The 72,089-nt window shown below is 44.6% G+C and overlaps 2 protein-coding genes and 2 long non-coding RNA genes across 4 annotated transcripts; 2 read left to right on the top strand and 2 right to left on the bottom strand.

Annotated features, from left to right (window-relative positions):
- Positions 1–54,982: 54,982 nt before the first annotated feature.
- On the top strand, positions 54,983–58,725 carry LOC139838060 (uncharacterized). Its single transcript, XM_071827413.1, has 11 exons — positions 54,983–55,047; positions 55,530–55,584; positions 55,924–56,172; positions 56,252–56,404; positions 56,497–56,694; positions 56,774–57,053; positions 57,496–57,695; positions 57,775–57,837; positions 58,261–58,373; positions 58,457–58,532; positions 58,618–58,725. Exons 1-11 carry the CDS (start codon positions 54,983–54,985, stop codon positions 58,723–58,725), a joined length of 1,560 nt encoding a protein of 519 aa, XP_071683514.1.
- A 1,879-nt stretch (positions 58,726–60,604) lies between these two features.
- On the bottom strand, positions 60,605–61,836 carry LOC127339709 (protein FAR1-RELATED SEQUENCE 5-like). The gene is made up of 3 exons (XM_051365527.1): positions 61,698–61,836; positions 61,479–61,595; positions 60,605–61,393 (listed from the first exon to the last, which is right to left on the bottom strand). The coding sequence occupies exons 1-3, from the start codon at positions 61,806–61,808 to the stop codon at positions 60,605–60,607; spliced, it is 1,017 nt and encodes a 338-aa protein (XP_051221487.1). The 5' UTR covers positions 61,809–61,836.
- Positions 61,837–63,422: 1,586 nt separating this feature from the next.
- LOC127342823 (uncharacterized) lies at positions 63,423–67,861 on the bottom strand. The gene is made up of 3 exons (XR_007876901.2): positions 67,365–67,861; positions 65,555–65,913; positions 63,423–64,741 (listed from the first exon to the last, which is right to left on the bottom strand). It is a non-coding gene; the product is annotated as an uncharacterized lncRNA (long non-coding RNA).
- A 169-nt stretch (positions 67,862–68,030) lies between these two features.
- LOC127338450 (uncharacterized) lies at positions 68,031–68,896 on the top strand. The gene is made up of 2 exons (XR_011754164.1): positions 68,031–68,370; positions 68,452–68,896. It is a non-coding gene; the product is annotated as an uncharacterized lncRNA (long non-coding RNA).
- The last annotated feature ends 3,193 nt before the right edge of the window (positions 68,897–72,089 follow it).

The raw sequence follows: 72,089 nt of genomic DNA, 5'->3' as shown, positions 1-72,089 counted from the left end.
AGTTCGTGAAAAATATCGTCTTTCGGTTTGGAGTACCTCATAGCATCGTCACGGATAATGGCAGTAATTTCACATCCAAGGAATTCAAGGCATATTGTGCAGGGGTAGGCATCATACTACACTTTGCATCAGTTGCGCACCCGCAAACCAATGGTCAAGTCGAGAAAGCCAATGGTATCATCTCCAATGGTATCAAGAAGCACCTGCTAGCACCACTAGAAAAAGCTCGACATACTTGGCCAGAGGAGTTGCCCAGTGTGTTATGGAGTATTCGAACAACACCAAATACAGCGACACAGGAAACCCCGTTTTTTCTGGTCCATGGAGCTGAGGCAGTACTGCCGATAGAAATAGAGCATGATTCTCCGAGAGTAACTGAGTATGACGAAGAAGCTTCAAGAAAAGAATTAGAGGATGATGTCGACGCACTTGATGAAGCTCGAGATGAAGTGTTATCACGGGTCACTAAGTACCAGCAAGACTTGAAAAACTACCACAGTCGACGTTTGCGACCAAGATCCTTTCAGGTAGGCGACCTGGTTCTTCGGCTCAGACAAAAAAGCCACGAGAAACTCGAACCACCATGGCTTGGCCCTTACATCATCACAGAAGTAATCGAAGGAGGGGCATACAGGATAAAGGACAAGAAGACAGGGGTTGCCGAGCCAAATCCCTGGAATGTGGCGTAGCTCAGGCGTTTTTACGCTTGAAGTCGAAATATAGTCCTCCTCGTAAACATACAATGTACTGAAACGCCCGCGAGTTTTCAGACGCACTCTTTTCCTTTCAGGGCACCGAGTGGGGCTGAAAGGTTTTTAATGAGGCGGGCTCGCGGTGCTGTAATATAGTAAAAGATATTGGTGATATACATCTTTTTTCATCAACAGGCTTGGGGGCTCATAAATCGCGGCAACAATATATATATACGAACTCCCGCAAAAATAGTAAATTCACCATGGCGTAAAAAAATAGCTCAAGCACCGGCCAACAAAAGGCTCGGGGGCTTTGCAATATAGATTATATTTTACAATACACACAACCTCATCATCGAGAAAAATTCGACAAGGAAAAATATATATATGAACTCCCGCAATATAGTAAAACTCAGTTGCTACCTAGTATATCATCTATGTTTACACCTTCGTTGTTTGCAGCAATAGTTCTATGTTCAGCATAGCTACCTTTTACAAAGAATTTTGCATCCATCCGAAGCAGTTCGTCCATCATCTCTTCGGCTACAGGGGTTACAGTGTCGTTGGTTTTATCAATGTTCCTCTTCCGCTTCGCCTGTTTGGCTAGACACTTGGTGACAATTCGAGTCAGGTCTAGCTTCGGGTAGCAGATCTGTATCATAATCATGGCGAACCTTGCCCCCGCAGATAGTTGAGCCCGCACAAATTTATGAATACGAGGGGCATCTCAGAATTTCTCCATCGGAGCAGGAAGCGTTTCTGGTATTTTATTGCGTGGAAACATAGTACTATAGACTAAAGAAAAGGTTCTTGTGCAGAAGTCGAGAAAATCGCGAACCTGACTCGCGCGATCTTGAAATCTGACAATTTGGCGAGTACGCTCAGGAGTAACCCAGAAATTGGAACCATGCTGAAGGGCAAGCCTGAGAAGCGCATTGGTTCGGGCTTCAACACGTTGATCTTCGGCAGCAGTATCCAAAAAAGAACCTGTTTCAGTGAAAGCATCAGCAAGGAATAAAGGATAGTAAGAGTAAAATAAAGTATGACCAAGTTTACAAAGTGTACCCGTTATATCCAGGATGGAGTCGTTCATCAGTCGAAGCATATAATTTTCTCGAGAAGCAGCTTCGGCAGCCTCAGCAACCGCAGCATCCTTCAAAGCTATGGCTTCTCGAGCTTGTTGAACAGCAAGTTTTTCCTTGTCCGGAGATCTTCGAGATTGTTCCATCATAACGAGCGCTTGCTTCTTCATCAACTGCAATTGTTGACGGAGTTCGTCCAAGTCTTCATTTTGTGCAGCACTCGAGGAACCTCCAATACACTCGACAGCAGAGGACTTTTTTGAACAAGATGTAGCAGGCAACGCAGTCGAGGAATGAGGCCCAGTGGTATAGTTGTCAAAAATCAACTGAAGAGAAATATTTCGATATCAATAACTCGACAACATAGCTTTTCATTAATAAGGGCAGATATTTACATGGCTATTACGAAAGAAGGTTCCTAGTGAACTGATGGAACAGTTGTCGCCAAAAGCTACTATGGCGACAGCATCAAAAGAGACAACAAAAAAGAGACAAGGTGGTCTACTTGACCTCCGGCTTCGATGAGCTAGGAGCTGGAGTTGGTTTGCATCCGAGGAAGGCGAGGATTTTCTTCGAGTTTGGTTTGGCAGCCTTAATCAAAGACTGCCACCTCTTCGTCTCCATCTTCTGCACATCGCCAACTTTCGCCCAGTCAATAGTTTGTTGGCTGTCAGCAACCAAGGCGATGGTGCCTTCAACACCAATCTTCAAGCCTTCTTGTCGGAGATTGAGCCCAAGATCTTCTTGCGAATTGAAGCACGCGGAGAGAGCAGTAAAAGTCTCGGGTTCTTCTTTCTTCACGAAGAAGTATGGAAAAAGCTTCGACAGGCCTGCTTTAGCATCAGCAAGGCCTTGGCGTGCCTCATATCCATGAATCTCAAGGAGGGAGAGCGCGTCGAGGAGGCGATCGCCTTTAGGATTTTCTAGATCAAAATCCTTATGCGTTTTCCCTAAACAAGCAAAACAAAGGTTGTCAAAAAAGCGCGCCAGGGAAAATATGATGACCCAAAGAAATAACAATGATTCAAGTACTTACTAAGAAAACGTCGGCTCTGCGATTCCAAGCGACTGAGGATTTATTGTTCACGAGCAGACTGCTGACTTATGTTTTCACTCAAAGAAGTTTCCGCGTCGTGAAGTCTTTTTCGAAGATCTTCGACAGCGGCAACATCTGACTCAGCTTTCTTGCGAGCTTTTTCGCTTTGCTCCAACTTGGTGGCAAGAGCATCAGCACGTTTGTTAGCTTCCGCAAGATTGTCTGGCAAAACAAACAACAGTAAAGTGTCATGACAAAATAATGAAGGAGTTTTATTCAGCAGAAGAAGCAGGAAAAAATAGTACCTTCAAGCTTCTTGGCATGGTCACGGTACCGATAAATTGCGTACCGAGACGGATAAATTCCTTCATCAACGGCTGAAGAGAAAACCAAAGAAAAGAGAAATCAATATAGGAAGCGAACGTTCGACAGCACCAAGTAAAAACCAAAAGGGAGTCGAAAGCACATAAATGTTTGGAACGTAAAAAAGAAGAGAGGAGAAAACTTACATCATCCATGGAAGGAGTCGTGGAGCCACCAATTAATAGGGTAGGCTTCTTGACTGGCTCAACCCTAGTTCTCTTTGGTGAAGAGGCACGGGGGCTCGCAACTAGAGTTGGCTGCTCGATGTCTTGCTGAGGAGGCGAGGTTTCATCCCCATCAGGTTGAGCTTTAGAGACCACTAAAGTACGAGACGTGCTGGTTCGAGCAGTCGCGTCAATAGGTGGATTCTCATCCTCGTCACCACTACAATAAATAGGCGACAGTGTAAGAAACAACATAGACAAAATATCGAGAGCAAGCAACACAGATTAATAAGAACTTACGAGCTGACGAGGGCATCATCATAAGGATTGAAAGTTGTCCCTTCTTCATCGGGAACAACTTCTTCGGCAAGAGGTGCGCCGGCTTTTGAGGTGCCGGAATCGGCAACTTCGTCCCTTTTCCTCTTGTTCCTCGGAGAAACAGCTGAGGGGAGGGAGTGTGTCGATGCGATGGCCTCAGATTCAACTTCTTTTTCAGAGGAAGCCGTGGGTTTGTGAGATACCGCGACTTCGCTCTCAGGATGAGGAGGAACATGGGTGTCCTCGATGATGATTGCGCGCTCTTCGACGTCTCCACCTTCGGGAAGGGGAGGAAGAGGTGATGCAGTTTTGTGGTTCTAGACAAGATAAGAAAGTATCGACAGGAATTTATATCAATAGCAGCAGTCGAAGAAAATAGCAGTAAAAAAGAGAGAGTTAACGAACAAGCAGAACGATAAAAATAGAATACCTGGGGGGGCGCGTTGGTGGCGCTATATGGTGTCACGCGGCAAGATGACGGGACGGTGTCTTTCTTGCTAAGCGACGAGATTTTTCGGACAAGTTTTTCTAAGTCCTTGACCGGTAAATCTATCGACATGCGATCCACATCCTTGTCGCCAGCATACATCCAAAGGGGGTTTTTGCGAGCTTGCAAAGGCTGCACCCTAATCCTAAGGAAATATGCCGTGATTTGGATACCCGACAATTCTTGTCCACGGGTATTTTGAAGCTCGTGGATGCGTTTCATCAGCGCCTCTGTCGCCGATTTTTCTTCATCGCTAACCTCTGCATCCCAGGATCGGCGGCGACAGATTTTTTCGTTGGCATCAAAAGGGGGAATGTTGTGTTCCAGCGAGTCGTGGCTTTCCTCGTGGACATACAACCATTTTTTGCGCCACCCTTGAACTGAGTCAGGGAATTTGATGTCAAAATACTCGACATCAGGGCGGACGCAGATAACAACGCCGCCTATGTTATAGGCGACGTTGGGGGAGCCATTACGGCGGACGAGGAAAATGCGCTTCCATAAAGCCCAGTTAGGCTGGACTCCAAGGAAAGATTCGCAAAGAGTGATGAATATCGAGATATGGAGGATGGAGTTGGGAGTAAGATGGTGAAGTTGCAATCCATACACAAACAGCAACCCACGCAAAAAATCGTGAATGGGGGAAGAAAGGCCGCGGATGAGGTGGTCAACGAAACTGACCCGGTACTCGATAGGAGGTGATGGATAGCTCTCCTCGCTGGGGAAGCGCAGCGAGTCTTTCTTCTTGCTGAGCCCAAGCTTCTTCATCAAGTTCATATCTTGGGCGAAGATCTTGGATCTCTCCCACTCCGTGCTCCCCAGATCCGCTGTCGCCATCTTTGCTTCGGGGGTGCTGTGCCTTGAAAGTCTTGGCCGCGGCGGCATCAACAACGGCATGGAGAAAGTGGAGCAGTACGCACGCGCTAGAATTTGGCTGGTTGCAATGGAGATCGGAGCAGAGGAGGTATGAGCAATGGTGCGGCAAAGGGGAATAAGCGAGGAAGAAGGCGAGTATTTATAGTAGGATTAGTCAGAACGCCGCACCGTTGGATGCTCTCCAAATAGACTTGATGCTTTACATGTGGAACTAAGGGTAAAATGGTACTTTTACCATGATGGAACTGGACAGGCGCTACAGCGCGCAGGGCAGGAAAAGCGGAGGATGTGTGTACCCCACTTGCGTAACGTGTCAACAGGTCGCAGGTTTTGGGCCCGCAGGTCAGTGAACGGACAGCTCTCGCGTCTTCCCGATACGGTTATCGTGGCTATTGTCAGTAATGATGTCACCTTGCCAAGGAAAAATCTCGGCTGAGAAGATTAATGAAATTGGCGGCAGAAAAAAGACTATTGATTATTTCGAGAGTCTTTGATCAAATACAAGTTTTTGATCAAATGCTCGGGGGCTACTTTCGAAAAAAGAAAAAAAACTTATGTATGAAAAAATAGAAATGGCGAGAGCCTATGATCAAAAGCAAGCATTTGTTCATAGCCTCGGGGGCTACTCCCATCGGGAGCGCTAGCCGCGCACCCGATAGATATGAAAAGATCGAGAAAGAATGACAATATAGCGACATAAGGCGTTACAGTATTGAGCCTACAACCAAGGACAAGTCCTTGGCTGTAGACTCGGGGGCTACTCCCATCGGGAACGATGTTTGCGTGCCCGATGAAATTATAAAAAGAAGTGAGCATACAAACAACTCTACATATACTCCCATCGGGAAGGCAAGATAAGTCATCCGTTGACTCAATAAATGTGCTATTCTAATAGCCGAAAAAGCACTCGACAATATATTCTCAGAGCGCCAAAGTCGCGAATAATCTCTGAATGCCGCAAAACTCTGCGAAGGTAAGACCCCAGATCCGTTCTGAGCGGTGTGGCACCGTCTCTGACGTCGGTTTGCTACTTTTTTCCGTATCAACAGATACGAAGAAAAATCCTAACGGATGCGTTAGGTACCCGATAAAACATGACGGGGACTCGAAAGATGGTAAGACCTTAAGCGGCACCTGTCGAAGTTAACACCAGTATCCTGAGATCATGTACAGGGACGTGATCTTGAAGTAGGTTTTTGCGGATTGCCACTAGAGCAGTTACCTAGTACCTGACCCGTCAGATGAACTAGCCCCAACTACCATTATCCCTGTGCAATATATAATTGCGTATCCAAAGATATGTGATAAATTCGACAGAGTTATTGGATGATTATAAAGTTCGAGATTTTCCCTGATTCTGCGATTCAAGTAAAATCTCGGGGGCTACTGACATAGGCACCCCCAATGGGCCTGCCAAAGATGGTACCCGGGGTTTACCGAAGGCCCACGAGTCGAAGAATATGAAGTTTGGGAGCCCAAGTTATGTTAAGGAAAGTTAGAGTTGTATTAGGAAATATAGACTTGTAATTTTACGGGACGGGTTAGAAACCCTCCCGGACTCTGTAACTTGTGTGCTATGAATCCCTCGACTCTGCCTCCTATATAAAGGGGAGTCGAGGGACAAAGAGAGGATCGATTCATTGTTTCACACAACCCTAGTTTTCATATCGTCGAGCACTTTTCGGCTGAAACCTTCGAGATCTACTTGCCTTCTACTTCCGACGAAAACCCTAGTCTACAATATGTAGGCATTGATAAGTTAATCCCTTGTCACTCATCACCTCGCAAAACAATAAATATAAACACAATAGCCACTGAAATTCTCGGGGGCTAGAGGAAATAAAAATATACACCATCTGTACATACGATTCGCGTCAATATACATACAACTCAAGCAACATACAGATTTGTTAAAATATAGCAGAAGGATTGGAAACCAATATTAAGCTATCAATATTTATTCTGTTGGCTTCGGTAGGAACATCCAAGGCGTCAGCATAATGGTGTTCTCGAAAAAAGTCAGCATCCATCCGCAAAAGATCGTCAATCATATCTTCAGCTGTGGGAGTTATCTTTTCATTGATCCTGTCGATGTACTGCCTTTTCTCCCTCACTTTGGCATGGCAAATACTGACAATGTTCTTCAGGCTTAACTTCGGGTAGCAAATCTTCAGCACAATTAAGGCAAACCTGGCGCCAGCTACCAGTTGAACCTTCACAAAATTGTGGATCTGCTCTGCACTTTTGAATTTATCCATCAACTGGGGAAGACCCGCAGGCTGTGGGTTTCGGGGAAACATCGCCTTACATATCATGGCCAAAATGTTGGCGCAGGAATGCAGGAAGCCTCTGACCTGTGAAGCGCGATCTTGGAACCGTACAATTTGGGGGCTACGGGCCATGTCCGTTCAAAAGGTGCTGTCACTTTGTTGGGAAAGCCGAAAAAGGACCTCGACCCGAGCTTTTACACGTTGATCTTCAGCATCGGCATCGATAAAAGAACCTGCAGGGAAATAAGGAAATTGGCGCAAGAACAAGAGAGAAGACGAAGAAAAAGAGAAACCATGGACACGTACCCGACATATCCTGACAAGCGTCGGTCGTAAGATCAAGCATATAATTTTCGCGTTCGGATGCACGCGAAGCTTTGGCAATGGCGTCGTCTTTTAACTTCAGATCTTCTTGCGCTTGTTGGAGAGCAGCCCGTTCACGTTCCGAAGATTTTCGCGACTGCTCCATCACAACAAGTGTTTGCTTCTTCATCAATTGAAGTTGTTGTCGCAGTTCATTCAACTCCCGCAAATGATCGGCACTCGAAGAATCTTCAACAGAATCATCAATGGATGTTTTCCTCGAGTGGGAAGTAGCAGGCAAAGCATCCGAGAAACCAGGTGCCGCAGTATAGTTGTCAAAAACCAACTGGAAAGAAAATCTCGACATCAATCAATTTGCAAAATAGCATTTCATTAATCATTGGGATATCTACATGTTCATTACAAAAGTTGGCTCCTAGTGAAACAATGGTAGGCTGTCGCAAGCCACTACTAAGGCGATAACATCAAAAGAAGAAGAAAAAGGAAAAAACAACAGAGACAGGATTGTCTACTTGACCTCCGGCTTGGCGGTACTGGAGGAAGCAGCTGGTTTGTATCCGAGGAAGGAGAGGATCTTCTTGGAGTGTGGCTTGGCAGCCTTAATCAAGGACTTCCACTTTTCCTTATTTATCCCCTTCGTTTCACCAGTTTTCACCCTGTCGACGTTCTGTTGGCTCTCGACAACCAGGGCTATCGTGCCTCCAACTCCAATCTTCAAACTCTCTTGCCGAAAAGTCAGCGCAAGATCCTCTTCAGGAATGAAGTACTTTGTAAGGTCGGAGAAGGTTTCTAGTAGTTTTTGCTTTGGGAAGAAGTAGGGGAAGAGGCGCGTAAAGGCGGTTCACGCATCGACAATAGTGCGGTGCGCTAGATTCCCATGAATTTCCAGGAGAGAGAGGGCGTCGAGAAGATGATCCCCTTCAGGCTCCTGAAGTTCAAAATCTTGACCCATTTTTTCTGCTGAAGCAAAAGTTCGGGTTATCAACAAGTATGAGGAGAGCTAATCTTAGAAGAGACCCGAGTAAAGTGATTTTGCAACTTACTGACAAAAAGCCGATTTTGCGACTCCAAACGATGAATGATATCTTCTTCACGGGCTATCTGTTGAGTTATCTTCTCGCTTAAGGCAGTTTCAGCTTCGTGGAGTTTCTTTCGAAGATCTCCAATAGAGGCAGCTTCAGCCTTCTTACGAGCCTTTTCACTTTGCTCCAGCTTGACAGCGAGATCATCGACACGCTTGTTAGCCTTGGCGAGAGCCTCTAGCGGAAAGAAACAAAACAGAAGTCAAGATAAAGATGGCAATATAGTTTACTCGATGAAAAACAAGATAGCTTATTCACATGACGGTGTACCTTTCAAACCATTGACAGTGTCACGGTACCCAATAAATTGAGTGCCGAGACTGATGAAGTGTTGCATCAGAGGCCGTAGAAAGAAAGACGACAGAAAAGGTTCAGAGTGGCAAAAACTTGACAAAGAATACCAAAAAGCTGCAAGGATCCTTACATCATCCAAGGGAGGTGCCGCGAAACTCCCGGCCAAGTTGTGTTCCTCGCCAAGCTCAATCCTCGCTTTCTTTGGTGAGGGGGCTCGGGGGCTGGCGACAGGAGTCGATTTTTCCAAATCTTAATGAGGAAGAGGAGAGGTTTCCTCCGTTACTCGGTGAGCTTGCGAGAGAACCAAAGTTTGCGACGTGCTCGTCGGAGCAGTCACATTGGTGGCTGGTTCTTCTTCTTCCTCGCCACTACTCGCAAAGATATAATGAGAACATGTACAAGTGATGTCTACTTCCCCCTCCTTTTCCTGTAGACAGTGTTGGGCCTCCAAGAGCAGAGGTTTGTAGAACAGCAGCAAGTTTTCCCTTAAGTGGATCACCCAAGGTTTATCGAACTCGGGGAGGAAGAGGTCAAAGATATCCCTCTCATGCAACCCTGCAACCACAAAACAAGAAGTCTCTTGTGTCCCCAACACACCTAATAGGTGCACTAGTTCGGCGAAGAGATAGTGAAATACAGGTGGTATAAATAAGTATGAGCAGTAGCAACGGTGCCAGAAAATAGCTTGCTGGCGTGTAGTTGATGGTGGTAGTATTGCAGCAGTAGTAACGCAGTAAAACAGTAAACAAGCAGCGATAGCAGTATTTAGGAACAAGGCCTAGGGATTAGACTTTCACTAGTGGACACTCTCAACATTGATCACATAACAGAATAGATAAATGCATACTCTACATTCTTGTTGGATGATGAACACATTGCGTAGGATTACACGAACCCTCAATGCCGGAGTTAACAAGCTCCACAATTAATGTTCATATTTTAGTAACCTTATAGTGTAAGATAGATCAAAAGACTAAACCAAGTACTAACATAGCATGCACACTGTCACCTTCATGCATATGTAGGAGGAATAGATCACATCAATACTATCATAGCAATAATTAACTTCATAATCTACAAGAGATCATAATCATAGCATAAACCAAGTACTAACACGGATGCACACACTGTCACCATTACATCGTGCAGGAGGAATAGACTACTTTAATAACATTGCTAGAGTAGCACATAGATAAATTGTGATACAAATACATTGCAATCATAAAGAGATATAAATAAGCACCTCACTATGCCATTCATCAGTGAATAAGTATTCTGTGAAATATAGCCTAAGAGACCCACACGGTGCACACACTGTCACCTTTACACACGTGGGACAAGGAGTCTCCGGAGATCACATAAGTAAAACTCACTTGACTAGCATAATGACATCTAGATTACAAGCATCATCATATGAATCTCAATCATGTAAGGCAGCTCATGAGATTATTGTATTGAAGTACATAGGAGAGAGATGAACCACATAGCTACCGGTACTGCCCCGAGCCTCGATGGAGAACTACTCCCTCCTCATGGGAGCAGCAGCGGTGATGAAGATGGCGGTGGAGATGGCAGCGGTGTCGATGGAGAAGCCTTCCGGGGGCACTTTCCCGCTCCGGCAGCGTGCCGGAACAGAGACTCATGTCCCCCAGATCTTGGCCTCGCGATGGCGGCGGCTCTGGAAGGTTTCTGTGGTTTTCGTCCCACGTATCAGGGTTTTCGATCCAGGGGCATTATATAGGCGAAGAGGCGGCGCAGGAGGGCTTCTGGGGGGCCCACACTATAGGACGGCGCGGCCCCCCCTCTGGCCGCGCCGGCCTGTGGTCTGGGGGCCCAGTGCCCCCCTCTGGTCCTTCCCGGGTGTTCTGGATGCTTCCGGTGAAAATAGGAACTTGGGCGTTGATTTCGTCCGATTCCGAGAATATTTCGTTACTAGGATTTCTGAAACCAAAAACAGCAGAAAACAGGAACTGGCACTTCGGCATCTTGTTAATAGGTTAGTTCCAGAAAATGCACGAATATGACATAAAGTATGCATAAAACATGTAGATAACATCAATAATGTGGCATGGAACATAAGAAATTATCGATACGTTGGAGACGTATCAGCATCCCCAAGCTTAGTTCTGCTCGTCCCGAGCAGGTAAAACGATAACACAGATAATTTCTGGAGTGACATGCCATCATAACCTTGATCATACTATTTGTAAAGCATATGTAGTGAATGCAGCGATCAAAACAATGTATATGACATGAGTAAACAAGTGAATCATAAAGCAAAGACTTTTCATGAATAGCACTTCAAGACAAGCATCAATAAGTCTTGCATAAGAGTTAACTCATAAAGCAATAATTCATAGTAAAGGCATTGAAGCAACACAAAGGAAGATTAAGTTTCAGCGGTCGCTTTCAACTTGTAACATGTATATCTCATGAATATTGTCAACATAGAGTAATATAATAAGTGCAATAAGCAAATATGTAGGAATCAATGCACAGTTCACACAAGTGTTTGCTTCTTGAGATGGAGAGAAATGGGTAAACTGACTCAACAATGAAAGTAAAAGAATGGTCCTCCATAGAGGAAAGCATCGATTGCTATATTTGTGCTAGAGCTTTTATTTTGAAAACATAAAGAGAGCATAAAAAATAAAGTTTTGAGAGGTGTATGTTGTTGTCAACGAATGGTAGCGGGTACTCTAACCCCCTTGCCAGGCAAACCTTCAAAGAGCGGCTCCCATTTTGTTTTATTTTGGGTGGCACTCCTTCCAACCTTTCTTTCACAAACCATGGCTAACCGAATCCTCGGGTGCCTGCCAACAATCTCATACCATGAAGGAGTGCCTTTTTATTTTAGTTTTATTATGATGACACTCCTCCCAACCTTTGCTTACACAAGCCATGGCTAACCGAATCCTTCGGGTGCTGTCCAACAATCACATACCATGGAGGAGTGTCTATTTTTGTTAATTAATTTGGGACTAGGAATCCCATTGCCAGCTCTTTTTGCAAAATTATTGGATAAGCGGATGAAGCCACTAGTCCATTGGTGAAAGTTGCCCAACAAGATTGAAAGATAAACACCACATACTTCCTCATGAGCTATAAAACATTGACACAAATCAGAGGTGATAAATTTTGAATTGTTTAAAGGTAGCACTCAAGCAATTTACTTTGGAATGGCGGAGAAATACCATGTAGTAGGTAGGTATGGTGGACACAAATGGCATAGTGGTTGGCTCAAGTATTTTGGATGCATGAGAAGTATTCCCTCTCGATACAAGGCTTAGGCTAGCAAGGTTATTTTGAAACAAACACAAGGATGAACCGGTGCAGCAAAACTCACATAAAAGACATATTGTAAACATTATAAGACTCTACACCGTCTTCCTTGTTGTTCAAACTCAATACTAGAAATTATCTAGACCTTAGAGAGACCAATTATGCAAACCAAATTTTAGCAAGCTCTATGTATTTCTTCATTAATGGGTGCAAAGTATATGATGCAAGAGCTTAAACATGAGCACAACAATTGCCAAGTATCACATTACCCAAGACATTAATAGCAATTACTACATGTATCATTTTCCAATTCCAACCATATAACAATTTAACGAAGGAGAAACTTCGCCATGAATACTAAAAGCTAAGAACACATGTGTTCATATGCAACAGCGGAGCGTGTCTCTCTCCCACGCAAGCATGATGTAATCCAATTTACTCAAACACAAACAAAAATAAAAGCATACAGACGCTCCAAGTAAAGCACATAAGATGTGACCGAATAAAAATATAGTTTCAAGAGAAGGAACCTGATAATTTATCGATGAAGAAGGGGATGCCTTGGGCATCCCCAAGCTTAGACGCTTGAGTCTTCTTGAAATATGCAGGGGTGAACCACCGGGGCATCCCCAAGCTTAGAGCTTTCACTCTCCTTGATCATAGTATATCATCCTCTTCTCTTGACCCTTGAAAACTTCCTTCACACCAAACTTCTCATAAACTTCATTAGAGGGGTTAGTACATAATCAAAAACTCACATGTTCAGAGGTGACACAATCATTCTTAACACTTCTGGACATTGCTCAAAGCTACTGGAAGGTAATGGAACAAAGAAATCCACCCAACACAGCGAAAGAAGCAATGCGAAATAAAAGGCAGAATCTGTCAAAACAGAACAGTCCGTAAAGACGAATTTTTAATAAATACTTCCGTTGCTCAGATCAGAAAACTCAAAACTAATGAAAGTTGCGTACATATCTGAGGAACACGCACGTAAATTGGCATATTTTTCTGATTTTTCTACAGGGAAAACAGCCCAGATTCGTGACAGATAGAAATCTGTTTCTGCGCAGAAATCCAAATCTAGTATCAACCTTCGATTAGAGGCTTCACTTGGCACAACAAAACACAAAACTAAGATAAGGAGAGGTTGCTACAGTAGTAAACAACTTCCAAAACACAAAATAAAAACAAAGTACTGTAGCAAAATAACACATGGGTTATCTCCCAAGAAGTTCTTTTCTTTATAGCCATTAAGATGGGCTCAGCAGTTTTAATGATGCACTCGCAAGAAATAGTATTTGAAGCAAAAGAGAGCATCAAGAGGCAAGTATGAAACAAATTTAAGCCTAACATGCTTCCTATGCATAGGAATCTTGTAAATAAACAAGTTCAAGAAGCATAATGCAACAAGCATAGAAAGATAAAACAAGTATAGCTTCAAAAATTTCAGCACATAGAGAGGTGTTTTAGTAACATGAAAATTTCTACAACCATATTTTCCTCTCTCATAATAATGTCCAGTAGCATCATGAGCAAACTCAACAATATAACTATCAAATGAAACATTCTTATCATGAGTCTCATGCACAAAATTATTACTCTCCACATAAGCATAATCAATTTTATTAGTTGTAGTGGGAGCAAATTCAACAAAGTAGCTATCATTATTAATCTCATCACGTGTTGGAGGCATAGTATAATCACAACAAAATTTACTCTCCATAGTAGGTGGCACCAAAAGACCACTATCATTATAATCATCATAAATAGGAGGCAAAGTATCATCAAAGAAAATTTTCTCCTCAATGCTTGGGGGACTAAAAAGATCATGAAAACCAGCTTCCCCAAGCTTAGAACTTTCTATATCATTATCAACAATGGTGTTCAAAGCGTTCATACTAATATTACTACCAGCATGCAAATAAGATTCCATAGTTTTTTAATTTTCGCATCAAACAATCCATGTTTTAAATCAGGAAATAGCAATAGAAGCTCATTCTTGTCCATTATGCCAAACTAGTGTAAACAAGAAACAAAAAGTTGCAATTGCAGGATCTAAAGGAAATAGCTTCGAGTACTTACAGCGCCGGGAAATAGCTTAGTAGCCGAGGTCCGGAGTGTGAGTACCTTTTACCTTTCCTCCCCGGCAACGGCGCCAGAAAATAGCTTGATGTCTACTTCCCCCTCCTTTTCCTGTAGACAGTGTTGGGCCTCCAAGAGCAGAGGTTTGTAGAACAGCAGCAAGTTTTCCCTTAAGTGGATCACCCAAGGTTTATCGAACTCAGGGAGGAAGAGGTCAAAGATATCCCTCTCATGCAACCCTGCAACCACAAAACAAGAAGTCTCTTGTGTCCCCAACACACCTAATAGGTGCACTAGTTCGGCGAAGAGATAGTGAAATACAGGTGGTATAAATAAGTATGAGCAGTAGCAACGGTGCCAGAAAATAGCTTGCTGGCGTGTAGTTGATGGTGGTAGTATTGCAGCAGTAGTAACGCAGTAAAACAGTAAACAAGCAGCGATAGAAGTATTTAGGAACAAGGCCTAGGGATTAGACTTTCACTAGTGGACACTCTCAACATTGATCACATAACAGAATAGATAAATGCATACTCTACATTCTTGTTGGATGATGAACACATTGCATAGGATTACACGAACCCTCAATGCCGGAGTTAACAAGCTCCACAATTAATGTTCATATTTTAGTAACCTTATAGTGTAAGATAGATCAAAAGACTAAACCAAGTACTAACATAGCATGCACACTGTCACCTTCATGCATATGTAGGAGGAATAGATCACGTCAATACTATCATAGCAATAATTAACTTCATAATCTACAAGAGATCATAATCATAGCATAAACCAAGTACTAACACGGATGCACACACTGTCACCATTACATCGTGCAGGAGGAATAGACTACTTTAATAACATTGCTAGAGTAGCACATAGATAAATTGTGATACAAATACATTGCAATCATAAAGAGATATAAATAAGCACCTCACTATGCCATTCATCAGTGAATAAGTATTCTGTGAAATATAGCCTAAGAGACCCACACGGTGCACACACTGTCACCTTTACACACGTGGGACAAGGAGTCTCCGGAGATCACATAAGTAAAACTCACTTGACTAGCATAATGACATCTAGATTACAAGCATCATCATATGAATCTCAATCATGTAAGGCAGCTCATGAGATTATTGTATTGAAGTACATAGGAGAGAGATGAACCACATAGCTACCGGTACTGCCCCGAGCCTCGATGGAGAACTACTCCCTCCTCATGGGAGCAGCAGCGGTGATGAAGATGGCGGTGGAGATGGCAGCGGTGTCGATGGAGAAGCCTTCCGGGGGCACTTCCCCGCTCCGGCAGCGTGCCGGAATAGAGACTCCTGTCCCCCAGATCTTGGCCTCGTGATGGCGGCGGCTCTGGAAGGTTTCTGTGGTTTTCGTTCCACGTATCAAGGTTTTCGATCCAGGGGCATTATATAGGCGAAGAGGCGGCGCAGGAGGGCTTCTGGGGGGCCCACACTATAGGGCGGCGTGGCCCCCCCTCTGGCCGCGCCGGCCTATGGTCTGGGGGCCCAGTGCCCCCCCTCTGGTCCTTCCCGGGTGTTCTGGATGCTTCCGGTGAAAATAGGAACTTGGGCGTTGATTTCGTCCGATTCCGAGAATATTTCGTTACTAGGATTTCTGAAACCAAAAACAGCAGAAAACAGGAACTGGCACTTCGGCATCTTGTTAATAGGTTAGTTCCAGAAAATGCACGAATATGACATAAAGTGTGCATAAAACATGTAGATAACATCAATAATGTGGCATGGAACATAAGAAATTATCGATACGTTGGAGACGTATCAACAAGCAATATATAAAAAGAAAAAGAAGAGGTAGATTAGCTTACGAGCTAACAATGGCATCCTCGTAAGGACAGAAGGCACCCTCCTCCTCGGGAGTAGTTTCCTCGGGAGGTGATTCGCTGGGTTTGGAGGTCCCGAAGTTTTCGACATCACCCGTTTTCCTTTTGTTCCTTGGGGAAGCAACGGAAGGGAGAGAATGCACAGACTCGGAAGCCTCAGATTCAGTCTCTCTTTCAGAGGAAGCCACGGATTTGTGAGATCACGCGACTTCACTCTCAGAGCGAGAAGTACCCTATTCATTGTCGGTAACGACGGCTCGTTCGTCGACTTCCCCACCTTCAGGAAGGAGAGGCAGGGAGGATAAAACTTGATGCTTCTGAAGAAAGAAAAGTTACACCAATGAGAAGTTAAGCAAGACAGCAGTCGGGAAAAAATATGAATTCAGCAAGATAGTAGTCGAACAAAGAAATTCGAGAGGACAATTAGTTTACCTTGGGGAGGGCGTTGGTGCCGCTATACGGCTCCACGCGACACGAGGTTGGAATCGTGTCTTTCTTACTCAGCGACGAAATACGCCCGACAAGCTTTTCCAAATCCTTCACTGAAAGATCCTTGGATATGCGGTCTGCGTCTTTGTCGCCGGGGTACATCCAGAGGGGGTTCTTGCGAGCCTGCAGAGGTTGTACCCTGATCCTAAGGAAATATGCGGTGATCTGAATACCCGACAATTCCTTGCCACTGGTATTCTGAAGCTCGTGGATGCGCTTCATCAGCGCATCTGTCGCTATCTTCTCTTCGTCGGTAGCTTCAGCGTCCCACGACCGGCGTCGAAGGATTTTTTTGCTACCATCAAAAGGCTCGATATTGTAATCTTGCGAGTTGATGTGCTCCTCGCGGATGTATAGCCATCTTTTGCGCCACCCTTGAACAGAATCAGGGAATTTGACATCGAAATATTCGACATCAGGGCGGACGCAGATAACAACACCACCTACATTGTAGGCGATGTTGTGGGAGCTGTTGCGGCGGACAAGGAAGATGCGTTTCCACAGGCCCTAATTTGGAGGAGTCCCGAGAAATCACTCACATAGAGTGATAAAGATGGAGATATGGAGGATGGAATTGGGAGTCAGCTGGTGTAGCTGCAGCCCATAAACAAAGAGTAATCCACGGAGAAATTCGTGAATAGGAGTGCACAGGCCACAGATGAGATGGTCAACGAAGGTTACTCGGTATCCGATGCGGGGCGTCGGGAAGCTTTCTTCGCCGGGGAAGATCAGTGTCTTGTCCTTCTTCGTCAGCCCAAGCTTCTTGAGCAGGTTCGCGTCTTGGTTTGAGATCTCGGATCTCTCCCACTCAGAGAACTCCAAATCTTGCGTCGCCATTGGAGAGGTGTGCCTTGAGAGCCTTGCCCGCGGTGGCATCAACATGAATGTTGGCGAAGTTGGGGAAGAGCAAGGGCGCAGGAGCTTCGTAGTAACAATGGAGGTTTTTGGAGAGAGATAGAGCAGGAGTGCGGCGCAACGAAGGGGATAAACGGAGGAAGAAGAAGGTCATTTGTAGCGAACCAACGAATCGCCGTGCCGTTGGATGCAGAAGGAATGGATCTAGGACCTTGCACGTGTTTCCAGGGGTAAAACGGTATTTTTACTATGAAGCAACTAGGCAGGCGCTACAGCGCGCGTGGTAGGGAAAGTGGAGGACATGTGTCCCCCACTTGCGAAACGTGTCAAATACCGCAGAGTTTTGGGCCCACAAGTCAGTGATAGGACATAACTTGTGTCTTCCCGATACATCAATCGTGGCTATCGTCAGTGATGACATCACTATAGAGAAAATTTCGACTGCAAGTGCTATGAGGATCAGCGACAGAGGAGTATTATTGGAAATTTCGGGAGCCTTTAATCAAATACAAGTTTTTGTTCAAATGCTCGGGGGCTACTTTTAAATTGAGTTTGATAATGGAGTTGATTCAGAAAGACAAATATGAGATTATAGCCATCATTAGCAGAAATGGCATAAGAAGAGAATTTCGAATAGCTCCATCAAGGATGTCGACAGGGAAATTCCGAGTATTTCAACAAAGAAAAGACGAGAGCCTATGATCAAATACAAGCATTTACTCATATGCTCGGGGGCTACTCTTATCAGAAGTATACTTCTGATAAGAGGGTACTGAGGATAACAAAAATATAGAGTTGTTCAAAAGTAACACAAGTTGAGCCTACAACCAAGTATAAATACTCGACTGTAGCCTCAGGGGCTACTCCCATCGGGAGCGCTGGTCGCGCACCCGATAAGGATGGAAGTACTAGAAGAGTTGACAATATAGCGACAAAGATAATAAAAAGGTGAGCCTACAACGAAGTACAAGAACTTGGATGTAGCCTCGGGGGCTACTCCCATCGGGAACGCTGGTCGCGTACCCGATGAAATTGAAGAAGTCATGGTGAGCATATTTCGAGTTATGAAATACTCTTCATATACTCCCATTGGGAGAACAAGATAGAAATATATGTCATCAGATGACTCGAACAAATGTGCTATTCCAACAGCCAAAAAAGGAACTCGACAATATATTCTCAGAGCGCCTCAGCTGCAACTTAATCTCTGAATGCCGCAATACTTTGCGAAGGTAAGACCCCAGGATCCGTCTTGCGTGGCATGGCATCTCCTCTGAATGCGCTCTGCTACTTTTTTCCGTATCAACAGATGCGGAAAAATCCTAACGGTCGCGTTAGGTACCCGATAAAACATGACTGGAATTCGGCATCTGGTAAGACCTTAAGCGGCACATGTCGAATTACGCCAGTATCCCAATAGCCTAGCTCCCATGTGGCCTTTTTTCCCTGGATCAAAAATCGCTCCGTGCTCACCAGATCGATCCAGTCAGGCATAATAGATCGATCGATCCATCATGGATTCATCTGGAACCGTACGTCCGGTTTTCCTACGGCTCGGTGCTATACATGATAGGACGCTGCCTACCGCCACCGGCCACTCCCCGCTCGCCGCCTATATACGCCAGCGGCGCTAGCGCAACAGCATATCAAAGCAAAATACGGCCTGGCCGCTGCTCCGGCGCCTCGTGCAAGTGCAACGCCTACTGACGAACCTATCTCTTTGATACTCCCTCGGCTGAATGTTACTCATACATGATGTCTATGCCTAAGGTATGTCCGTGTATTTGCATTGCAATTCTATCCATACATATCACTGGTTAGTTTTTTACAAAATCAAATAGAAATTTTGTATTACTTTGTGTACTTTTATATGACTGTAGAGTGAGAAGGACTGAAGCTAAATTTTGTTTCTAAATAGTCTTAAAATGATGAAAAAGATAGGAACGGTTTGTCAAAGTTAATAGTATTAATGATACAATATTTGAGATAATATCTTACTAGCAATGAAGGACGTGGCGGCACGCCGCGCCATGTGGTGGCTGAGTGATGGTAATTGTTGGCAGTGTTAAATATTTGTGGGTTTTAGTTTTTTTTTCTTTCTAGAATTGTATTTGTCCTTTTTAGAATCCGTATAATAAACCTGGGTATGTAGGTCTCTGACGTGTTGGGTGAGTATTTTTTTCTTTCTCTTCGTTCTGTGGAATATGTGTGATTATTTTGAATGAAAAAATGTATGTTTTCCATGAAGTATTGCTTTATCGTGTACTGTATATGTAAGGTTAATTAAGTTGTTAAATGAAACAAAAGTGAGATAACAAAATAAATAAGAAAAGTGAAATGGTGATCATATGTTAGGATGGTTTAAATTTTTTGTTCTGACAACCCATGGATGGATGTGCTACCCATGGTGGTACATGTGTCCGGTGTGTGTGTTCTCTGAAAGGTGTCGTGCAGCTATGTTCTTTTTAGCAGGTGGCGGCTGAATAATACATTTGCATCCATATATGTCTAGAGTGTTCTCCTCACTATAGGTAGGTCAATGTATATTGATGATCTTCAGATGTACAGAGAGATGGCGCTCGCTTGGATGTCATGCCGACTCCTTGTAAATCTCTCTTCACTATGGCGATCTGGTTTATCTTGCTGCTGCTATCTTCTCTAAATGTGGGACTATTTTTTTAAAAAAAATTGCGTACTTTTGATGTTTCTTGCAAGATTATATTGGATGAAGTGGTAAATAAACTTCCAGTTATTGGGCTCAAGTTTGACACATGTTGTAGGTATGGTGATTTTTTTAGTGATGTCCATGCTTCCTTGCCAGATTTGGAGGCTCATATAAAACTTCGTCAGTTGTTTACCTCAAGCAGGCAAGAGTATATTGTATAATGGATGGAGTTGAACAGAAGATAGCAGAGTCGTCGATCCGGCTACTGCCAACTGACATCATTAAAACATATGGGCATAACTTCTTCTGAGTAATAACTTAGTTATAACTCTTGCAGCGGATGGAGGCATGCAATGGAAGAGAACCACCAGCTGAACATGAAAGTAGAAGCGTTAACAAATGGGTGGCGCACACACGATAAAATATGTTCTGCTCAATCAACTGCTTTTGAATACTATGAACCTGGAGCTGCTGAGCAAACATATGAAGAGATCTCTAACTCTGCTTTTACGGATGTTACCGATAGCATAGCTAAGTTTGAAGCAGTTGCTGAAAAGTATTAAGTAGTGCTTTAGTTGTCATGGTGTTGAGTTGTGTACTGGGTGATATGTCATGGGATTATCAATGTTTGTGAAATGTTTTAGCAATCTGGCACAGTTAAATATGTAAACGTGTTTTTATTTTTATCTCGTGGTATTATCTTTATAGCGGTGGGATGCGAGGCCCTAGTGGGACAATTAGAAGGAAAAAATTGCAGAGTGTGTATTATGTTTTTTTGTTACGTCTATCGGTCCACGTTGTTACCTCTGCTTCAACGGAACTGTTCATGTGTGTAGTTTTATACTGTAGATATTACTTAGGCAAATACGATTCAAAATCTTCGAAACATGATAGGTTCTACTATGGCCGGTGTGCACCTGTGATAAGTTGTACCTGTGAGGTGATGAGGTGAGTATTAGGAAACTATTGACATGCAGAAACCCTTTGATACAGGTAGAGGTATCCAGCCCTTCAAAACTACCACACGCACAAGCAAACATGACACTGCAACTGTGTAAAGTTTCTCCCATGTACATATGCAGTTATACAAACTTGAAAATTATATATCCAGTTCGTGAATAGATAAAATTATACAAGTACTCATTCAGATATGTGTAGCACTCACAATAATAGCAAAGTTCCTCTTATGTAATTCTAAACGATAATAAAAGAACGGCAAGCACGAACTGGCCAAACTGCTAGGACATCTACCAATACATATAGTTCGAGTCTCCAGGTGTGACAATAAGAGTTCATAAAATTCATGAAATCCTAAGCTAGCTCTCCCAAGTACGAAACTGACCATTGCAAGGTAACTGCATCCCCGATTAACTAAAAGACATCTGAAAAGAAAAAGTGATATACTGAATAATTGAGAGACAGTAAGATGAAATATTCAAATTGCTACACCAACAAAAGTGAACAATTGGCTCATCTAAGTTGGTCCAGTGTCCATCCATGTTTTTACATGCGAAGTTATGAAGCTATGCATTAGTTGCCAAAAAAAATCAGACTATTTTCAGGGATAGCAGCAAAAAGTAAATACAGATAATTTTGTACTACTATTATTTTACCAATCGGCTCTCCATTGAGTACATGCGTATTATGGATTCTAGTTTCTTTCACTGTACTTAGTAAGAATGGAGATAAATAATGGATGGTCTGCATTGGTTGACATAATAATCTAAGAATAGTAGCCGACCATTTCAGCTAATGATTTGTCAAAACGAAAAGCGCAACACGAAACCAAAAACCATAAACTTTTCAATATCATACAGAAAAATCACTTCATAAACTCAAAATGATAAATTTATAAGGGAAAATCATGATGGCTCAGGTTTGGCAAACTATTATGAACTCACAGGTCAAGGTCTAGAATGCTCTCCACGCCAAATATTAAAAAATATCTCCTTATCAAATATTATAAAAGGTTACCATGCCAAAGAAGAAAAGATACACAAAGAGAAAAAAGAGGTGCTCCTGTGGAATGAAGGAGCCTGTTGGTGTGTCAGGTGTAGTTTCAGTTTGTTACTTTGTTGTGTTGATCTCCTAATTTGTTGGCTCACTGGGCTGAACCTGGAACCAAGAATAACATGTATTTAGTGAATCAGTGGTCCGCTCAACGAACTAATTCTTCTTTGCCAGTAATAGCTTCCCCATACTATACGGAAATTTCAACTCTAAGTCTAGCCTACAGCAAAACATGAATAACCAAGAAATGGAAAATAGGGAGATTGTCGTTGGTCTTTATTAAAATGTGCCAATGTATACTACTGACGCTTGAGAGATATATCTAATAGCAAGGAAACAGAAAAGCAAGCTTGTACATGTCTACTGGCGGCCTTGGCGGCATCCCCTTTTGTGGATGACGCTGCACTATTGGATATGTTCTGCACGCCGCGCCCCTGCTTAACTGAGCGAGGAGGATCGAAAGAGCGAAAGGGACTGTAAGTGCTGCAAGTATATGTGATGATAACTTGGTTAGGCGTAAGCGAAGGTGAAACAACATAAATAGCCGATCGCTAGAGGCTCTAGCAATATGTGTGCACTTGTACCAGGAACACAGATGTGACATGTTATCAACGAATCCATCGTTATAACTGCAGTATACAAGTGTTCAGTGACAACTAATCACAGAAAAAACACGGTAAGTAGACATAGGGTGCTACACATGGTAATTACAAAGAGCAATAGAGTGACAATGAAATTCAGAGAACCACACCAGTAAACTTAGCACAGATAGTTGCAGAAGATAGGATAACTTCTACACATAAGTTAACATATATATAGGTAGATTGGATTGCTTAGTACTGGTCATAGGTGCGCGTGCGCATCGATAGCAAGCAAAAGTATCCCATGTTCTAACACTTAGGCAATACATCACTTGCCGTGTTCAGTGATCTTCTCACATCCATTGCTTCCTATTATGACCACCTTCGTGAAAGACTCCACCACAGCATAAGTAAAGAACAGAGTATCACCTTCCTCAAGGTTGTTGTCTTCGGCGAAGTCATCCTATCCGTGCTCAATGTAGATGCGATTTCTTCCCTCCACCAGTATCACACGCCAAGACTCTCCACTTGTGTTGCCGATCACTATCTTTTGTGGGAAATCAACAATGATGCACCTGCAGAACTCTCTTGGGATTTTGAGTGGGACATAGGGATTTCTAACAATCCTGTGCATGAAGCCACGACGAAACTGCGCTTCTCTCAGGAATCCGACTTGCGGGCGCCTTCCTCGTTTTACAGTCTCTGGCTTGCCTTCTTCAGTGTCTTCTGCGGACTTGCGCTTCTTATGCCCTGATAAGGGAAGAGTAAAGAACTTCACATATGCTGCCTCGTTCTACAACAGGTAACACCTATTTAAAATCACCTCCTAAAACCAATCTTTTGACCGAAAGGAATAGAATGCCAAGAGCTATCATTAACAGATAAGATGTCTCTTAAACTCATATCGATGGCCTAAAAGCAACATCTATGTGTCATCAACGCTTCATCCCACAATATGAGTGTTGACTTTTTCTATCAACTTAGATAAATTAGAGCCCTGAGAAATATTACAAAGAAAACCCAGTCGAATTGAGGGTTGCATACATAATCTGATCATAAATATTGAGCTGGTCTGCATTCAATCTCCCATGGAAAGAAGAAGCCATATCTCTTAGTTCATTTCTATCATACTGGCCAGCCTATTACCAAGCGATCTGGCATTGCTAATAGACTCGGTGTCGGTGGACATGTTAAAATATGCTAAAGAATAGCCATTTTTTCCGAACATAACAGATAGCTCATGTAGCAGCTGGACACGTAAATATTCTGGAGGAATCACTACAGTAGTATAATGTAAAGACTGGGCAATCTGAAAAGCTATGTCATCAGCTATAAATCGCCAAGTACATACGTATGCACCTGTCTACTTATTAACATTGGATGATTCTGTGTCAAAAACGACACCCATGTCAGTCAATCGAGAGATATTGCTTAACTAAAATGAAACGACATAGAAAAGCAATAAATTCAGTAATTAGTACAATAGCATTTATACAGATAAAACACTTGGTCACAAAAGGTTTCAATACAAATCACCGGCAATACTTGCACTTCAGAACCAACTATTTCAAGTCTATAGCCAAGAGGGACTGCAACGGTTGAATAAGCAGAGTCTATTTTACAGGATTAAACAGGCAAACACGCGCCCTCTCCCGCTCGCAAACACGCGCCGACACCCCTCTCCCTCTCGCAAACACGCGCCGCCGACACCCTCTCCCTCTCGCAAACACGCGCACTCTCCCTCTCGCAAACACGCGCCCTCTCCCTCTCGCAAGTATATGTATGTACTTAATTAGTTAGTATATGTATTTTGTATAGTTAGTTTATAATTAGTATATGGATTTAGTTTGTGCTTTAGTATATGTATTTGGTATACGGACGACTCCTCCACCGACACCCTCTCTCGCAAACTAGCTAGCGTCGCCGACACCCTCTCTCTCGCAAACACGCGTCCACCGACACCCTCTCTCTCTCTCGCAAACACGCGTCGCCGACACCCTCTCTCTCTCTCTCTCTCTCTCGCAAACACGCGTCGCCGACACCCTCTCTCCCTCTCTCGCAAACACGCGTCGCCGACACCCTCTCCCTCTCGCAAACACGCGTCGCCGACACCATTGTCAACACCCGGATTTTTAGGTCCAGATGCCTATTATGCCGTACATCGCAATCCCAGGAATAATGTTTTTGCGAGGCATAATAGTAAGTAGCATAGAGTCATCATTTATTACAACACATATTGTCTTACAACCATAGATCACATGATCCAATATTACACAAATATATTGTTCAACATCACACATAGTAGCGGAAGCGAAGTAGTAGTGGACGATATATTCCACAGGCAACGCTTGACGTTAGAAGATGATCCTAGTTATCGTAGACGTCCTGTTGTCCGTCATCCTGATACTGGTGCTCTCCTTCATAGTCTGGCATTTGAATAGCCAGGGCAAAGCCATGAGTACTTTTAAAGTACTCGCACACTAACTCTAAGAGAAATACTCATTAAGTGTAAGGGGGTGCTAAGCTCTAGGTTGATTTGCATAAAGCCAAGTTTTAGTTTCATAAATCTTTGGCAAAAGCCTAATTCATGTGCTAGACTAACTCAAGTGGGAACATTAGTGTCATTCCCACACCACATTATGGATCACCATAATGTCACCTTTCAAACCACCATTCATTTCTAGGACCAAAACATTTTAATGATAACGGAGATAGTATGGCCTTTCCAATCGTCCGTAACCGTGGACACGGCTATTCGAATAGGTTTAACACTCTGCAGAGGTTGTACTCTTGTGCCACAACTTTTGATTACATCCGTCGAGGGTAACCTCGAATCATCGTAACACAGTACGCGGATCATCAACCGAAACCTTTCACTTATATATGCTAGTATGAGCACCTCTCCCCATGAGCTTGGCCTCCCGGTGGAAACCGCAGTCAACCCGGGAACTGCACAGGGCTTGGGCCGTACATTCACCTCATTTCAACATCCATCCACAAGTACGGAGGCAGCCGCAGCGTAACCCCTATGATGTTTGTTCAGAGGGAACCCATACTAAAATACACAAGTTTCTAGTTAAGCCCTACCCATAATCAGGTATTGTGGGGGTACTTGTATAATTGGAAGGGTATCGCATTCAAACTCCACTATCAGTTTTATCAAAAATCACCATCTTCTCTTGGTCATATTCACCTTCAAAAATCTTTCACTTATGTTCACTTCACAAATGTTCCCATCTAGAGTAGTCAATTTTAATTGATTAGCACTAGCAACTATGTGAGAGGGGTGCTATCTAGCTTTATTTGCTTAGGCTAACTTTGATACTCTTGTTCTACTCTAGACAAGGGAATCATAAATAAAAAAGGGTACTTTGAAATAAATAAGCAAAAGCAATTGTAAGTAAAAACATGGGATAGGTAATACATAAAAATAAAGTGTGATGGTGCCTTTGCTCTTGTAGAGCTAAGCACTTGTGTTTAGCAAGGGTTAGCTTGCCTTGAGCTGGGTAGTTATCGAAGTTCTCTTCTTCTTCCTGAGAGTAGCCCTCCTCTTCTTGGTATTCCTCGTTACTAGCGTCTATATACGAATACGAGGTATAAATACTAAACCAAGCTCACATGCTAACTAGAGTCACTCAAAAATAGTTCACACACTAGTCCTATCATCAATCAAACATGGCATGGTGGATTATAGGATTGGTCTTTATTAGAAAGAAAATACTTTCCTCTCATTATTCCTATTTCTTAAATTTGATATGTAGGTCTTTAAAGGATTCCATTTCTTTGCATTACTTAATATTAAGATTTAATCTCTCCATATAATAATAGGGTATGAAATATAGGTTGACCCCAAAGTCAACATTTCATATCTATTATATGTGAGTTCAATTTAATAGAAGTGTTACACTTCACATAGTTTTAAAAACTTAGCATTTAAATGAATTAAAATCTCTAAGTAATAATTCTCAAGGGTTCATTAGCCTAAGTCATTCCCCCTGGTTATTAGTACTTAGGATCAAAATTTAAATGAGAGGTAATTCTCATATTGGGGTTGAGTTTGAATTCCACTTAAAAATGCTCTAGAAATGACTACATAGCCATTTTATTTGCTCTAGTCCATGATCATACCAACAACAGGGCTATGTTATTGCATAATCAATTAGAGGACATCATTTAGGATTTATTAGAATTGGAATTACTCAAAAATCTATTTTGGTTAAATTTTAAATAAAGTTTGAATGTGTAAAAGTCCCTGTCTTGTCTTTTTTGTCAAATTAATTCTACAACGAAGATGGAGAGCGGGCCAGTGGCATTGGATGGGAAATTTCATGAGCTTTCCAACGGTATAAAGTTTGCTAGATTTGGTTTGGTAGAAATTAAACTATTCAATTTTTACTAAACAATCAGCAGAGCAAATTTGAATTAAAGAATAAACCAGATTTAAATTTTTGGGCTGGGCGGGAAAAGTAAATGGGCCGAAACGAGATTCGGCAGCACTTCGCAGCCCAACACGCGGCTGGCGCGCTCGGGCCGCGCTGACAGGGTGGGGGCCACCTGTCGGCGCCTATTTAAACGCCGAACCGGTACGCGAGAGAACGGCCGTTGGATTAGAACTGAGATCAAGGGCTGGGGAGCGTCGTCGTCCCCGGCGGGATTCCGACGAGGGCACGGCGGCCGTAGGGGGTCGGGGAGCCTACCAGGCCGATGCAGGACTCAGGCAATATGCGCGGTGAAGGTGTAGTCGATGAGGAAGAGGTTGGGAGCAGCGGCGGCGCTTGGGGTGGCGCCAATCGTCGACGGTGAGCTGCGTCCCCCGGCGGCTCCGATCTTGAAATTCTTCCTCCTTCGGCGGCAATCGAACTAATTGAGGTGGTGAGGATGATCAGTGGTGAGAGGGAAGTCGAGTGGTGTGAGAGGAGCTTGCTGGGAGGGCCTCTATTTATAGCGGCGAGGTTGCCGTGGGGGTGCTGCAAGGGTGCGGCCATGGCGTGGCGGTTCCAGCAAGCGAAAGGGCAAGCGAAGGACGGGAGCGTGTAGGCCTTGTCCTGGAGATGCTCAAGGAGTAGCTGACGCGGCAAAAGGGGGATGGGATCGCTCGGGCGCGTGCAATGTCCATCACTGGGCGCGCGGCATCATTTCGTCTCGGGCGCCGGCGACGGTGCAGGGCAGGCACGGGCGTTCGTTTAGCTCGTAGAGGGTGCGAAGGCGGTGCTTGATGCGGCGCTAGGGATGCAGGGCGAGGACGAGGGCGTGCAAGTGGACGACGTCCTTGCGCGTCCAGGGCGTGATCACCACGCCGGCTGGCGCGTCCTGGAGCGTTTTGGACACGGGCGTTCTGGGCAGGGCCGTGCAATGCCGATCGATTCAGTGGTACGGGCGTGATCCTTATGCATCAGGGATGCTCAAGGACATGGAGAAACGACAAGGGAGGGGCTAGGGAGAGGAGTGCCAAAGGTGGCCGGCATGGCATTGTGTAGCATGTTTTAGGGTTTCTCCTCCACTTTATTCAGCCATGCAAGCACTGGGCTAGAGGCAGGGGGTGTAGGGGAGGCTGATGATCACTTTGCCAAAGTGGTTTAGGGTCAAAACCACTGGATAATAGCATGTCTCACTTATTCTAGAAGCTGCCTGCCACCTGTTCGATAAAATGCCCGCAAGAAACTTTCTTTCGAATTTTGCAAATCTTTTTGGGGATTCTCATTTATATAAACATTGTGATGTATTGGTGGTGGTGGCACTCAATTTGGAATTGATTTGCAAGTTTTCAAAATTTGGGGTGATCTTCTTTTCTCTCCCGGGTTCCCTCTTTGCCCTCTTGTTCTGGTCAACCTAGTCAACTTTAGGGGGGGTGGTCAACACCAAAGTTACTCACCTTGACATGGTCTTGGATGACCTGGCTTTAGTTGACCTTGCTTAGTTCAAGATTTGAGAAATACAGAGGGGTAAAGAGGTGAAGAAAATATTTTTGTGAGATGTGACCATTATCACATGTGTGAAGAAAATTTGATTTCTTTTGGTTTGATTCTTGATCCAAGGGTGCAAAAAGGTTAGTTTATCACATTGAAGTATTTTAGAAGCAATGGGGCAAGCTAACTTGGCCTTGGTTGAGAGTTGGTTATTTTACAAAGAGGGTATGTGAGTGAGAGAGGGTTTTTCCCATTTTCTTTATTTCTCCCCAATTTAGGGTTTAGTGAACTTTGTTAGGGTTCACATGGTAAGGTTTACACATACTAACACTCATCATGGCCATTGCACAAAAGAAATCACTCAAATGCATTTATCTATATGTGGCCCTATATGTATAGAAAAAGTTTTTGTTAATTGCAAAATTTGAGTTTGGGGAATTTCTATTTCTTGTTTATGATTGTTGAAACTTGAGATGTTACAAACCCTTCCCCCTTACAAAAGATCTCGTCCCGAGATCTGAGAAAACTAGGTACTAAAGAGATCTGGGTACTCAGTCCTCATAAAGTCTTCTCTCTCCCAAGTGGCTTCTTCTTCGGTGTGGTTATTCCATTGGATCTTCAGAAACTTGATACTTCGAGTACGGGTGGTTCTGAAAGCTTCTTCCAAGATGCGAATAGGTACTTCGCGGTATGTCAGATCTGAGTTGATATCCACAGCTCGATGGTCGATGTTCTTGAAAACCTCGGTCTTCTCAGGCACTTCTAAACACTTCCGGAGTAGCGAGATGTGAAACACATTATGCACCGCTGACATTTCTTCCGGTAACTCCAGCTGATAGGATACCTCTCCTCGGCGACTCAGGACCTTGAAAGGTCCGACATATCGGGGTGCGAGCTTTCCCTTAAGCTGGAATCTCTGCATTCCCTTGAGAGGGGACACTTTGAGATAGACGAAGTCTCCGATCTCGAAGGTCATTTCTCGGCGTCTCTTGTCGGCGTAGCTTTTCTGTCTTGATTGGGCTGTCTTGAGGTACTCGCGGATCTTGTGAACCTTCTCTTCAGCTTCTCGGAGAATATCGGGTCCAAAGATTTGACTCTCTCCTACTTCTGACCAATTCAGAGGGGTACGGCACTTCCTTCCGTACAGTGCTTCGAAGGGGGCCATCTGCAAGCTGGCTTGGTAGCTGTTGTTGTACGAGAATTCTGCGTACGGCAAGCAGTCTTCCCACTTAGATCCATACTCTAGCACACATGCTCTCAACATATCTTCTAATATCTGGTTGACTCTTTCAGTCTGTCCATCTGTCTGCGGGTGATAGGCTGTGCTGAAATTCAGGCGAGTTCCGAGTCCTTCATGGACTTTCTGCCAGAATCTGGAGGTGAATTGGGATCCTCTGTCGGATACTATCGACTTCGGTGTTCCGTGCAGGCTGACTATCCTTGAGATATATAGCTCTGCGAGTCTCGGTCCTTGATAGGTGGTCTTGACGGGGATGAAGTGGGCGACTTTGGTCAGTCTGTCGACCACTACCCAGATGGAATCATTTCCTTTACTAGACTTGGGCAGTCCGGTGATGAAGTCCATTCCTACGGAATCCCACTTCCATTCGGGAATCTGTAGGGGTTGCAACAGTCCTGCGGGGCGTTGGTGTTCTGCTTTGACTCTTTGACAGATGTCACACTTGGCGATGTAGCTTCCAATTTCTCTCTTCATTCCATGCCACCAGAATTGTTCCTTCAAATCCTGGTACATCTTGGTTCCTCCGGGGTGAATGGAGTATAGGGTGTCGTGAGCTTCTTTCAGAATAACTTGCTTCAATTCTGAGTCTGACGGTACGCAAAGGCGCTTGTTATACCATAGCACTCCTTCTTCATCTACGGTGAATCCTGGTGCTTTTCCAGCGGCTATTTGGTTCTTGATTCCGTCAATGCTAGCATTTCCTTTCTGGGCTTCTTTGATCTGACTAATCAGGGTGGGTTGGAGTTCAATGCTGGCAAGGTATCCTTCGCTAACCAGTTCAAGTCTAAACTGTTCAAACTCTTCAAACAGGCTAGGTTGCTCAATTGCTAACATGGCGTTTAACTGACACGGCAGTCTACTCAGAGCATCCGCTACCACATTGGCCTTGCCGGGGTGATAGTGGATTTCCATGTCGTAATCCTTGATTAACTCAATCCATCTGCGCTGTCTCATATTCAGCTCCTTCTGCGTGAAGATATACTTCAGGCTCTTGTGATCTGAGTAAACCTCGCATCGATTACCCATGAGGTAATGACGCCATACTTTCAGGGCTAACACCACCGCTGCTAGCTCTAAGTCATGGGTTGGGTAGTTCTGTTCATGCTGCTTCAGCTGTCTTGATAGGTAAGATATCACTTTGCGTTCTTGCATCAGCACACATCCAAGACCAATCTTGGAGGCGTCACAGTACACATCAAAGGGCTTGGTAATGTCCGGCATAACCAGTATTGGGGCTGTTGTCAATCTTAATTTGAGCTGTTGAAAGCTCTCTTCACACTTGTCGGTCCATTCGAACTTCCGATCCTTCTTCAACAATTGAGTCATCGGTCTTGCTATACTCGAGAATCCTTCAACGAATCGGCGGTAGTATCCCGCCAATCCTAGAAAAGCACGAACTTCGGTCTGAGTGGTTGGGGCTTTCCATTCTTCAACAGTCTTGATCTTTGCGGGATCAACGGCAATTCCTCCGGCTGACAAGATGTGACCCAAAAATCCTACTTCTTTCAACCAGAACTCACACTTGCTGAACTTGGCATATAACTGATGTTCCCGAAGGGTATCTAGGACTACTTCCAAATGTTGCTCATGTTCTTCCTCGGACTTGGAGTATATGAGGATGTCGTCGATGAAGACAACCACAAACTTGTCCAGGAAGTTCATAAAGATCTTATTCATGAGATTCATGAAGTAAGCGGGGGCATTGGTCAATCCAAATGACATGACATTGTACTCATACAATCCATATCGGGTGGTAAAGGCAGTTTTGGGGATATCGGTGGCACGAATCTTCAACTGATGATATCCTGTCCGCAGATCAATCTTGGAGAATACTCGGGCTCCGGTCAGCTGGTCAAACAGATCTTCTATCTTGGGCAACGGATACTTATTCTTAATGGTGACATCGTTAAGCTTACGATAGTCCGTAACCAAACGAGTGGCACCGTCCTTTTTATCCACAAACAAAACTGGTGATCTCCGGGGTGACGCACTTGGTTGATTCAGACTTTTGAATTTCATATCTTCCAGTTGTTTCTTCAGTTCCACTAACTCTGCCGGGTTCATGCTGTAGGCTCTCTGGGCTATGGGTCCAGTTCCGGGGATTAACTCGATGATAAACTCGATATCCCGATCTGGGGGCATACCGGGTAGATCATCCGGGAACACATCAGGATATCGACAAACGACCCTGATCTGATCCAAGGTGGGTTTGGCTAGGCTTTGGTTACAGGTAAAATTTCGGGGCATCTTTTCAGATATGTGTTCGACTATTATTCCGGTGCTACTAGTCATGGTGATGGCCTTCTTGGCACAATCAATCAGTCCATGATGTTTCGCCATCCAGTCCATTCCCAGGACTACTTCCATTCCTTTGGCTCCCAGAACAATCAAATTTGCATAGAAATCTATTTCATGTATTCTGATGGGTACATCTTTGCAAATTTTTCTAGCTTTAGTGGTTGATCCAGGTATTTGAACTATCATGACATGCTTCAAACTGATGGGTTGAATCTTACTAGTGCATGCAAAATCTTCGGTAATGAATGAATGCGATGCTCCAGAATCAAACAGCACTCTTGCGGGTATTGAGTTAACAGAGAACATACCCAGCACAACGTCTGGGGCTTCCTGAGCTTCTTCTGCATTCATGTGGTAGAGGCGGCCGTTGCGGTTGTTTGGGTTGTTGGGGGCGAACTTCTTGTTGGTGGTGACACGACGCTGCTGCTGCGCAGGGCCCGAGGTGTTGGCGGCAGTCTTGGCGAGCTTCTTGGGGCACTCATAGGAAAAGTGCCCAGCTACTCCGCACTCGTAGCAGTTGTAGGTGGACTTGTCCTTGGGGGTGATGGGAACAGCGTTGCTCCCAGTCCTCGGAGCAGTGTTGGAGTTATTGTTGGGGGCGCGAGGTGGGGCGCGGTTGAAGTTGCTGTTGTTGTTGTTGTAGTTGTTGTGTCCTCCAGGACACAGGGTTTCCTCCACTCCTGTTCGATAACTCGGACGTGGATTCTGCATCGGGGGCTTGTTGTTTCTTGGGGCGAAACCTCCACCTGAGTTGGGACGATACTTTTGGTGGTTCTTTGGGCCCACTCTGGTTCATCATACGTCGCTTGCGGTTCTCATTGGCTTGGTGTATCTTCCCCTCCATCTGAATGGCGGAGTCAACAAGGGCTTCTAGATCAGCAAAGGGAATGTTGATCAGCACCGTCTGCATCTCATCATGCAGTCCATTCAGAAACCTCTCCTTCCTCTTCTCGACGGTGTCCGTCTCATCCGGGGCGTACCTTGACAAGGTGAGGAACTTGTCGCGGTATTCTACCACGGTCATTCTGCCTTGCTTCAGTTCCCTGAACTCATCCCTCATCTTCTTAATCAAACCCGGGGGCACATGATACTTGCTAAACTTGAGTTTGAAGTCTTCCCAAGTCATCAGGTTCCCCGCATGTAAGGCGCGGGTACTCGTCCACCAGGCACGTGCAGGTCCAGCCAGATAGTGGGTGGCGAACAACACCTTCTCGTTGTCCTCCACTCCGGCAACCTCGAGATTGTTCTCCATAGTCTGGAGCCAATCATCAGCATCGAGGGGTTCCTCTGTCTTGTTGAACACAGGTGGGTTAGTGTTCTGGAAGTTTTTCAGCTTTGACCCTGGGTGGTCGTGGTTTCCGTGGCCTTGATTGCCCTGAGCAAGTTGTTGAAGTGCAGCTAGGTTGGCTTGCCGTTCAGCTCTCTCAACTTCTCTATCAGCCAACATCTGTTGCAGCATCTGCAGCATTGCCTCCTGAGTCATGTTGCGAGTTGGGGGTGCCATCTGAACAGTGATAGGGATCATGAGATAAGAGGGAAATGTCTATGGCTCATTTTGGGATAATACAACTTAACTTGTTTCATAATAATAATATTACACACACACAAACATAGTCATGGAGGTAGCACATATTACAAGCCAAATGTTCCGGAGGGTTTTAAGAACCCTTTCAACAAACTACGATACATGGGGTGGGTACAAGGGACCAATACGTAACACGGGGCGCATGTGCTCAGACGGGACTACTCGCCATCGACGTTGATAGGGTAGACATTGTCCATCCCGGCATCGAGGTGCTCGTGGCCATCCTCGTAAGGGTGGAACTCCAGGTCTTCGTCTTCCTCCTCTTCGTAGTCCTCGTCGTTGCTGACGTAGGAGTAGCCGTCTCCCTGGATGTTCTCCCCTTCTTCTTCACCCTCCAGCTCCTGGATCTGCTCAGCTTGTGCAGCGATGGTCGCCTTCAGAGTGGCGATCCTGGCCTTCAGGCGGTTGATGGTGTAATCCTTCTTCTGGTTGGCACGGCGGAGTGCCCTGCGTTCTCCGGCGATGACCTTGATGGTCTCCGCCTGCTGCGCCAACTGGATGTGAGTGTGGTTGGCGTATTCGCGGGAGTTGTCGAGGTCGATGCGGGTCTCGCTCAGCATGAAGTCCAGATGGTCAACATGGTGGCGAAGCTGCGGGTGTGACGGCAGGTTCATTGGCACTCCGAGTGAGTTGTGCCTTGCATAGTGCACAAAGCGACTGTCGGTGAAGTCCATGAAGTTTTGCCCGCACAGACGTGCGAGTCCTTCCTGAAGTCCCCTTGCGAGACCATCCGCCCAGTTGTTCTCCCTGAAGGAGAACTGGATCCTTGCGCTCATTGGGAGTGTGAACCTCCCACGAAGGTCCACCATGATCACCCACTGAAGTTGACCACCGGGTTGGTCATTCAGCATTCCGCCAAAGACTTCCGGTGGTGGGCGCCCGAGGAATTCGGAGAGGGAGAAGAGGTCCCTCTCGAAGATGATCTCTCCACCGTTCCCCAACTGATAGAACTCAGTCTGGAGAAAGGGCTGCGCGTCCACAACGTGATCCATCTGTAGAGAGATGAGATGATTAAGTTAGATAAGTGCCAGTGTTCCAAATTTTAATTCTCTTAGAAGAAGGGCATGAATTTAAAGTTTGTAAAAGACTCTTCAAGGTAAGGAGGTGAATAAGATTTTCATAGCTAGTCAACTCATGAAATTTGAAACTAAGTTTTTGAGCGTCCATTCTAACTAGGGTCTCCTAAGGTCAGACAATGGCTCTGATACCAACTTGTCAACACCCGGATTTTTAGGTCCAGATGCCTATTATGCCGTACATCGCAATCCCAGGAATAATGTTTTTGCGAGGCATAATAGTAAGTAGCATAGAGTCATCATTTATTACAACACATATTGTCTTACAACCATAGATCACATGATCCAATATTACACAAATATATTGTTCAACATCACACATAGTAGCGGAAGCGAAGTAGTAGTGGACGATATATTCCACAGTAACGCTTGACGTTAGAAGATGATCCTAGTTATCGTAGACGTCCTGTTGTCCGTCATCCTGATACTGGTGCTCTCCTTCATAGTCTGGCATTTGAATAGCCAGGGCAAAGCCATGAGTACTTTTAAAGTACTCGCACACTAACTCTAAGAGAAATACTCATTAAGTGTAAGGGGGTGCTAAGCTCTAGGTTGATTTGCATAAAGCCAAGTTTTAGTTTCATAAATCTTTGGCAAAAGCCTAATTCATGTGCTAGACTAACTCAAGTGGGAACATTAGTGTCATTCCCACACCACATTATGGATCACCATAATGTCACCTTTCAAACCACCATTCATTTCTAGGACCAAAACATTTTAATGATAACGGAGATAGTATGGCCTTTCCAATCGTCCGTAACCGTGGACACGGCTATTCGAATAGGTTTAACACTCTGCAGAGGTTGTACTCTTGTGCCACAACTTTTGATTACATCCGTCGAGGGTAACCTCGAATCATCGTAACACAGTACGCGGATCATCAACCGAAACCTTTCACTTATATATGCTAGTATGAGCACCTCTCCCCATGAGCTTGGCCTCCCGGTGGAAACCGCAGTCAACCCGGGAACTGCACAGGGCTTGGGCCGTACATTCACCTCATTTCAACATCCATCCACAAGTACGGAGGCAGCCGTAGCGTAACCCCTATGATGTTTGTTCAGAGGGAACCCATACTAAAGTACACAAGTTTCTAGTTAAGCCCTACCCATAATCAGGTATTGTGGGGGTACTTGTATAATTGGAAGGGTATCGCATTCAAACTCCACTATCAGTTTTATCAAAAATCACCATCTTCTCTTGGTCATATTCACCTTCAAAAATCTTTCACTTATGTTCACTTCACAAATGTTCCCATCTAGAGTAGTCAATTTTAATTGATTAGCACTAGCAACTATGTGAGAGGGGTGCTATCTAGCTTTATTTGCTTAGGCTAACTTTGATACTCTTGTTCTACTCTAGACAAGGGAATCATAAATAAAAAAGGGTACTTTGAAATAAATAAGCAAAAGCAATTGTAAGTAAAAACATGGGATAGGTAATACATAAAAATAAAGTGTGATGGTGCCTTTGCTCTTGTAGAGCTAAGCACTTGTGTTTAGCAAGGGTTAGCTTGCCTTGAGCTGGGTAGTTATCGAAGTTCTCTTCTTCTTCCTGAGAGTAGCCCTCCTCTTCTTGGTATTCCTCGTTACTAGCGTCTATATACGAATACGAGGTATAAATACTAAACCAAGCTCACATGCTAACTAGAGTCACTCAAAAATAGTTCACACACTAGTCCTATCATCAATCAAACATGGCATGGTGGATTATAGGATTGGTCTTTATTAGAAAGAAAATACTTTCCTCTCATTATTCCTATTTCTTAAATTTGATATGTAGGTCTTTAAAGGATTCCATTTCTTTGCATTACTTAATATTAAGATTTAATCTCTCCATATAATAATAGGGTATGAAATATAGGTTGACCCCAAAGTCAACATTTCATATCTATTATATGTGAGTTCAATTTAATAGAAGTGTTACACTTCACATAGTTTTAAAAACTTAGCATTTAAATGAATTAAAATCTCTAAGTAATAATTCTCAAGGGTTCATTAGCCTAAGTCATTCCCCCTGGTTATTAGTACTTAGGATCAAAATTTAAATGAGAGGTAATTCTCATATTGGGGTTGAGTTTGAATTCCACTTAAAAATGCTCTAGAAATGACTACATAGCCATTTTATTTGCTCTAGTCCATGATCATACCAACAACAGGGCTATGTTATTGCATAATCAATTAGAGGACATCATTTAGGATTTATTAGAATTGGAATTACTCAAAAATCTATTTTGGTTAAATTTTAAATAAAGTTTGAATGTGTAAAAGTCCCTGTCTTGTCTTTTTTGTCAAATTAATTCTACAACGAAGATGGAGAGGGGGCCAGTGGCATTGGATGGGAAATTTCATGAGCTTTCCAACGGTATAAAGTTTGCTAGATTTGGTTTGGTAGAAATTAAACTATTCAATTTTTACTAAACAATCAGCAGAGCAAATTTGAATTAAAGAATAAACCAGATTTAAATTTTTGGGCTGGGCGGGAAAAGTAAATGGGCCGAAACGAGATTCGGCAGCACTTCGCAGCCCAACACGCGGCTGGCGCGCTCGGGCCGCGCTGACAGGGTGGGGGCCACCTGTCGGCGCCTATTTAAACGCCGAACCGGTACGCGAGAGAACGGCCGTTGGATTAGAACTGAGATCAAGGGCTGGGGAGCGTCGTCGTCCCCGGCGGGATTCCGACGAGGGCACGGCGGCCGTAGGGGGTCGGGGAGCCTACCAGGCCGATGCAGGACTCAGGCAATATGCGCGGTGAAGGTGTAGTCGATGAGGAAGAGGTTGGGAGCAGCGGCGGCGCTTGGGGTGGCGCCAATCGTCGACGGTGAGCTGCGTCCCCCGGCGGCTCCGATCTTGAAATTCTTCCTCCTTCGGCGGCAATCGAACTAATTGAGGTGGTGAGGATGATCAGTGGTGAGAGGGAAGTCGAGTGGTGTGAGAGGAGCTTGCTGGGAGGGCCTCTATTTATAGCGGCGAGGTTGCCGTGGGGGTGCTGCAAGGGTGCGGCCATGGCGTGGCGGTTCCAGCAAGCGAAAGGGCAAGCGAAGGACGGGAGCGTGTAGGCCTTGTCCTGGAGATGCTCAAGGAGTAGCTGACGCGGCAAAAGGGGGATGGGATCGCTCGGGCGCGTGCAATGTCCATCACTGGGCGCGCGGCATCATTTCGTCTCGGGCGCCGGCGACGGTGCAGGGCAGGCACGGGCGTTCGTTTAGCTCGTAGAGGGTGCAGAGGCGGTGCTTGATGCGGCGCTAGGGATGCAGGGCGAGGACGAGGGCGTGCAAGTGGACGACGTCCTTGCGCGTCCAGGCGTGATCACCACGCCGGGCTGGCGCGTCTGGAGCATTTTGGACACGGGCGTTCTGGGCAGGGCCGTGCAATGCCGATCGATTCAGTGGTACGGGCGTGATCCTTATGCATCAGGGATGCTCAAGGACATGGAGAAACGACAAGGGAGGGGCTAGGGAGAGGAGTGCCAAAGGTGGCCGGCATGGCATTGTGTAGCATGTTTTAGGGTTTCTCCTCCACTTTATTCAGCCATGCAAGCACTGGGCTAGAGGCAGGGGGTGTAGGGGAGGCTGATGATCACTTTGCCAAAGTGGTTTAGGGTCAAAACCACTGGATAATAGCATGTCTCACTTATTCTAGAAGCTGCCTGCCACCTGTTCGATAAAATGCCCGCAAGAAACTTTCTTTCGAATTTTGCAAATCTTTTTGGGGATTCTCATTTATATAAACATTGTGATGTATTGGTGGTGGTGGCACTCAATTTGGAATTGATTTGCAAGTTTTCAAAATTTGGGGTGATCTTCTTTTCTCTCCCGGGTTCCCTCTTTGCCCTCTTGTTCTGGTCAACCTAGTCAACTTTAGGGGGGGTGGTCAACACCAAAGTTACTCACCTTGACATGGTCTTGGATGACCTGGCTTTAGTTGACCTTGCTTAGTTCAAGATTTGAGAAATACAGAGGGGTAAAGAGGTGAAGAAAATATTTTTGTGAGATGTGACCATTATCACATGTGTGAAGAAAATTTGATTTCTTTTGGTTTGATTCTTGATCCAAGGGTGCAAAAAGGTTAGTTTATCACATTGAAGTATTTTAGAAGCAATGGGGCAAGCTAACTTGGCCTTGGTTGAGAGTTGGTTATTTTACAAAGAGGGTATGTGAGTGAGAGAGGGGTTTTTCCCATTTTCTTTATTTCTCCCCAATTTAGGGTTTAGTGAACTTTGTTAGGGTTCACATGGTAAGGTTTACACATACTAACACTCATCATGGCCATTGCACAAAAGAAATCACTCAAATGCATTTATCTATATGTGGCCCTATATGTATAGAAAAAGTTTTTGTTAATTGCAAAATTTGAGTTTGGGGAATTTCTATTTCTTGTTTATGATTGTTGAAACTTGAGATGTTACAACCATCTCCCTCTCGCAAACACGCGTCGCCGACACACTCTCCCTCTCGCAAACACGCGTCGCCGACACCCTCTCCCTCTCGCAAACACGCGTCGCCGACACCCTCTCCCTCTCGCAAACACGTGTCGCCGATTAGGGTTAGGGTTTGGTTTGTGTTTGATTAGGGTTAGGGTTTGGTTTGTGTTTGATTAGGGTTAGGGTTAGAACATGTACTTATCGATTTAATTCTTTTGCAGAAACAATGGATCCATTCGAACGGGACTTGGAACAGGAAGACATGTTCGCGAAAATAATCCGCGATGGTACAGAAGCCGACCGAGAAGACCGCGACTCCGGTGATGGAGAAGCCCGCGGCTCCGGTCATGGAGAACCCGACGGCTCCGGTCATGGAGAAGCCGACGGCTCCGGTGACGGAGAAGCCGACGGCTCCGGTGACGGAGAAGCCGACGACGGCTCCGGTGACGAGGTATTAATGGAATTCTATATGTACATATGTATTGAGGCATTAGTATAGAGGCATTAATGCAATTCTATATGTATTCTCTTAGGCCTCCGAAGATAAGATAGAGAAACGAGGCCCGGCAAAGAAGTTGACCAAAAAAGACCACTTCACAATTGAAGCTATATCACCGGAAGGCCAACCGGTGGTACCCGAGAATGTCGGAGTGAAGTTCAAAAATCAGTGCGGAGTTGTGGTTAGAGATCGTATCCCGATCACTGTCAGAGAATGGAACAAGACCAAGAATGTGTCCGAAAATCAGGTTGCCGATAGGTACAAAGACACACTTTTCAGAGACCTCATGGCACATTTCACTTTGCCAGATTTGGGATCGGAGTCTGAGAATGCTAAGCAGCGAGCGCTAGTGAAGAAATGGGCTCTTAAGAAGATGGGGGAACTTTTCCGGGCGTATAAGAACCGGTTATGGAAAAATTATAAGAAAGACAAGAAGCCTCCATTATTCGAGAACTACCTAGCGAAGCAGGAGCATAAGCAGGAAGAATTTGTGAGGTACAAAGAATCAGAGGAGGCTGTGAACCTGTCAACGAAAAACAAGAAGAATGCAAGCGAGAAGAAATATCACCATCATACGGGGCGAGGGGGCTACGGAAGAGCCATGCCTAAGTGGGATGCACAAGAGGCTGAGATGGAGCTGAACGGGATCACTCCAGAACCCACGCGAGAAGGATGGGACACAAGGGCTCGAAATTGGTTCCTCGCGCATGGCTGTGAGTATGACATGAAGACAGGGAACATTGTTGAAAGTGACACCAGGGTTAGGGTACCCAGGCAAAAATGGATTGAAGTGACGACAGATATAAAGGCGGGAAAACTAAAGTTTGCTCCCGATAGAGAGAAAGACTTGCTGACGCTTGTCCTCGGTAATCCTGAGAAGGGAGGACGAACAAGAGGCTTTGGCCCTAGTGTTCCGTGGTCGCTTGGGTTTCCGGCCGACTCGGAGACTTATAGAAGCCGAGCGAGAGCTAAACAACGCCAGCTGGAGGTGCAGAATGACCGGATGGCCGAGTTCCAACGCCGACTTGACCAGCAGCAGCGGGAGCTTCAGCAGCAGCAGCGGGAGATAAATGAACTAAAAGGACAGCGCCCGCCAGATAATACCGCTGAAATATCTCAGCGACGAGACAGCAGCGTGGCCGACTCGGAGGCCCCTCCTACACGGATGATGATAGATGCCGGTCCTGGCGACCCCTTGGATGGAATCAAGGAGCAAACACCTTGTGATCTCCATGAGGTGTTCAGGAAGGTTTCTGTTAAGGTGGCGGTCGGCTATGTCTTACCGGCATTTGGACCTGAAGGTGAGCCGGCAACATGGCATGGCAATCCGATTCCAGCTGGCTATGCTCGTGTCGGGGTGGATTCAGTTGTCCCGTCGTGGGAGACATTGGAGCTCGATATCCCTGGAGGTGATGGGGGGCTTACACTCAGAGAGGTGCTGGGAGAAATCATTATCTGGGAAAAGAAGAACATCAGGCTGCCAGGCTGGGTAGCACCTAGTACCGGTCGTCCCGGCGGTCACCATCACCTCCTCCAGGTGATCGCAGGCCACCATCACCTCCTCCTACTGATCACATGTCGCCACCATCACCCCGTGGGTACGACGTCGACCACGACATCGGTAGTCCATCTCCATCTCCAGCGCCGCCGCCTCCGCCCACTAAGACTCGGAATGCACCCAGCCGGAAGCGTTTCAAGAGTCCTGTCCGCAAGAAGTCGCCCCTCCCAAAAGTACCAAAGGTTCCTCCCCCCCGTCCTTGGGATCTTACTGTCGAGGAAAATGCGGCCGCTGTTGTGAAACACAACTATGATCATTTCCATAAGCCAAAACCTCCAGCGCCAGAGCCATACACAGAGAAGCAAATAGAATATGCTACTAGTTTTCTGAACACACCATCGCAGTATGAGTTACACGAGAAGAAGGATGACTATACACGCACTCTTGCGAAGGTAATTGATCAAAAGAAGGATGAAAAGGCTAAGGAGAAGGACATTGCTGGCACGAGCAAATCATCAGCTAGAAGTGCAGCTGAGAAAAAGTCAAGTTCAACAAGTGCACCCCTCAAGGCCAAGCAAACGACAAAAGGCAAAAAGAGAAAGGAAGTTCCCCTCCTCGGTGCTCAGCCCAAACAATCGATCCCAGCACTCAAAGTGCTTAATGTTCCCAAGCTGTACCAGGAACATCATGGTGGTATCGATATGGAAGAAGCTGCAAGGCTAGCGGCTGCTTGTTCAGTTACCGTGGAGGAATTGCTGTCTGCAGCAGATGCTGCAATACCCACTGCTGATATAGCTCCTAAATTTGTCTACGGGGCCGACTTGGTCAGCAGAGAGCAGCTGCATAAACTGCCAACACATATGCGGAATTTGCATCAGTGGTACCTTGATGCATGCAAGGAGAACATAATGTACATCGTGGCAAGTATACCATGGGAATATTACTACCGAAAGGAGGAGATCCATATTGAGATGAATGAACTCTGGCAGTTATTCAATCTAGAAGCCCTCGACAAATCTCTCATGAGTTGCTATTGCTTGTAAGTTGTTAACTACATATAAGTTCATTTTCATTCAGTTCATGTTCGTTTTCATTGCATATATATACTCATTATATCTTATGGGTTCTCTTATGCGGTGAAGATCAGTGAATGCAAAAGTAATAATATTATCAATGTTGGGTTTGTTGACCCAGATAAAATACATGTTGAAACGGTGAAGCATAAAAGAGAAGAAACGGGGGGAAACCTACTAAGGTTTTTGGGGGAGCAATATTTCTGTGATTCAATATTGTTTCCTTACAACTACGAGTGAGAGTCTTAATGATCTTTTATGCACATTCAATTTTTCTTACTCGATGTTAAGTGTAATTCCTGACGTATATGCATAACATGTGCAGCTTCCACTGGATTCTACTAGACATTCAACCTGATAAGGGAATAGTTGAAGTAAAAGACCCACTGAGTAGAGGCCTGGACGGGTTCCAGGACTTGCAGAAGTTGCTCCAAGTGTAATTTCCTTCATCGCCGCGCTTTATCTTTTGTGAGATATCAATTAATTATCCACTCATTCAATCATTCTTTTGCCTGGCAGGGCTTGGCAAGCTTTGAAGAATCATCATAAGGAGATTACCTTTGCAAAGAAGCTAACATTTACTCCTGTACCGTGCCCCCAGCAGCCACAAGGGACGAATCTATGTGGATACTACGTTTGCGAGTCCATTCGCATGTTAACCACTGAGAAGCAGAACAAAAATAAATTCGACGTAAGCAATAACATTCACAACTTTATTTATTATCATCAATATTTCGTTATCAAGACTGATATAGTCATACTCATCTCATTTTCGTATATAGGTCGACTTCATGCGGGACAGACTCCAACCAAAGGAACACGCACTAGGAATCGCGGAGGAACTGGCGGGACTTTTGGTTAGAGAAGTAATAAACAACAAAGGCTTGTTTAGTCCAAATAGATGCTCTACCTCCAAATAGACGGTCGTTAGTACCGCTTGTCGATCGTGAGCTCCATGTATATATGTAGGGAATCTACGAATATGTGTAAGGGGAATCGACTTTTGCTTCCATTATTTGTTTGATCGATCTATATATATATAATGAATGAACGTGTACAACTTCTAGTAGCGTACAAATATATGCAACTTTTATTTTCGAACGAAAAAATAAAATAACAGGCGGTCGGTGGCGGGGGGGGGAGGGGTGCTGCACCCCTCAAACCCTAAAGCAGGGGCGTTGTGCGCGCGCCACGTAGAGGGCCTTTTGTCGCGGGTGGTAATACCGCCCGCGACAAAAGGGCCTGTGCCCTGCGCGCCCCGCGGCTGCCACGTGGTGGACCTTATGTCGCGGGTCGTAAGCGACCCGGGACAAAAGGCCTCCCTTTTATCGCGCCTTGCTTGTCGCGCCTGGCCGCCCGCGACAAAAGGCCCTTACCACCCGGATCAAAAGGCCTGTTTTCCACTAGTGACAATTCAATGGGCGGAACACATGACTGTAAACTGTAAACATGCCACTACGAACTGTAAGTAGCATCGGCTTCTAGGGATCAACTGGCTCAAACCTGCTGGAACACATGCACTATATGTAGCACCAATGAACATTGTACCGAGGATTAGGAAACAAACTCCATTCTTCCATGCATCAGATAAACCCTGGAAACAAAAGTGGATAAAATATTAAATATATGAATACGCACCCTATACAAATAAAAACGTGGGTACTTAGCTTCACACAGGAATATGACAATTTGAATCTGATCCATAAATATTGAGAAACTCAGGAAAGAAAAAGAGAAAACCCAGGAAAGTATACAACTAACCACACACCTTCACATTGCTCCAAATTGTAACATCCTTATGAATAAGACAAAACAGCATACACCATCACATACTACAGTAATGCCATAAGATACTGCTACATGGTTGTGTTGTGATTTCATATACAATCAGCACCAAACTGCCAGCTTACAATATGCCACTGCAAATATTCAGCTAGGTGCGTTAACACAGATGACACGCAGAAGTTGATAAAAGTGCTTTAATTTGAGATTGCAAGAGTGGTCTTCTCCATGGATTACAACAGAAGTTTGCAGGAGATGTTAAGAGACATAAATGTGCCAGGTATATTTATGAACTTCATTAAAGTAGAAGATTATTGTGTGCTGATAAGCTAATGTGCAACTAAATTCCACCGTGACTCTTCAAATTCAAAACCTTAATATGTGTCTGCATGTTAATTTTATTTTCCAGTGTACAGAAAGCAAGCTGTAATAAATAGGCAAATCACAAGTAACTAAACCTGAAATTAATATGGACTACATCATATTCAAGGCTGAAATGGATTTGAGATGAAGCTTTTACAATGGTTTTAATGTATAGCACGTATACTAATTAGGCTTCAGTTTTGGTGCTTGAGAAATCAAAATGATGGTAAATCATTGCTCTAGGGGACCAACTCTTTTTGCATGGTGGTAGATAGTGCCTAGTGAGAGATACCATGGCCTCTAACGTATATCACAGCTATTAATTACGCTTTTGGCAGGTTAAACTAACAACAACTTTTATTGTCATGCAAAAGAACTACCCCAACATGAAATCAGTCCATTCTACTCTGACCTGAAAAATCGTTGGATTGGTCAAACTTGCCCTTGATAAAACAAAGTTCACTGAAACCCCGCAGGTAACCGTGGAGTTTTATTTGAATGAAAGCAAAAAAAACCAAGAACATCAGTTCGTCCTCAAATTCCTCCTATGCATAACTGTTGATGATACTGGCAATTCTTACTCCACGTAGAAGAGCAATGATCTCCAAATCAAGTAGAGACAATACATGTTGTATTTGGGAAAATAATAAATAATCTAAAAAACCATAAACAATCTCAATTTTACCTTTATATAAGCATTGCTTCACTGTAATATTGGACAGAATATGTAGTGAGAAAATATTCTTACCATCTCCTACATGCTAGTCTCTTAACAGAGAACATCCTGCCCGCCTAATATAAAAAATCTCTTATATATAGAATTTGAAACATAAAGAATTTTTGAATACTTGGAACAATCTATCAAACATTTGAACTGAACAACATAAATCAAATGCAATTAGCATCATTTTGTAACAGTTAGCCTGCAAAAAAGGGTCTTTCTTCCGAGCAAACAAAAGATACTGAAAATATAATGAGATGATTTTGGAAAAATCCCTCGAATTCCCCATTTGGAGTGCGACGCGGCCGCGAGGTCAGGCCAGCAGATCAATGCTCTGGACACTGCGAACGAATACAGGACAGTTCTAAAAACAAGAAAAAACCAAGAATCAGTCTAGTTGAAGGGGCAGATACTTAGCATGGCCCAGGCATCGGAGTGGCCAAGGCAACCTGGAAGTAATGGGAGTTTAAGCAACTCACCTGAGTCGATGAATGAGAGTAGCTGTGCCGCACCCACCTAGGCCACGATTGAATTGTGCCAACTGCTAGCGAAGAGTCTTCAGCTGCGTCCGGAGTGTCTTGAGGCCACACCACCAGAGTGGTGAGAGGGGCCAGCTTCAGCCTCGGCAGTACAGCGCTGCAGGAGACATGCCAGGGTAAGAGAGCATAAGCCAAAAAAAAAAATTGGGCACGGAGAAGACATCAGTTCACCAGATCCAACTGGCCTGGAGGGTTCAGTTTTGGGATCAAGAGGAAACATGAGAGATTATGAACGGGAAGGTGTGAGTGTGACCAACCTGAGATGGGAGCGGACCATGATGGTCATCACCGTAAGGAACGAAGTTAGCGAGGACGAAGCAGATCTGTCTGGTGGTCTTGTTGGCGCCCTTGAAATCCTTGCGGTAATGGCATCAAGGAAGAAGATGTGGATCTCCTGAAGGCCGAAGAAGTACAAATTCTTTCACGCCGCTCGGGACGCAGCCCAACCAGGCCCACATCATGCTCGCGTCACCACGGAAGGCTCCTCGCGCCGCCAATACCACCGCTCGCCATTGCGCCTCCCAAACACACCAACATGCCATGGCGCCGGACGGAGGCAAAGGAGGCCGCCAGTGGTCGCCGAATCTCGGGCGAGCGAATCAAGCGCGACCAAATGACGCCCCGATCCACGCTGGGATGCCTCCACCCATTTACAGCCGGCCTCTCCAAAAAACACCACCGCCGGCCAGATGACGCCTCGATCCCATGTCGTGACGCCTCCACCCATGCGGCAGCTACATGCCAGCAAACAGCACCGCCGGCCAACGCGACCACCTGAGCTGGACGACCCGTGCCGCCGACCGCCGGCCGCTGCTCTGAGTCCCCCGGCTGGAGGGCACCACCCGGGCAACAAGGTCCCATGGACGCCGGATCGAGCAGGCCTTGAACGGCGGGAGGTACCGGCAGCTGCAAGGAGGGTCAGAGATGACCATGGTTGGACGACTCGCCGGCGGCGACCTACACTCAAAGGCTTGTAAACATCTAGGATGCCCCTCGGTGATGCGGATGGAGATATTCATGCGAGACAAAAGAATTGGATAGGCCATCTCGATTGTTCATGTAGCACCGCTTTGACCAATTCCCACTGAACCAACAGGTACCGCCCATGGCCCAGCACCGCTTCCGTCCACATTTGGCTACGTCCACCAGAGCGATTTACACAACATGAGACCACCAAAGCACACAAAGAAAAATAGTATAACCCAAATCGCTACGCAGCACCAAATCGCACACAGAAAAACCCCGCGAAAACCATATCATACAAAAGAGCTACGTGTCACCTCTGCGGTAATTCTAGAGGAGGCCTCAAAATTATGAGAAAAAAGAAGTTGGTTCCCAAATAAGTATAGTATATATACGCCATTCGTCCGTAAAAAAAATCTTGTATGACATTAAGTGGTCATTGGCTTTCTCGCCCCCCTATGGTCAAATCCTGGCTCCGCCCCTGCTTGTCATCCATATGGTGATCATGGATATGTGAAGATGCACCAAAGAATAAGCTCTCCCATAGTGAATTATGGGGGAGCAATTCACATGAATTCATCAAGTAAGCACAATCAAGAAAGGTGTTCCATCTTGTAGCGGTCAAGACCGTCATCATCGAGCTCAAGTGGAATGTGCAATATTTAGGTTTGCTCTTGATAGGGTTTCTTTCTCACCGGTCTCATGGTGTAATTGGAGACTGGTTTAAAGTTTATTTGCCGTACTATCAAGAGGGCTCTCGAGTGAGTAACTCGAACGTATCCTTCGGAGAGCTCAAACCTTTGCATCCTTGCATCATCTTTCTTGGTTGTTATTTCGATATTATCCATGTGATGTTTTAGAGCTTGTGCTTATTCTCATGACAAGCTCTAGTTCATCAAGGACTATTTTTGCACGGGCAACTTGTTGCATTTTCGAGGTTGGAGTTTTTATCGGTTTGGCTTTTATAGATAGGTAAAACATTTACTCATTTATTTCTATCCTCCCCCTACTTAACTATGATGTTTCTATGCATATTGTTGTAGAGCTCGTTGTTGTGATTTCAACTAGCCCAAGATCATCGAAATCGGAGTCCGGATGCAAAAGTTATTAAAGTTTTCGTATCGGTCGGTTTTGCTATTTTCCCAGGGCGGCACTGCCGCTGAAAATGGCAGCACTCACTAAAAGAAAAGTTGCCATGGCCGACGAAGTTGAAGTCGCGCCGTGGTTGCTGGTGTACCATGGCCGATGATTTTGGGTCTGTCCGTTGTGCATGTCAAAACGTTTTTTTTCTCGTTTTTGAGGCCACCTAGCCCGACGAAAACGGCCAAAACGTTGCGTATGGTGGCCCGGGACGTGGTGCATCTCGAATTCTCGGGTTCGCCGGCAGAGTCAACGCAAATCCGCACCGCCGAGGGATGTAGGGCCCAGATGGCAGCCTCTCTGGCATTGTTTTTTTTTCTCGATCGCGCCATCTCGTTCAACGCTCTCCGATCGAGCCGTTTACGACGCAGGATCATGGGTCCCGCATGTCATCCTCTATGAATCAAAATTCTTTCTATTCTTGGATTTTTTTGACCCCCTGATTTCTGGCTACTTCCTTTTTCTTTTGATCCTTTGCCGCCTTGGAAACGTTGAGACCGCTGCTGCTAACTGGGACCCGCATGTCATCCTCTATGAGCAATCAACTTTCTTTTCTTGGATTTTTTTTGGCACCTCAAATTTGGTCACTTGCCTTTTTCTTTCGATCCCCTGCCGCCTCTCAAATGGTGATACCGCTGCTGCTAAATGGGACCCGCATGTCATCCTCGATGTACTATAAAACTTTCTTTTCTTGGATTTTTTTGGCACCTCATATTTGGTCACTTACCTTTTTCTTTCGATCCCCTGCCGCCTCTCAAACGGTGATACTGCTGCTGCTAAATGGGACCCGCATGTCATCCTCTATGTACTATAAAAATTTCTTTTCTTGGATTTTTTTGGCACCTCATATTTGGTCACTTACCTTTTTCTTTCGATCCCCTGCCGCCTCTCAAACGGTGAGACCGCTGCTGCTAAATGGGACCCGCATGTCAATGCATGGTAAGGACTGTCTAGGTCCACCACCTCAAACTCAACATTTTCAACCCGGCAATTGTCACGTCCTCCAAACGCTACGTCCACCCGAACTTTTCCTACCGGAGCACAGGACAAGCCCGGAACGATTCCGTGGAACGTTGTACGCGTTGGCTGAAGCATGTTTTCTGTTATGCCCAGCGTATGCATGGTATGCTTGTACATGATGTTTATGCTGCTGCCGTTGTCTATCAGCACATTGCTGAATTTTACTCGGGTTTGCGGCCCTTTCATGATTGGGTCCACAACAAGAGCATATCCACCCGGATTCGGCATGATTTTGGGGTGATCCTTAAATGACCAGGTAATTTCCTGATCTGACCACAGCATGTATCTGGGAACTGCCGGCATCACGGCGTTTACCTCCATGGAACGGCGATGCACACTTTGCCTGTCCGTCGGCTCAGTGACAAAGACAACACAGCACAGATGCGGGCCCTCGTAAACATTCCGGCCTAAAGGTGCCGGTGGAGGTGATTGATCATCGTTTTGCTCCACCCGGTTAACTTGCTGGTATTGTTGCCTATTTGGCTGATGCTGTACCGGTAAAGCATTTGCTCCGGTGAGTGGTGGCGGTGGTGGTAGTTGTTGCTGACGCAGCATATCTTGTGACGGTGGCAACACTGTTGAGCACCCTTGTGCTTGCGCGTCCTTTACCGCTCCTTTTTGCATCAAGTACTTGGTCCAAGAACAATCCTTCGTCAAGTGATTTGACGGGTGATCCGGGTTTGGCGTGTGCCACCGGCAAGGTTGATCCATGGTGGCTTCCATGGTGTATTTTACGGGTTCCTGCCAATTCTTTTTCTGGCCCCAGGGTTTCTTTTCGACCCACTGCTTTTTTGGACCCGCCCATGGCTGCGATCTGGTTTTTTGCCTTTGGCTGCCGCCGGCATCATAATTTTCTTGCACGGCAGCAACGTGCTGCGGAGCGTACCTTCGATCCGGGAAATCTTCCCTTCTCTTGTTGTTCCGGTTATCCCGGTATTGTTCCTGTCGCTGCTCCGGCTCAGCTTGTACTGCTGGTTGCAATGGGTCTCCCAATGCATAGCTATCCGCCACACGTATCATCTCTGCCAAGGTTGCTGGCATGCTTCTCTGCAGCTTTTGCCACAGCGGTGATCCCCTCCGGCATCCTTGACTGAACCAAGCAATTTCTTGTGCTTCAATCACTCCTTCACACGTGTTTCTTGTTAAGTTCCATCGGGTAAGATAATCCCTGTCTATCTCACCGGCACGTTGCTGGCATAAAGCGAGCTGTTGGGGCCGGTTTGGCCTCTTATAAGTGCTACTGAAGTTGTTCACAAAGGCTTCCTCAAAGTCCAGCCATCCGTTAATGCTTCCTGCCGGCAAGTTGTTAAGCCAAATCCGTGCAGGGCCTACCAGGTAGGACGGTATGATTCTCACCGCCCAACGCCGGTTTACTCCACCACCAGCTACATAAACAGCTGTGACATAGTCCACCAGCCAATTTTCCGGCTTGGTCGTGCCATCATACGTTTTTGTGTCTCGGGGCAGCTGGAAATTGCGTACCGGTGGCTCTTCTCCCATGATCCGTGGGCCAAAACATTTCGGGCCAGGGGGACCCTCAGACTCGATCATTTCGGAAAGATGTACTCTGTCCAGCCTGTGCCTCGCATCCTGGTCTGGCAAACATCTTTCCCCCAGGCGATCCCCCAAGGGGTTCCGGTAGACTCTTGTTCGTTCTACTTCGGAATCTCCTTCTCCGTATCTTTCCGGTTCCGCGGCTCTTGCCTGCCGGTACCTTGGTGGTGGCATCTCCTCATACGCTGCCCTTGCAGCTCGATAATTTTGCCCGGTTTCATATCTACCGGCATGATTGTTTCCGGCACAGCCTCCTCTGGCGTAGCCTCGACCTGCCCCTTGGCTTTTTCTACCGGCATCGTGTTGCCCGGCTTGTTGTTTTCCGGCAAGAACCGGATCGTACACAGTCATCTGCTGTGCGTTCATCTCTTTTTCTCTTCTTCTGTCCGGATGGGGGGACGATGCCTGCCCATGGGACTTGCTTCCGGTATTCTTTGTTGAACGCGCGGATTTTGAGGCCGCGGCCTTGCAGCTTAGCCAGTTGCTCAGCATTCTGCTGCTCAATAGTTTCCAGCAGCTCTCTAACACGCTCTTGCTGTTTTGCCAAAGCATCTCCGGAAAGCAATTCACATAGCTCTACTGCAGCTTTAGCAGCTTTTATAGTTTTATCCGGGCTACTGTACTTAGGTTTTTCCACGATGCTAACAGATGCAGAGGTACTTTTGCCGGCAAGAACTTCTTTGCGCAAATCCTGGTCTAGGTTGCGAGCTTTTAGCCGGTTCTCCGGTATCCTAGCAGCATGAGCGCTAATAGAAGCAAAGCCATGGGCAGCGTTATACTCACGTAGGGTTAGGTTCAGCTCGCGCTGCGCCCGGACGATGTCGGCGCCGTTTGCGAGAAGCTTCTGGCGTTGTGCCTCCAGCTCCGCCTGAGCCGCTGCCGGGTCGATGTTCTGCGCGATGGGCGTTGCCAGCACGTTCATCGCCGCTTGGAGTGGTGTTGCCGGTGGTGCGGAAGATGCTCCCGCAGCGCCAGCGTCGCGCTCCAGCGGTGGCTTGGCCACACGGGTCGAAGCCGCACGACCAGCACCTTCATCCACAGATTCTTTTCCTGCACCAACCACGCCTGTCATCATTACCTCGACGCTGCCGGCGGCGCGGCCAGCACAGAGCCACCTTGGCGGGTCCGGTGCCACCAGCACCGGCGAGAGGCGCTGGCGCACAGGGACGGTGCCGAAGTAGACTCGGTGGCTGCCGAACTCGATGGTGCGGCCGTTCTTGGGGAAGATGCCGCCGTTGGCGAAGCAGCCCGCGTTGTCGTTGATGAAGTCCATGTCGTAGATGCGCTGCACGAGCGCGGACACCGTACGCTCGCCGGCGACCTCGAGGATGCCCGCCCGAATGTGAACTCCTGCAAGCGCCACTTCATGCCCCACGGTGGGCGCCAACTGTCATCGTGGTGAACAGACAGATGCCATAGGATGGCTTAGATTGGGGCCGAATGGACGCTAGAGGATTCGGGGGAGGGTTTGCGACTAGATGGGATGAACTTCCGGATGCATTCCTCAAGAACACAACCAAAGGCCGGTATGCAAGAAGAGAGACAAGAGGAAGAACTCTTTGCTAGATCGCTTGCTTCATTGATCTCAACACGATTACAAGTGCTTGGATACAAGTTCTATCGTCTAATCTCCTTTGTGGACACGTGCCTGTATGAGGCAGTACCCCCTCTCCTTATATAGGGGAGAGGGTGGCTTACAGAACAAGAAACCCTAATGGCATCTTTGACTGGACAAACTACTTTACAAAGCTACTTTAATCATAGATGACGCCGAAGTCTTCTTTAATCAGGGACGCTGACGTCCTCCGGCTTCTTTCAGCGTCATCTCTCTCTTTGGTGCCAGGGCTCTGATTAAAGCCGCTTTGCTTAGCTCATCCTTGTCTTCTTGCTCTGAAGAGAATCTTTGACCAGTCCCGCCGACAGGCCCTTCTCTCCGGTATCTTCTTTACCGGGTTCCGGCATACCCCCTTGGGGATACCGGCTTAGCTTCACTTAGCCCATACTCTTACCTTTGTGCTCTGGTAAGAATATTAAACCGGTATCTCGATGTCTCAAACCATCCGGTTTGGCATGCCTTTGGCATACCGGGGGTCATTCCCCCAACACATCTTGTTAATAGGTTAGTTCCGGAAAATGCATCAAAACGATATAAAGTGTGAACAAAACATGTAGGTATTGTCATAAAACAAGCATGGAACATAAGAAATTATAGATACGTTGGAGACGTATCACTATGCTCATAGCTGATGTTTGTTTTATACATTGTTACATTCTAATGGTATGCTTTTTCCTAAGTAGTGGTTACATGCACCCATGGTTTTTGCATGCAGTGTGCTATGTATGTGGGAATGAAATGTAATAGTGTCCCCTGTTTTTCAATTTTAGTTTGTGCATCTGCAAAATCAAATGCTAAGTCTAGAGTTGGTCCTGCAAAAATTAATGTTTATCAGTTTTTCAGATGTCACACAACATGTAGCACATGGTACACAAACCATGATATAGTATCTGCATTCCTGCATGTAACATGATAGCTATACCATGATATGTTTGTGTTCATTACTGGCAGCTATAGCTGTGTAAGTGCATGTAACATACTAGATGTAGGTACTTAAAGATTTTCATGCTGTCATATTTTGCTAGATGTAGCAAGGGGAAACGGTTTTTTCTGTTTTTGCTAGGTGCATGTAACTGAATCTGGTCAGGATATTGCCTCCAGACCTCGATGTAGTATGTTACGTGAGAAATCTATACTTAATTTTTTTCTTCTGGCTGCTATAGGGGCATGTAAGGTAAGTATAGATTTTCTCATGTTACATGCAGTGTTTATAGCATCACATATTTTTAAAATTTATAGCTCTCACTCTCTACCATCCTTTTTTCTATGATGGAGTTTTTTGGTGAATGTAACATCATAAGGTGTAGGACACAAAATGGAACATGCAGCTTACCTATATGTTATATGCAATAAGAGATTTGAGCTAGCTTTTTTTCCTTCTGTATATTCAGATTAGTTGTTTTTTTGTTTTCCATTGTCTTATGGATATTCTTAGCTTTTAGTTTCTTTTTTTCATTTTTTCCCCAGTAAAACTAACTAATGTTCTTAGACAGAAAATAGAGCTATGGACAACAACGAAGAATCTAGGAACCCCATGGTTTCTCGTTTAGTTATGGATTACCTTAGTCTGCAGCCTGGCCCGGTAATTGGTGTCCTCTTGGTTTGTGTCTATTTCTCTTCATCACCTGAGGCAATTTTCCATGCACTCCACACAGTCAGAGCTTTGACTTCTGCTCCTATCAATTATGTCGTAAACAGCACACGGCATGCTCAACTGATTGTTAGGTGCACAAACCCAGTTGATGCACTAAACCTAGATTACACAAGGGGCACCTTCAAGTTTAATGACACGTTGATCAAATGCATCAACCTCGAAACCATCAGCATGTTACCTTATGATGAAGACGATGTTTACTCATGCACTATTGAGCATTTCCTTGCATGCCATGAAGGCAATTCTATTATGCACTACCCTAGAGGGTTTGGGACTCCAGTCGAAGACATGGACTTGCATTACTACCCCACGTTGTCCGCCACCACAATGGACATCCTTGGTGTACAAGAAGGCCCTTCAGATTCTCTACTCAGAGTGGAAATCAAGTATTTCGAACGCCCTAGGGATTTCCTGTATGCCATACGAGTTGCCAACCTCCCAAACCACAAGTTTGTTGTTGACCAAGATGGAACAATGTACATGAAGTATAGGACCACATTTGAAGCTCATTACACATCTATCCATCACTTCTACGTGGGTGGACACATGATGATCAAGTTCTATCGAGTAGCATATGATAACAAAAGGATTGCTGCCCTTGACGCGTCTTTCATGCCAATATATTTCAGGGCTTCAATCGATGATGCATGGGAACGTGTTGTCTAGTGCATCTAGGGGAGGAAATACCATCAGGCTGCACCGGGGGGAGAGGCTTCGAGTGATAGTTTTTTTTTTGGAATTTCATAACTAGATTTTTGGGAGGATGTTCCCAAATCTTGTTTGTCATATTCCCCCTGTTTTTTTTTACCTATGTTGCAATGTACTTTTGAACATGGAAATGTAATAAGTACTTTTTATTATGTCGAACCTTCAATCTCATTTTATATTAGTTCCTATGAACGACATTATGGTCTGTAATTTTTTTATATATATGTGGATTGTTTGATTCTTTTTAGAGAGGGTCTATAACTCTTTTCTGTAATGTATTCCATCTAAATTTCTATTACTCTGAAATAGAAGATTTCCTTTTATTAGGGGTCACTTTCTGGGGAAATGTCTTATGCAGGTTACATTTTCTAATAAATTGTAACTTCTTTTTTTATGCAGATTTTTTGTAATATGCTTCGGGGTCCACCATACGGGTGGTTGTTTCCGGAAAGCACGTGCCCCCACGGTGGGCCAAAAAAGGAAATTACACCTGGTCGGACTGACCTCGTTTTACCAGGAATGGAGGTCGACCTCGATGTAGCAGAGCCCAACATGTATTGCTGCTCCAAAAGAGAGAGGGAGAAGTAAGTTGTCGTTGCGTCTGCCGAATGCAAAGCAGTGTCTTATCACATGCATAGAGTGGCCTCCGTGTATGGGTTGGGTACTAACGGGCTGGCCCAGATATCCATCGAGAGCTTGCGTAATTATAGTATTAACAGTAGATGCCCTAGTTAGCGGCACGTCGGACGCACCACGTCTAACTACCCACGATTTCTTCTTCAAGTCAACGCCGCCTTCCATCGCCGTCTGAGAAGATAGGAGTCCTTTCGTCGGCGGAGCCTACAGCTCAATCTAACGACGGCAACATCCGTGTTCCAGTCTTCCAGGTGCGCGCGTTTGAAATCTCTTCTATCATCGATCCTTTCGCCCACTTGATCTAGAGGGCGCTTGATCTAAACCTTCATTCTTTGCCGGACGTGTAAGTTTTAGGTTTACATTTACGCTGTAGATGGTTAGGAGATTTTCTATGTCGGCAATAATTGTTGTTTGTATATGTTATTTGCAGAATGGATGAATTAGATGGCCCGGTCTATTATGACTACACATTGTGGACGGATCTCGTAGCCACTTTTTCAGGACCTCAATGTGCGAGGTTTAGCTCTACTAGTTTGCGGACGATGTTGCAACTGCCAGCCTTCGGCACGCGCACTAATTTGATTAGATTTATGATTGAGCTATATGATCCTAAAACTAAGACATTCGTCGTACAAGACAAGGCAGGAGCGATAGCTGCAACCTCTATAGACATAGAATGCATTTATGGTCTACGTAATGAAGGTTATTCCGCTTTTGAAATAATTGATCAAGAATGTCTAATAAGTAGAACGAAAATACCGGCTAGTTATCTCAGCAAGTCTAGTGGAAATCTAGTTATTTCCAACTTGATTGCTGACATACAGAGTGAGAAAGCTTCCGATGATGACTTTGTGCGGAAAGCAGTGCTTGTGCTAATTGGCACGGTTCTGGCGCCATCTGGCCCAAAAACAGTCGATAGAGATCACTACTGTTTAGTGGAGGATGTTCCTAGAATATTTAAAATTAACTGGAATCACTTCACATTGCGTTACCTCCTTGATAATTTGTCTGCTTACACAAGATCAGCAGCAAAAGGTAGGGGATGGCCGGTTGGAAATCTTTGTCTCACTCAGGTATGCAAACATGATCAGCACTATATTTGATGTATGTGACAATTTGAAACTTATTTCATTTAAAATGTGTTGTTTGTAGCTACTATACTGGGAAAAGGTGGTAGTCGTGGATGATCCTACGTATATTCCACACAAGTCTATTCGGCCACTAATGAAAAACTGGACTGAAGCGGAAGCGGAAAGGAGGTCGCAGTACGACTATGCAAATGGTCGTGGGAGAGGCAAAGTGAAGGTTTTGTTTTTTATCACTACTTCTAGCTACATTATATCATAGTCGACGTTGTGTTGTTATATTAATTTATGCCATTCTAATTTGACATGCAGATTATTAATGATCTTACACCTCAAGCCAATGCCAGTGCGGAAACAAAGCAAAACACATCGCAGAATGGTGAACAGTCACGTTCGACACGTTCGAGACAGAGGCGTAGTAACAAGGACATACTATTGGAAAGTTTGAAGAAGGAACTGACGGATCACATTGACACACAATTAGCACTTGTACCAAAGAGATGTGCAGAGGTGAGGAGCCATACATTTTACGAACACGAAAGTATTACATTATCAGTAATGAATAATTATGGTACTACTTGTTTTGCAGGAAGTTCTAAAAATGCTAAATAAGAATGGTGTCATGTACAAACCGGTTGAAGGATCAGAGTCAGATAAAGGAGGAGATGAGGAAGAAGACACTTCTATTCACATCGATGATTCGTCTAAGAAAGAATTCATGTACAAGAACAGTTCTGACGAGTTAGATGCTTTAATTAGCAATTTAACAAAGAATTCTGGTAAGTTTGTCACACCTCCTAAGCATAATGGGGTGCCGGAGGCCGGAGATAATGTGTACGTCACACCAGGAAACCTTCGTAACACGGAGGGTACACAAGATAATCCTTTTATCTTAAATGATGCCACAAAACCGGCATCATCCTTGGATATACCGGATGATATTTTCGCAAGATCTACCACCAAGGTGAATGCTGGACATAAGGATGACCTACATGACGGTGAAGATGAAGTTATGAGTACTGATCATAGTGTTCAAACAATGGGACGAGAGGCTAGTAGGAAGAAGGGCAATACAGCAAAGTTTGCAAATAGTAATGGTAGAAGGAGAAACGCAGGGGCGGTACAAGTTGGAGGGAAAAGGAAACGGACGACGAATCAAAAATATGGATCACCATATGTGGTCGCGAAACCTAGAGCAAAACGTCAAAGCCGTGTAAAGAAAGGTAACACCATTTATTCGTTATTTCTTTGTTGGCAAATAAATGATGCTGCAACCTATAACACATATGTTATTACTATTTTGTGCATCAGGGTTGTTTGCAGAATATGAAGATGGGGTATCTTCGGCAGTACCAACACAGCAGGAAATAGAAGTTGCCGCTTTATATGTTAAAACAATATCCAAGATACCAAAACAAGCATCTAAAGGAGTGTACAAGAATGAATTTGGCGCCAGCTTGTCTTCAGCAAAGCTTAATGTCGTTCTTGCGCATGAATGGCTATCTGATGATGTAAGTCTTCAAAACCAAAAGTTTGTGTTATACTCGTAATTAAACTATCTGAATTTGAAATTATTGTTGTTGTTTTTAGATTATTGATGCTGCTATTGGGTATCTGTCTCTCCGTGTTGGGTCTGATCGAATGTTATGTCCAGTGTGGAGGACAAACTATCTCCTTGAACAAGCAGAAAAACAATACAGAAAAAATACAATATTAAAAATATAGATGAGGTAGTTACAAGACCAGGAGCCATAGGTAGGGTTATGGATGAATATTTCAAGCGTGAGAAGGTAACAACAGTTTCTTTCAATGTTTCATGCCAAATTAGAATAAAACAATATGATAATTGACAAAGTTTTTTCCTTCTCTTGTAGACATTTTTCGCACTAAACATACGGAAAACTCATTACGTAACTGTTGTCATGCATACAAAGAAGAAGGAATTCCAGGTCCTTGATCCTCTGTTTGTTTTAGGGTGACAAAATCAGTTGTGGAAGACTTGGTATTACACTCTCTACATACATGTCTTTGTGTACTTTCTCATGTCTGTGCAGTAATATATTTGTTGTTCTGTAGATTGGGCAAATTTCACAGGACATACAAGAAGCAAACAATACTTGTGACATAGAATATCCTGATGTCGATGAATGGCCTATTAAAAGCTATGATATCCCTAAGCAAACCGATACGTAAGTACCTATATTACATTACACATAAGAAAATCAGTTTTGTATATGCGGACACTTTTAAATTTTGTCACATTATATACCAGCAATTCATGCGGATTATGGGTATTGCAATGTATGGAGCACTGGGACGAAGATCAGATGACTTGCCCGGTTTCTCAGGTTGGCTATACTATGTTCCATGCACTCGGTTAATTTTAACAATATTAACAAGCCATGTGTATAACACCTTATAATGTTTTGGCAGACCAGAGTTGATGAATCGAGAGAAAGTACAGTTGCAAACATTATTTTTTCACCTAACAACATTCTTGACAGGGTGAAAAACAAAATAAGATTGCTAGCAAAGACCTAGAAAATATAAATTTGATAGTGTGACTGTTCGGTTGACACATGGAATATTGAATTTGTAATTGTCTTTGGTTGTAAACAATATTTATTCGGTTATGATTATCTATTTGTAAAAATGATTTTATTTCCCATTGTCGAAAGTATGCAATTATTTTATGTTTGTACATGCATGCTATGATGTACATAAGGAAATGCCTACTTCACAATATATAATGTCTTTTGCCATTTTTACAAAAGAACACCAGAGAATTAACAACATCAGTACAAAATAAAAGAATCAGTACGTAGCAAACATTAACAACTCCATCGAATACAAAGCTATTTTCGTCCCATTCATAATTAAGGAAATTTACTGCCCTTTAGATAACTATGAAAGAACTACCCTTCCTGCTGCGGCACATTCCTGCACATGTTCACAGACATAAAATTACACAACAAATCATAGGAATCTTTTAAAATATATGAAACAAAATGGCAGAAAAACTTACTTCGGATGAAATATGCATATTGGGTTTCTTCTGTTATGCCCTTCTTCTTGGCATGCCCCGCACACCTGCACCCTGCGTTCCTTGTGTCCTAGTGGTCTTCCATTTTTAGTCATCGGAGATTTCTGCGCTTCTTGCCTAGGTGCACCCTTAGTGGACACTTTCAAAGGATCACCAATAACAATATCGCATGGTCCACTAGCATCTTCATTTTCATGCACCGACCTGAGGGGACCATATGCTTTACCTTTAGCATACCCCTCTCTTCTAGAAATTATGCCATCAATGGTACTGTTCAGCAGATCATATTCTTCTGAATTGTTTAATGCAATATGCATAGCCTGTGATACCTTAATATTCATCCTGCTGTATTTCATCTGCTCCTCTGCCCCAGACCAACCCCACCCAAACATGTCACTGGTGCGTCTAGCTGGCAACCCTAACCTAGCATTTTTTGTGAATCGTCGTAGAGCACAACATTGTGGAATTTTAGTAAATTTCAAGAAATGCAGCACATGCAGAATGTGCTTGCAAGGGATCCCCTTTCGAATCATCCTTTGACAGCTGCACCTTATAATTTCTGCCTCCTTGGGTCTATATTCCACGTAGAACCTGGTCCTTACATGATTCCTCCATGCCACAATGAAGATGTTTGAGTCTCCTGCCTGCATTTTTCCGAAGATCTCTATGCCGCCAATCTTTGAAAGCTCACCTTGAATAATATAGAACACAGCAGGAGTGAAGATTTTTGCAGCAGGAACCTCTAGTTCTCTGGCACTGGTGTAGTCTGTGAAGCCGTGCAGTCGTCGTGGGCTTCGTTCTCACGGAGACGGATAATTGCGTTGTCGTAGTGCATAATCATATCAACAATTGTCATTTCCCCATCTAGGTGCAGGTGTAGACAAGAGTTTAAACTTTCACTCCGCTGGTTACTTTTCATACCCAGCCAGAATCCTTCAGAGAGATACGTTACAGCCCAAAGTTTGCTCTTGTTGTACATCCTCTTCATCCATGTTCTGGTTTTTGGGGATTGCCATTTTCTGTAAAATGCATGTCATCGCTCCTCAAATACTTGCTCTGAGGTGGTGTCATACAGAAGAGTCATGAACTCGTTCAGTGACTTGTTAGGTAGATGCATCTCCATATTTTTTTCAATGTGGAAGCTGCAGATGCGATGCGACACACCAGAAAATACTTCACCGATTGCGCCGATCATTGCGGCATCTGCATCCGTGATTACTGCCTTTGGCTTCTGTTGACACATCGCTTTGAGAAAAGTCTTTAGAAGCCAAACATATGTTTGTTCATTCTCGCTTGAAAGGATGGCACACCCAAAAACCGTTGTCCTACGGTGGTTGTTCAAGCCCACAAAAGGAACAAATGGCATCTTAAATTTATTCATCTTGTATGTGACACCAGCACATCTCCGTAGTCCTGGTAATCCCTACGTGACTGGGAATCACACCAGAACATGTGCTTCAGACGGCCTTTGTCATCAACGTCATATTCATAGAAAAATTCAGGGTCCCTCTTTTTCCTCTTTGCCATAATGCTGATGGCTGTGGTAGCGTCACCGTCGAAAAGCAGCCTCCTCCTCTCCCTAGAGCACATGTTGTACAAATCCTTTCTTGTGAGTCCAACACCGGCAAATGAACCGGAGCCTGCAATGAATTTCCTCATAATGAGGTGCTTCCTGACCCCCATGGATCCCAGTGATAATATCTCAGATCTCTGCGCGTCGTTGATCGTCCTATGGGACCGAAGAAACGGAGTCTGACATGGTTCAGCTGGGTCATGGTTATGTTTGTCTCGAAAATCTTCAACAACCCAGAAACCAGTTCTTCCATCAAACTTCACCACCAAACGTGCCTTGCAGCCGCAGCGAGACTCAGGTCTGAGCCTATATACGCGGCCTTCCGTGGTCAGTTGCTTTTTGGGACGTCTGCCTTCTCTGGAACACACAAAACACCTTAGCCGAATTACTCCATCATCAAACCGCTTAACCTGGTCCAGCCGGACGCTGAACCCATAATCTTTAGCATATCTGTTGTAGAAAGAAAATGCTGCTGCTTCAGAAATAAAAGTCATCTCTTTTATCATCCAGTATAAATCCCGATTATTATCAGGATATTCATTGCCATTGCTACCTTTCTGTGTTTTCTCAGGCTGACTAGCGCTTGGCGTCGCCTGCAAGTATAAAATGTAGGCATTAATAAAAACTATAAATTTATGTGTTCCAGCTATATGAGACTGATAAAAAAGAGATAACAACCTGGCTCATGTCAACAGAATCCTCAGGAACTGATGCACCTTCCACATCATCAGTATGGCCCGTGTCCAAGTCAGATTCACCGTAATAGTCGTACTCAAGCTGCGTGTCAAATTGTGCCTGAAATTTATTAATGCATCGCGAAATTTAGTAACCGTAAATTTTACAGTTGTCATCATTTCATGCATCATTTTATGTCATTTTATGAGTCACTACACATACCTCACTAGTATTTAGACTGTCTGTGTGTTCACCATGGTTCTCATCATTTTGATCGTCTGTGTGTTCACCATGGTTGTCATCATTATCAAATTCATCGTACGCAATCTGCATAAATTATGACAGGAGGAACCATATATTATTTGATGATGCTGGACTGCTGGTAATCGAAATGAAAAATAGTGCACCAAGAATATATAGTAATGTGGCTCACATCAAACTCGTCTTCGCTCCAGCCGGCTTCGTGCTGCAAATTTTCCTCCATTTCAGAGTCATCGAAATTATAGCCGACGTACTCGTTTTGTTCCTCAATCATACCAGATATAGAGTTCTCCATATTCTGTAGTATTGGACCATAATTAGAATTGAAAAACTGGCAGAATTGCGTCCTCTTACTATGCTAGAAGATGAAGTCATGGGTACCTCTAATTTTAAACCCTAGCGGGAAAGATGCCGAGCCGGTGGCGCGCCTTTCCAAGGTTGTCGATCTGCGGGGGGGGGGGGGGGGGGAGGGGGCGTCGAGATGCGAAACAACCACCGGCGGCGACGGACGTGCCGGCAACAACTGCTTGCGTTTTACCGAGCGACGGCGTGGAACAGCTCGATCAGATCTTCAGGGCCGATGAAAACGATGCATGCAATGGGAGTTAATCACGGTTATTAGCTTAGCACGTGGGACCCACCCACGTGGGGTCATCCGTATAGATACGCCTAGGCCCTGTATACCCATACGAGCCTTGTACTGGGCTTGGATATGGGTTTCGGCGGGCAGCACAAAAAAAACAAATTCGGGACCACCGTACCCCTTCGGCGATGAGTCGCGACTTTGCACAAGGTGCGCACCGAAGCACACCTCCTGGCTTTTTCCCTTGTTTTGAGGCAACCATATTCAGACGCGTGGCCCAATCGGTGGAGAGGCTAGCGAGCCAACGCCCAGCCTGTGCGTGTCGGGTGGCTGTCGTGGATAGCTTCAAAGAGCCTCATAGGGGTGCAACAATTATACCTTTAGATTCCAAACTAGGTGGACAGACGAGCTTCGCCTCGCCGCCTGCATCCTGTCAGCACAACAAGGTGACCAGGTGGTTGATTTGCAAGGGTTTTCTCACCAACGATGCTGCAGTGTCAAAATTATTTGATGGTTTTTCTTAGTTTTATAAGTACATATGAACAGGTTTCCAGTACAAATAAGATTTTCGTCCTCTCCAACCTTCAGGCGGGTGCTGGTTTCGTTTTAGTTGCCTAGCAAAATACCACAAAACAGACTCTCATGGTCAATCCTACACTGGGCGTCGTGGCAAATCTTCGCAAACCCTAGGAAGAAAATTTTCACACAGGTAGTTGTAGTTGCAACTCATCATACATAGTATGTAACGGTGCAATATAGTATGATTAAGTAATCGAATAAAGAATGCAGAGTGATCCCCAACCCGAGCAGACAAACCAATTTGAATGCTTTGTGCATCTAAATCAATACAACATGTAGATGGTGGCATGTAGAACAGTAGAAGATAAGGAACACATGTGTCAACATAAGCTAAAAAAAGGCATTTGATTAGTATTATTCTATCAGAGTTCCAAAATACAAAAATAATTTGAATGGTGCGTGTTATTGACTCAGTGACTCATACACAACCTCCAGTTACTAACAACAAACAAACACCATGTGATTATCATACATGCAGCTCAAGTTGTCAATCCAAATATGGAATAAAGATCTAGTTAGCCAAGTTATGTAAAAGGAAAAATATATATACTTTGTTGCTTATATGCTGAAGGTAGCAACATTATTACAGGACCTTACAATAACAAATCCAATTTCGAGGATCACCGAAGAGCTTGATTCGAGAGCTGGGACCAACTCCAGAGAAAAATGAAGATGCAAGTATGAAACAATTACTTCCCAAAGATCAACCTTTAGTCAGGACCTGAAACCACAACCTAAGAGATTCCTACCTCAAAACTGAATATAGTTGATAATTTGTATACATAGGATCGCTAGATGTGGATAGACATCTCCTCCTTCCAAATCTCCTAATCTGAAACTGTTCAACATATATAAGTTTTTTTATAATAATCTCCATAAGTGTGAGAAAAGACTTGGACCATCACTTCATGTTATGTAAGGTGCTGCGCCTGTTTATTTATTCCGAGTAAATCAATCTAGTATGTACGTGTTGGTCCTCAGAATAAGTGATTTGCACTCTGAAAAAATGAATGAAAAATTTATTGTTGAATATTCTTAATAAGTCTGAAGAATAAATTCCACTCTATTTATTGAAGGCAGCCTACTAAGTGGCAGCCCATGAAGCATCCATTAATCAGCATCATGGTTATGAAAGCTTTTTTGGAAAAGATACAACAGTAAGAAACCAGGGGACTTACCATTTAGTTTGACTTAGCAAAATGAACCAACAATATTAGATAGAAGGCAACAACCGCGATCCTCTTTCAAACTTCTTGCCCAGGTACACAACAACAGCATGTAATAAGAACGGATACTGTAATTGTTCTAAAACATTATATGGCGCTAGATGTCTAGGAAGTTTGTACAAAGCAGAGTATATAACACACGTGAAGCTTTTAGCTACCTAGTCTATCAGGCCTGTTGTAAGGAAAACATACTAAAATCAAAGCCACCACATTGCTCGGAGTGCAGCTATAGTAGAATTGAAACTACTCCACGACCACCATGCACTTTCAGCATTTTGTCACTACTCTTCATAGGAAAACGATAGTCTCAACTGTAGGTGCACCACTATCATGTCCAGCAGAACAGATATAATCAGTTTAAACTCTGATTGCGCAAGTTAGAAATATAATTATTAGGTATGCAAATTCAAGTAACCATTGGTAGCAATGAATGATGGTTTCTCTGCAACAATCTTTAAATCTCAGTGCCCAGCTCACAATTTTCTACCATTAGGATTCTTGATCTATAACAGAACATACCTCATGCATCCTAGGGATCCAAGTAACTAAACAACTTGTGACTTACCCAATTTAACCCATTCATATATCTCTAAAGAACAGGACCTCCTCATCTGCATCTTGATGAAGAAAAAAAAACTAATTTAAGATTAAGATCAATGAGATCCCTCTGAAAGCATACATATTGTACAATACGTGCTGTGAATTGCAGTTCAAATAATTCGGCCACCTCGATGCAGTAGGGCTATAAACATGAATACTCTTACCATTATTGATTTACAAATAAAATCTGAAAGAGTTACTGAATTCAGCATTTTAGGAAAATCCTTGTAAGATGGCCTCTCACTACATCTAAAATTAACTTCAGTTGATAAACCTAAAGACGGTCTTCTTAAGTGATGGAACTATTGCATGATAAAGCATAGCTGCTCCAAATAGAATGACTGAGCCAATTAAGCTATCCCAGTCGTTTATTTGTCAACTTGATTCTTGTGAAAGCATGACCCTCCACGTTCTCAAATATAAACTAATCGCAGTAAACTAAAGATAAAATACTTGAATACAAAAGATGGTAGCCTAGGAATGAGACAAAAAATAGGTTCTCCTAATTGTTTATCAGTAACATCTAATATCTGAATTGGCTTGCCTCCAATGGAAAGCATGGCTCTCCCTGTTCTCAAATATCAACTAATCATAAAGAGTGAATTATCACATACCCAGAAATGCACAATCACTTGGTGCTCCTATTGCTAGCAAACATCCAGTTCAAAGTTGTGTCTGAACAGCCACACTATTTAAGAATTCTAAGCTCAAGCATATCTTCTAAGATCAAACAATCATCCTTACTAAGCTAAATAAAATTAGTAGCAACCCCACATGAATACATCGCACAAAACGGGATATCTTCATCCAATCGAGAGAATGACATTTACCTTTTGGGCGACCTGGCCAGGCCACATGCCATTGAAGAGAAGGCATCAGTGTGATTTTATCATTGCCAATGTTCTGCTGCTGTAAAAGCATAGGGCGGTCATGCAGAACTGGACCATGAGGAAGATGTCTTAGCGGAACATTAATCATCTCGAGGAATTCGCCGCAGGAGAGGATGGACGGATGGAGCAGCCGCCTCTCCACAGTGGTGGAGCCGCCCTGCAGCTTGCGCCGAGCCCAACTGGTCACTGTTCCCTAGTCGGTGCGCTGGGGACGGCTCCGTCCATGGCGGGCTGTAGGTGCGGGAATCGGCTGGGAACCGGTGTGGGAATCGGCCTAGGGAAGCATAGAAATGCCACATCTGCAATGTTTCCCACACACAATAAATATTCTATTTTGAACTCATAACAGAACAAAGAAGTTATGCCTGAATGATAGATTATCCCTTCTGCAGATATGATATAGCCATTAACAAACCAACTTACACATTCTGAAGCCCTCTATTTTAATAGAAAATTCAATTTCAGCTCAATTATTTTATACAATAATCAAATGTGGAAAAGAGCATGAAGATATTTTGATTAACCATGAAGTAACAATTAGACAACTGACAAACCATTTGAGATCCCACACGAAGGACACAAAATAAATCGTCTGATTTTTGTACATTCAGTAGACCTTGGAAAATGCAAAATCATTTTCAGTATATATCAACTGGCTTCACAAATGGATGGTTAGTTATTATCAACTAACCCGAACAACAAAGCAAACCAGATATTTGATTTGGAACAGTATGATCAGCTGTATATTCCCATCAATTGCCCAATCTTTTTTGTAACATTAATGAACACAAAATGATCTCGTGAATCTACTATAGTAAGGACTCGAAAGGCCCAAGTGGGAGGAAAAGAAATAAGAAATTGCCAATTATAGAGATTATGTTACCACAACCAGACATAACATTTGGTTGAAATGCCAAGAGAACTCACAGTAGCCACCAAGGATTTTGGGTGAAAGCGTGACTGCTACTGGGACTTCAAGACAAACATTGCAGCGGGGCACTGCATGTGGAGAAACTCAAGGGGAGTCAGGTCTGCTAGCTGGAGAGTTGAGGAGGGGCGCCGATAGTCTGAAGGTTGGCCTCCCCGTGAGCGGCGCTGACAGTCTGAAGATTGTCGTCCGAGCGCCATCTCGACGTGGTTCTTCGTCTACAGGGAACAGGTTGGTCAGAAACTGCAGCACCCATGCCCTAGTCCCCCCCCCCCCCCCCCACCCCACCCCCCAAAGTCTTCATCCTTTACATGCATGGTGTGTACATATATGCTTTAGTTAAGATGTAGCTCATTTGAACCAGAAACAATAACTTGGTAGAAAACTTTTAGAAAAAATACAGGAAAGCTAACTAAAAGAAAAGGAAGTTTCATAAACCTTGGACCAGAAATACACAACCTTGCCGACAAATATATATTCTCACATACACCACAATATGGTTTTCTCCATCTCTGAGCCGATCATATCAGGAATCAAATAACAAATCTATGTACTATTTACGCGACATATTATAACAATTTTGACCTCAATAATTACTTGCATTTGGGGGAAATAGATATGGCTAAAATCTGGAAGAAATTACTTGAACTTAATCAGGCATATGAGGAACCAATTAATTCTGAACCCATAAAGAAACCGGCAAGGTAGCAAATGTCAGTGCGAGGGGCAGCTAGAATACCAATTCTTGAATGATCCCTAATCACCAAGAACCTTGACCACACATATTGTGTGAAATTGGGAAGCACAAATCAGACGGTATACCTCAGTGGGCATCTGGAATCAAGCTGTACCAGATGTCATCAGCATGGTGGAGGCGCGGTCTTCCTCTCTTCCGCTGCTGCTGGGCATCCTCCCCGGCGGCATGGTCGCCGTCCCTTCCGACGCCGGCGATTATCCGCCCTGCTGACCGTCCGGCCTGCTCCCTCGGTCCCTCTCCGCTGCAGCGGCGCAGGGTATCTTCCTGTCCTCCAAGATGGCGGAATCCCCTTCCTCCACGGCGGCGGCACGGGGAGAGGCCACGCTGCAACCGTCGGTTCTTCCTCTGCACGGTGCCATCTTAGGCCCATGACCCCCCCGCCTGGAGCAGCACTTTCCCAACCCATGTGTGTAGTGGTCGACTTGAGGCCGAGGGAGTCAACAAAAGGACGCGCGGCTGCGCAGGCTGGCGGCCGGAGATAGGCGGCGGCCAGAAACCCTAGGCCGGAGCTTTGAGAGAAGATGCGAGTGCGATGAATCGGGAGAGACACCGAGACCGGGGGGTGGACACGGGGTTTGAGGGTCAAAGCTTCCACCGGCCACATTGATCAGCATAGGCCCACAGGCCACAGCCAGACCCCACTCGCAGCAAGAGTCCATGCACGGACCGTCAAAGCGCTGAGAATCCACCGATCACAACAGCCTTAATTTATTTAGAGTAGTAATTTTTTCCAGAACCCTACCCTAGCCAGCAATCCCACGATCTACTCGACGCCGCCATCCCTCTCGTCTTCCCTCCTCTCTTCGTCAAGCGTCAAGCGTGCGGCGGCGATGGCATCTAGACTTCTACAGATCGCAAATAAGGCATGTCGCGCATCTCGCGCCGCTGCTGTAGCTGCGTCTCGTGCCGCTTCGCTGGCCTCCCGCTCAGCGCGTGCGGCTGCCGCAGACGCCGCCCGCATATCAGCTGCCCTCGACCCCGAGAGCTGCCGCCAAAGGAAGCCCCGTGACGAAGCTCCCGGCTTTTCCTACGATGATTACGTTCGCAACACCGCATTCGAGCAATGGCCAGGTAAACCAATCATCTTTTTTTTTACATCTTATAAATTCTTTGTGCTTATGCAATTCTCTCTGTGTCTCATATTATATGTAGATGATTCCAAGATGCCGACGGAAAAGGATCTTGAGTCGGATGAAGCCATATGGGCTTTATATGAGCGCTGGTGCAAGGCTCATAACAAGAAACGTGACCAGTCCGACATGGCTCGCCGGTTCAAGATATTCAGAATTTTCGCAAAGAGTGTGCACACACACAACACTTGTCTTCCTTTAGATCCAAAGAAAGCAGCCACTTACATTCGGAAAAGACAAAAGGCCAAATTGCTTATTTTAAAAGGCCAAGACGTCTCAGACATCGAAGAATGCTATCTGCCAATGGTATTAGGTCCATACGCCGATGGCGGAGAACCTTTTACTGAAAGCGATGAGCGTATGTTGAAGGAAATTGAAGAGAGGGAAGCTGTCCAAGATGTTACCGCACACTAGTTTACTTAGGAAAACCTGGGACTTTCACTGTAATAAGTTATGCTTTGCTGTTCCATTTGTAATGAGTTATATATATCCTGTTAAGTACAGCATAGATGTCGGCTGTTCGCTGAAAATCAATGGTTCCTACTAGTTGTCATTAGTTCCATCTTTTATTAACCTCCTCGATATTAATTTATCCCAAAGATACAAATCAGCAAATTCAAATCCACGCATGAAAGGAGGCAAGCTGTGCATAACCTATGAAGCAAAGCAAATACTCCGTCCGGCTCGGTTCACAGGACGTTTTCTCATTGGATGCTAAAATCTCTCTCAACCGCTTCATGCATTTAACTAGGAGAAGTAACACCTCTAATTACCCAAAATCTAATTTAACTAGGAGAAGTAACACCTCTAATTACCCAAAATCTAAGGGAGTGTCCAATGAACAGCTGACTGTTTTACAATTCGACAACAGGCAGATTTCTATAGCCAGTTAAAATATGAAAGCTTAAATAATGAGAAAGTAATGAAAATTGTCTGTTTTTCATTTACTAAACATCGCATCCTCGGCCAACAAAAATTGAGTAGGTAAAAGCCCAGAAACACGTTACACGTGCTTTAGTGGTTGTGCTTGGCTGAGTTTGGCTTGGTCCAATGCAACAAAAAAAAAGGGAAAGGCGGGACAATGTTGAGTAACAGGAAAAGAAACTGAAAGCTGGTCTTCTCCAGAAACACAACATGCCGCGTTGGCTGATCGGTGGTTTGATGGTACTGGACAGATCCAAAAAAAGATAGAAACGTGAAGGGAAACAAGTTCCAGATCAAGAAGATCGCACAATCAGTGGGGTAACAAAGATCGAACCCTGGGCTGTCGTTCCAGTACAGAGGTGAAGCAAAAAAACAACAACAAAATCCACCTGCAGATGGACCTAACCTGCTGGACGTAGAAGTGAGTCCGCATAGCCAAATAATTCTCCTTTCAAAAACCCTACAATCGACATACTTGCAACATCAATTGGAAACAATGAAGTAACTAACATGTAGAGAAAACCTGGTAAACCTAGTGTTTCTCTATAAATTGCATTGGGACTGCAGTCCTCAATAGTGGGGAAACAAAGAAGGATCAGAAGGAGAATGTATAAGAATGAGCAGAAAAATCAAACATAAAGATCATCCAGAAATGCTATTTCACAAAAAATAGACCATCTAGCATTAACAGACTTGCATTCAAATTTAATCCATTGAGTTCACATTGCATTGAACCCAGAATACTACAAGTTCAATTCAAAAGCTAGAAAAAAGAAACAGCGAACACATTGTCTTCGGATGTGATTCCCACGCACAAGCACACACGGCAACTTCCAAAAAACACGGAATCAACGGGCGACCACCACCACCAAATTTCCTGCCTATGGCGCATAGAATGAGATTATGACAGTGCCTTCGGTCTTGTGGAACAACAACATCAGTACATCGGGACCTATGTCGAGTTTATTGATCAAGGTGAATTGATTTCAGCTAGTTCTCAAGCTAACACCCCCCGGGGTTTGTGTAGAAATCTGTTTGCATGGTGTTCCCCTCATACATTGACAGAGCTGCAACTCCATCTTATGGAAGGCTGCGAGCATTAGATATCACCTTAGGGATCCTGTAAAACAACAAAACAAAATAAATGCTCATCTGTTCTAGACCAAAGCCGTGCGCAATGATGTACTCATCGCATCAGGAATTTTGTCATCCCTATCCAACTAGAGTGCCTAGAGAACACTACGGCTCTTGGACTATCTTCATGTTCATTGACACAAAAAGGAACAAGAATTAACATCGACAGAATCATACCTATGAAAATGAAGCAAGTGGAAAGGTGATATCAGTTTGCTACAAACATACAGATAACATGAGTATAATATGAATCTGACTGCAAAAAAAACATTGTACCTACAATCCGCAACTTGGGTACTCCATGTTTTCTTTGCTGGAAAATTGGGATTATTGGAGGAAGATACACAAAAGAACATCAGAGTTCACATAGAGCTAGCTGATTAACCACAACCATGCAAACATGGCTCTGAATGAAAGCTACATAGGAAATTGTAAGGTTGAAGGTCAGAGAATAGACTAAAGCAAAGAACATGTACAGTTTGTAATGATACTGAACCAGAAACATGAATGGTAATAGGCTAACAGCAAGTTCATGCTCAACTCGTTGCAAAAAAATAGCACTGACATCAAACCAACAAAAATTACACTGTAATTAAGGAGCAGTGGTGGAAACACAACATGTCAAATACTCGACTAAAAAGATTTATCCAAGTAATACTTGTTGGTTGTAATGTTTCTGAAAGATCAGAGATGGTAAACCTAGAGGGGGGTGAATAGATTTCTACAAATTTTAATTCTTTCTTTGCAATATTAGGCTTTACGGAATATAGAGATGAGCCTAATGCAAACTAGGTGAGACAACCTATATGACAATACAAGTAACTCAAGCACGAACGCTCTCACAGGCAATTATATCACAAGTAAGGAGTTCGGTTAGAGATAATCGATAGCACGCGGAGACGAGAGTTTATTCCCGTGTTCCCTTCCTTTGCAAGAAGGTACGTCACGTTTGGAGGGGTGGAGGTCCCACGAAGGATTCCCCAACGCCACGAAGGCTCACCCTATTCTCCGGAGCCTATCCCACGAAGGAATAGCTCTCTCACTTGTGGTAGACTTTGAGGTAGCCTCCAAACCTTCACAATCTTGTCAGGAGCAAATCCACAGCCCGGATGCTTCCGGACCACTCTTGCCCGCCTAGGGTTTCCAAGGAACCCTAGAGAGCAAGTTTCTTGATGAATACAAGGGGGGATGAGATTTGGCTTGGTAGAACGGTAGATCGGGCCCTCCTCTATCTTTTCCCAGAGGGATTTGAGTTTGGGTGGAGGAGGAGGGAGATCTGAGGCTTTTGGTGTTTCTAACAATGGAGTATGAGAGAGAGAGCTCAAGAACAACTTATAGTGTAGTGCCTACCCCTTTAGAGGTAGGAGAAGGGGTATATATAGTGTCACTTGAAATATGGCCATTGATGACTTGCCACCTCAGCAGTTTTCTCGAGCAGCCCGGTCAACCGGGCCAGGGACCGGGCCGTCCGGCGCAGGGTCCGGTCAGACCGGGCCTGGGACCGGACCGGCCGGTCCAAACCGGAGCTGCGGCTTGGTCTTGACCGGAGCTAGAAAATGTCCCACAGAAAATCGTCAGGGCAGTGGCCGGTTGGCGCCGGGG

Source organism: Lolium perenne, chromosome 3, assembly GCF_019359855.2.
Source record: "Lolium perenne isolate Kyuss_39 chromosome 3, Kyuss_2.0, whole genome shotgun sequence".
Lineage (NCBI taxonomy): Eukaryota > Viridiplantae > Streptophyta > Magnoliopsida > Poales > Poaceae > Lolium > Lolium perenne.
This window is presented reverse-complemented; position numbering and strand designations above follow the sequence as displayed.

Coding starts and splice junctions, on each gene's coding strand:
- LOC127339709 (XM_051365527.1), bottom strand. CDS start 61,808: ATGCAGATTGCGTACGATGAATTTGATAATGATGACAACCATGGTGAA. Junction 61,596..61,697: donor ACAGTCTAAATACTAGTGAG/GTATGTGTAGTG, acceptor AATAAATTTCAG/GCACAATTTGACACGCAGCT. Junction 61,394..61,478: donor ATTCTGTTGACATGAGCCAG/GTTGTTATCTCT, acceptor TTATACTTGCAG/GCGACGCCAAGCGCTAGTCA.
- LOC139838060 (XM_071827413.1), top strand. CDS start 54,983: ATGGAGGTCGACCTCGATGTAGCAGAGCCCAACATGTATTGCTGCTCC. Junction 57,838..58,260: donor CTGATCGAATGTTATGTCCA/GTGTGGAGGACA, acceptor GTTGTTCTGTAG/ATTGGGCAAATTTCACAGGA. Junction 58,374..58,456: donor ATCCCTAAGCAAACCGATAC/GTAAGTACCTAT, acceptor ATTATATACCAG/CAATTCATGCGGATTATGGG.